At 42.8% G+C, this 67,764-nt stretch overlaps 1 protein-coding gene across 1 annotated transcript; it reads left to right on the forward strand.

The window, feature by feature from the left end:
• Positions 1 to 9,770: 9,770 nt before the first annotated feature.
• LOC147445278 (putative polygalacturonase) lies at positions 9,771 to 34,532 on the forward strand. Its single transcript, XM_086524842.1, has 5 exons — positions 9,771 to 10,301; positions 32,862 to 32,982; positions 33,079 to 33,253; positions 33,348 to 33,418; positions 33,539 to 34,532. The coding sequence occupies exons 1-5, from the start codon at positions 9,978 to 9,980 to the stop codon at positions 34,183 to 34,185; spliced, it is 1,338 nt and encodes a 445-aa protein (XP_086380968.1). The 5' UTR covers positions 9,771 to 9,977; the 3' UTR covers positions 34,186 to 34,532.
• The last annotated feature ends 33,232 nt before the right edge of the window (positions 34,533 to 67,764 follow it).

Consider the following 67,764-nt stretch of genomic DNA (forward strand, 5'->3'; position numbering starts at 1 on the left):
ACGCTCTCACGAGGCCATCGTCGTCAACTCTTATAGGTAAGTTAGTTTCCAACATAACACACCCTTTGATTTAGCATCATGAAGTTTTTGAGTCAAAATACAAGTTCACTGAAATTTCTTGTAGGAGTCCACGTCGCCGCAAACTCTTATAAGTAAGTTATTTTCCAACATAAATGGGATTAAAAAAAACACCAAACATCCAGATAGGTGCCTCAAATGTACGTGTTTAGGGATATCTCCCTTAGAAACCCCTTGAAGTTACTGTTTTTTTGTTGAAGGCAAAACGTTGCTTTGGGGTTGGAGCTTGACGTGGTAAATACGAAGAGATGAGAAGGTGAAGGGCGGCATGTGGCAAGACGAATGAGCAATTGGGTGCGACGTGGGATGGGGGAGAGACAGGTGCCAATAGTTGGGGTTGCTCTTGGGTGGGACTACCATGCCTCAGAGTGCGGCCAACTAGTAGCTATTCGATGGGGGGGGGGGGGGGGGGGGGGGGGTTGTTTTTTTTAGTGGATCAAACAACACGACTTATAATGTTTCCCGAGTGGTTAGTTGAAGCGAGTTTAATCAATTCATATTGTGACGTGCAATCATGAGAGAGAGAATGAGACCAAACTCAGTGTGCCTTGCCTGAGAGCAAGCACCGGGTTATATTGATTAAGGAAACTAAAACTTGATTCTTGGCACACACGACATGGGTTCATACCAAGGCCATCTGGCCACACACCACACCTCCCCCCTTAGGGAGAAAAAAATGGACATCTTTTTACAATTTTGGGTTGAGAATGGACTCGACATGAGGGATCAACTTTGATTCCTCATCCGAGGGGAGTGATCATACAACGGCTAAGGGGTTGGGACTGAACTTAGGGGCTAGACTCAACATCATGTCGAACATCATCAAGTCATGGAACTCGTACATCTCACTTATGCAAACATTAGTTCGCTCTCTCGATATAATGGACAAGACGAGGAAGAAAAAACTAAGGGCTAGGTATAGTATTTTTGCGACATGCATCCATCTCCATAAGGGGCTCAGTGAATATGAGTTGGCAAGTTATTTAAGCAAAGCTTGACACTAAGAACACTATGCGAACTTGAAGACGAAGTGGTGAAAGCACACCTCAAACCTGATGAGGCAAAGAAGAAGCTTTGGCATCTTCATCATCAATGAAAAGTTGTAGAGAACCAAGGCTCAAGTCTTTGGAGATCATGTCTGGGAAATGACGTTGCGAGTGAAATAACAAGCATACCATAAAGATCGCATGGAAATTGATTTCATGCTTATCACCTAGAAAATTGACATAAATAGAGCACCTTGCTTCCAGAAAACCCAAGACATTCGTGAGTAGCAGTGAGGCACTAATACCTTGTTGTATGAAACAATCATGAAGATCTAGCCGTAGCAGTGAGTTGGCCACCGTCTTGTATACATGGTGCCGCTCGATAGGATTATTGTTGGCTTCATCAACGATGGTCGGCGGGCTACAAGCTTGCAAAGCATGGCACCATGTCAGCCTTGGCAATTATGTGTATTGAGCCAGGTTTTGATACTCGAAATGTATAAATCCTTGACAAGGGCTTTGAATCAGGCAAGCATGGCCATAAGGCAACAAACCAAAAACTGTTGTAGAATTTGTAAGAAGTTGATTGGGCTACACCAGGATCATTGATTGGAATGAGTAGGAGCCACTGATTTGGAGTAGAAATGGCAAGGTCTGCAAGAGCCTCGGCTGTGAGAATCTTCATTAAGACTTGTTTAACACTAGTGCTAGCTGTAAGAAGCAATTTGTTATTCTATCACTCACCATTTGCAAACGGATTGGGCCATCCACATGCACATGCATAAAAACTCTAGATTGGGCTGATGTTAACTGAGACGTATGGGTGTGAGTAGGCATAGAAATCGGCAAGAGGGTACTGATGTGATAGCATATTGCCAGCTCAAAGTGAGGTTGAGATGATCGTACAAGCTGACAACTAGCCAAGACTATGGAAAGGCTTTGTGCAAGTGTTTTGACAAGCTTCCAATGATAATGAATGAGAAACAATGGTGAGATATTCATGGCGTGAAAAGAGTGGAGGTCAAGGAAGGCATCTCGAGATGGTGCATGTAGCATCAATGCAGCATAAACTACAGTAGGGGCAATGAAGCATGGGCGACTTGTGGCAGCTGAAGAAACGCCAAAAAAGCTTAGAATAGGAGCAAAGAAGCATGGAGTACATGCAACAATAAATATGCAACACCCATCATAGAAGCGTTGAGTACCCGCAGCAGTAAACATGCAACCCCCATCAAAGAAGGGCCAATCAAGTACTTCATGAAACAAGAGCCTATGTGTAGTGCATGGCAAGGGCAGCACTCTCTCTCTCTCTCTCTCTCTCTCTCTCTCTCTCTCTCTCTCTCTAGCCAATATCCCATGCATAGGACATGTGTAGCAGAAGAATTGCTTAGTGATCAAGAAATCAAAGGCAAGAATGCGAAGGCTTCAAGAAAGCTTGCATGCCGCCTCCACCAATGTGACATGCAATCATGAAAGAGAATGAGACCAAACTCAGTGGGCCTTGCCCGTGAGCGAGCACCCATTTATATTGATTAAGGAAACTACAACTCGATTCTTGGCACACATGACATGGGTTCACACCAAGGCCATCCGGTCACACACCATAATATTATAGGCAAATAGGTTTTCATTATTGGAATATTAGATCACATCATCTAAAGATGAATAAAATTGTGATTGTTTCTTCATCAAGACATATTGAATGGTTGTCATACTATGGACCTATGTGACTACGATTCTTGATCTCAAGACCTCTTCATCAAGACCTCTTACTCAAGAGGAGGAGAGCCCCATACTAAAGAGCTTTAATGCTCAATTTAATTATAGAGACTGAAGGTGTACATGTGTTTGTATGACATCTTCCTGCATACCTTCACTATGACATCTTAGTTCAAAAGGGAAAAGGTAAGCCCATTCAAGAAACAACTTCATGCAAACATAATGACAATTGAATGTCAGCATTGATTGTTGTGTACTATTGGATAGTTTGATGCTAGGTACCATTGGACAAGTATTCGTGTCACATTAAAAACTATTTGCAAATTTTTTTACATTACAAACTTCATGCAAACATAATGACAATTGAGTTCAAAGTCGGCATCGATTGTTGTGGACTATTTGATAGTTTGATGCTAGGTACCAGTGGACAAGTATTCGTGTCACATTAAAAAATGTATGCAATTTTTTACACCAAAAAGTGAGAGGCTATTGAAATCTTTTTTAAGTTGTTCTTCTTATAAAAAAAACACTACGTATGCTGAAGAGTCCATTTTATTTTATTTTCATCAAACTTTCTTGAGTGTGGCCATATATTGCTTGCTTAATGGGCACTTTTTGATGCATCCAGAGTTGTAATAGATCTCCTTGTGCTAAATATGTTGGCACAATTTTTAAACGATTCTTTTTCTTTATGAAGACAAAGTCTTATCTAGATGCCTTGCATATAAGTGTGCTTATTATGTTCTATTGAATCACATGTTTTCTCAAAGGTTCATGTTGTTAGAGAGGTTCTATTATTTGGTTGTGCTCGGTTTTTGTTTTGCTCAAAATATTTTGCTCGGGGTTTGGAATTCCTCTTCCAAAAGGAAGTTGTGCAAATTTTTAAAGACAAAGAAGCAGGTGGCAAGGGAAGATGAGCAACTAGAATAAAAAATGGGTGACTTTGAAGCTCTATAGCTTCCCCAATTATTTTCAAATCCCATTGGTGATTCAACTTAATTAGTTGAAATAAATATGGTAGGAGTAGAAGCTGGAACTTTTGAGGAACTCCAAAGCTTAAGTGTTGTATCTGAAACAGAGCTCAAGGCCAACATTCTTAAAGAAACTAAATAGAATGCTACACTCCCTCAATGTCACTCAAATTCCTCCCAAAAAGATAGAAATTTAATGGCAATAATAGACATTGCCATACCCTCCCATAAAGTTGGAGTTATTATGCATTGGTACACCCTAACTGTAGAAGAATTTGGCTATCCAAATACCCTGGGTATTTGATTCTCCACACAAATGTGGTTGAATATATTAGAAAAGATCCAACATAGTGCTTAGTGCCAAGAATAGCAAGCTAGAGGAGCCATAAATTCATCCAAAGGAAACATCCAAGTTGGTTGAACTATCCAAGACTCTCACCACCAAAGGATGGGAAACCCTCAAAGGCTTATATGATCAAGACACTCATAGAGGCTATAGAAATGTTTAGAAGGATACGTGATTTAGCTTGCATTATGCTAATAAAGATAGCCCGCATGATGACAACATGCATTGAAACCTTTTAAAAAGCATAGAAAAGTGATACAAGTTGGATGTCATTCTTGAAGGACAACAAAGACTTGTTCTACAATCTATCAAGCCAACCCTCCAATGAAGTTCTTTACGAGGTCTATGCATGGCTAATGTTTTTTCCATCATACTACATGTAGACATTTGAAGAGGCCTTCTATATAGGATTCTTCACTTTTAGATCGAAGATCTTTGGACCTATCATCTCCACTCTACAAGAAAGATCTGTGGCATACTCAGCAATTGTAGCAAAGAACAAGAGTACAATGCAGTTTATCACTCCAGCCAAAAAAGAACTTCACATTTGCTATCAAAAGGCACTAAAAGAGCTTCAAAAGAGACAAAAATCCCATCAACCCATACACTATCTCACTAGCAAATAGCCATGTCATGAACGACAAACTTTTGAAGGGAAGAAATATTAGCTGCATAACTAACCTATAAGCTGATAGCTACACTTATGAGAGACTTATGATCCCTTGTTGTATTATTTTGATATTCATTTGAGCAACTTGGAATTGAGCAAAGGGGCTAAATGCTTCCAAGTTGTATCTAAACGATTCTAGCCACATGTGGGCTTAGAAATCATTTATTTTTGACATAAAGCCTTCTGGCTAAGGTATAAAAGCCAATTTTTGTAAAAATTCTTTTTTGATAATGAATGGTACATCATTGTACACTCCCTCTACCTTCGAACACTTGTATCTCCCTCGTGGATTGTCTGTTTCGAGTGTCAGTAGGCATTCAGAGGTGGAAGCTCTACAGAACAACGTAAGTCTCGCAATCGTTTTATGAATTCTTGGTCGCTAGTACTCTTGATAATCATCTCATAACTCAAGATTTAAGCATAAAATTGTATTTTAGTCATAGCAGAGGTATTGGGACATCAAAGATAAGCTTCTAAGTGCATTCTAGACTAAAACCAATAAGGTCGAATCTGCAATGCTAATATTTTTTTGTGGGCAAGTGGTTGAAAAGTATATTTTGAGGCTTAGGCATGTATGTCTAGACCCTATCTACTTTGGTACATATTGGAGTTTGGTAGCTTACTGAACTATCAAGATTTACTTGTCAATGTGAAGATTAGCTTTTGTTGTCTGACATACAATTGAGTGTTTCATTAGAGTACATAGGGAGTGAGTGTGTTTTCCTAGATATTGACAACCTCTTTTAGCCTCCATGAACTAGCCCTGTTAGCTACATCCCATGGATTGACAATTTTGTACATGGTTCTTGCTATGTCTTCAATAAGATAGAGCGAGGCCTTGTAGCTCACCCACAACACTCTCAAAGGCAAAGTTTGTGCAGTGAGGGTGCTTTATATGCATGATGCTATGTCAAAGATTAAAAATTTGCTATTTTGGTTGCAATAACTAACCCCAATGGACACATGCTACGAGTTTGGCTAGAGGCTTCATTGAGCCATGTGTGGCAATAAATGCACATCACCTATGCAGTCATGAGGGTGGTTATCATGTTATCCTGCCAGGATTCTTTAAGTAGCCTATAAATTTGACACTTCTATTTACCCATCATTGTTTGTGTGACTATAACATAATCAATATCTATAGCCAGAGTATCTTAATTAGTGCCTTCCCCCTTTTTTGCTTAGGTTCTTTTGCTATGAGTATTTCACACAAAATTGATTCTTTCCAAATCAAGGTTGAAGAGGAGATTTCTTGATCTCATGAGACACCCAATGACAAGCTATTTCATTTTCTTTACCATATTGGGCTTTATCAATGAGAGGCTAAAATCAAGCCAATGTTTAACCCAAAGTTCTCATTGCAAGATTAGTTAGATGTTGGGCATCACTTCCTTGAAAATGTTGAGCACACCTACCAACAACAAATGGATAGTGGCATAGTTGAATCGGAGGGAACGTGCCTTGTGCATATGAAGGACATAAGTTCCAATTCTTCAAAGAAACATGCTTTCTCTAGGAGTTCCATGAAGCTTCCAATGCATTTGCATAGGAACAATATCAAATGTTTTGTGCATAACTGCAAATGTCGGTGGATGGACGAATATTATGTAGGTTTCATCCTTTATTTGCACATAATTCTGCAAGAGCATGTCGATGTTGTAGAGAAGGCATAGAGAAAATTGTCAAAGGCCCGTCAAAGGCCCAATCAATTGTCATGGGTTGGTACCTCAACAAAGTAGGGCCTTACAACTTTTAAAGGGTGTACAACTTCTAGAGGCACTTTGCCAACTAGTGTTCTTCCTACCATCCCCATGGGTGATTGTAGTATATAATGCTCAATGATATCATGAAGATTTTTGACTTGCAAGAAGACTATTTCCTTGCCATAGTGACAAAAATCTAAAGGAGGATGACAACATCATTAACATTATGTAAGACAATTATTCTATGTTGGATGCCCATGTGTCAGAAGGTAAATTTGTAGATCCAACATGGGTGCTTGCAATGATATACAATGATGTTTCCATGTGTGAAGTGGAATTTCCAACAAAAGATGAGTTCAAACCAATGCAAGAAAGGCTGGGAATCACACAGATGGGAGAAACCCCTCCATCAACATCCTGTGTAGCCTCAACATCATCTATGTTGAGGGAAGTGGAAAACAAAGTTAATCTATGGAAAGGGAAACTTAGAAAAGAATTCCATGTAACAATTCAAGTGGAAGATCTAAGCACACGGTATACAAATCTAATATGTATCGCTTGCCCTCAACCGTTTTGGAAGCCAATAAAATTCAAAGTAATCCTGGTAGCTGAAACACAAAAACAATCAAGTACACAAATTACTTTTTCCAAGCATTGCAAGTTTCCAACATGTGTTGAAAGCTCCATACAACTCTTGAAATCACCCAAATTGAGAGTCCCCATCAGATGATTCTACGAACAAAAACATGTTGTTTCTTGAGCTCCAAGCATGTCCCCAAGTTGTGCACCATCCTCTCAACAAGAAGGAAGGGAAGAGAGAGAGAGAGAGAGAGAGAGAGAGAGAGAGAGAGAGAGAGAGAGAGAGAGAGAGAGAGAGAGAGAGAGAGAGAGAGCCACTAGCATGAGGAGGCATGTACATGTGTGGAGAGAGATGCTTGACTCTGTGTGTGTGTGTGTGTGTATGTGTGTGTGTGTGTGTGTGTGTGTGAGAGAGAGAGAGAGAGAGAGAGAGAGAGAGAGAGAGAGAGAGAGAGAGAGCAGCTTAGTATTAAGCAATCCCACTGTCATCGCGATCTTGAGAGGGTGGAGGCAAGCATCATGGTCGTGTGTGTTGAGAGCTGCTCATGAATCAGAAGGGGGGAAGAGAGAATTGAGTTACATTTTAGTCCCCTCATAATCTCTTCACCTTTTGCAAGCTGGCCTCTCAATCACCATCTCTCTCTCTCTCTCTCTCTCTCTCTCTCTCTCTCTCTCTCTCTCTTTGTGGTGCTTGTTCACCTCCGAATAGTCTCCTTGCCGGATCTTCAAACCTCTTGCTTGCGCATGGTCCAACTCCAATGAGGAGGGGTGTGCATGTGGAGAGAGCCGCCAGCATGAGCTACGCGCATGTGTGTGTGTGTGTGTGTGTGAGTGTGTGTGTGTGTGTGTGTGTGTGAGAGAGAGAGAGAGAGAGAGAGAGAGAGAGAGAGAGAGAGAGAGAGAGAGAGAGAGAGAGAGGCTTAACATTCATCAAGCCCACTATCATCACGATCTTGAGAGTGTGGAGGCGAGCATCATGATCGTGAGTGTTGAGTGCTGCTCATGAATTAGAAGGGGGGAGAGAGAATTGAACTACATTTCAATCCCCTCAATATAATCTCTCCACCTTTTGCAGGCCGGCCTCACAATCACCAGTCTCTCTCTCTCTCTCTCTCCCCCCCCCCCCCCCCCCCCCCCCCCCCCCCCCCCCCTGCGGCCCCAATGATGTTGGTGTCTATTCACCTCATGGCAGCCTCCCTTGCTCAACCTCCTACTTGCACATGGTCCAGCTCTTGCCAGGCGTTGGAGATCTATCGCTTGCAAGCTCAACCTCCTGCTTGCACACGGTCCAGCTCTTGCCAGGCATTGGAGAGCTATCGCTTGCAAGCCGGTGCTTGCGCTCTTGGCCACATGGACAACCTGAAAACCCTTTTGCTTAATAAAGTAAATAGATATAAAATCCAACGTGCATAGCATCGGCTATTTATAAGGAATTGAGAGAGGGGAATTGGTGTGAGGGAGCGGGTGTGTGTGTGTTTGTGTGTGTGTGTTAACATGGGTTTACCAAATACGGAGGCCTCCTTTGCTTCGAGGTTCCACTATTCAAACAACTTGAAGATAGGAGTTTGCATTTTATGACGCATGATACTACACGCTCATTGTCATTAGGTTTTGGCTCGATAGAAGACGTTAGAACTACTCGAGATGAAATAATCTATTATTGGGACACAAATGACACTATGTGAGACCTTAATGGTGAAAAGCTTGTTCTTACGACACATGAAGACATTTCTTGCAATCTGTGCCAAGATTGGAGCACTCCATCCAAAAAAAGTAAAAAGTATTTCGGAAATCTTGAAAAGGGAATTTCCACAATATAAAGGGGTGTTTTGGTAATTTGTGAAATTTAAAAAGATACTCCCTCTTGGCCCACAACTTGACAATGGCAGCACTGCGGCAAAGGCTTGCCAAGGTTTGAGCTCTCACCTTGGCATAGGGTAAAGGGGCCAATAACGGGGGGCCAGGGTCCAATACTGACCAGTAGCTTTGTGGTTTTATTAGCTAGATTCTAACTAGATTCCTTTGACGACTTTACACGGTGCATCTAAAGCAGATCAAAATGCTGGCGACAGTGATCAGAATCGAGCCCGTGTACCTGCCAGCAAGAGAGTTCAAGGATACTCATGCTAGCCACATGACACAATGCTTCCTTGCTGTGACTGCACCACTTCAAACAATAAAACATATACTCATGACTCCTCCCCGTCGTCTTGCTCCTAGGCTTAACCAGTGCCTTGAGGAACACCATGCTCTCCCTACTTCTTCACTTCATCTTGCCCAGTATTTGAAGGCGCTCTTGCTCCCTGACAACATCGGTCCCCTCCTTCGCTGTCAACTATGATCAATATCGCCTTTCGAAATCTATTTCACTTCAAAATCAAAAGGAATCAGTTCTGATTCTCCTCTAACACGATTTTTTTAACAATCGTTGGCACATCTATAGATTTGGGACACCTTGAAATTAAACATCAAATATCTTTAAGATTATTGAGACTCATGATGCAAATAGCATTAGGAATGAGGAGCTCTTGAGCTTTCTTTTCATGCCACTGCATTGGGACAATGGGTGCACTGCGGCAGAGGCCGCTTGGCATACTGACCTTTACTTATGTTCTACTCTTCGAGTCTTCTGTAGTGGTCCGAGTCCAATACTTTTTATTAGGAAGCGCGTGAAGAAGGTGTTTTGCTTGTGCAGAAAAGGAACCGTTGCGCGGTAGCTCCATTCTCCTCTCTACTTCCCCCCTGCCTCTGCTCCCCCACTGCTTGCTTCCATTTTTTCATCACCTCACCCGCAATGCTAGTAGCAAGCTGCTCTGTTACCACCTTCTTACTGAGCTTTAACATTTCCCTGCTTGCATTCTCGTCGACATTGTCGCTAGCTTTCTGATTGATGAAATTCACTGCTGGACTCTACCTCCCTTTAGAATGCAAAGCTTATGGAATGCAAAGGCACTGATTTGCTTTATTTCCGTTGCGCTCCTTGTCTGTTCCAGCGAAGCATGCCTTGATGGGGGAACGCTACCAGAAAGGCCGTATGCAGCTTCCCTAACGGATTTTGGGGCAAGCGGCGATGGCGTAACTCTCAATACACGGGCTTTTCAAGCTGCCATTGCTTATCTGCAGCAGTTTTCTACGCTGGGAGGCTCGCAGCTCAACATTCCACAGGGTACTTGGCTCACGGGAAGCTTTAATCTCACCAGCAATTTCACTCTCTATCTGCACAAAGATGCTGTTATTCTGGCGTCGCAGGTAGGTACTTCATCAGTGCTTTTCGAGCTTTGTTTTCTGTTTTTTCTCTTCTTGAAGATGGGAAGATGTTCATCTCACTTTCCTACATATAGAGCGACTCAACCCGGGAAATCTCACCTGCCGCTGATCATATTAAAACGACAGTGCGGCAGTGCCTTGCTTGACATAGAAAAATGAATAGCCTCTATTGCTTAGTTTGCATCGTCAGTTGTGATTCTTTCTTCAGATTTTCTGCTCTAGCCCCTGCAGAGATTGTTCTTGATAATTCCCTCGTTTGCGGTTAGCACTAATTGCAATCTTATCAATCTTATGGCTGAATGGGCTCTGGAGGCCTCTGTGGGCACATCTTTCTTAGCTTTATAACATTAGTATGTGCTCTCCAGGCCTAGATCCAGCCCTCCTACATTACTTCTGGCAGTAAGGATGGTTAGATCCACCTGCGATAATTGGTTGTAGGGTCGAAAGCTTGGATCTACGGTGGGCAGTGTTTGTTCATTTTTGAAATAGATGAGGCCAATGCAAGTGAATTGTTTATGCAGCTAGGAGATGACCTGTTGCATTATTCCGCTGGCTTTACTGTTTCTTGATAGTGCATTCAGATGTGTCGGCGTCGCTTCAGCCAGATTAGCCCATCTTTTGAGAATCTTTTGTGCGGGAATTCTCTCTTCAAGCATTCCTCACTCTCCTGTGGGGGATTAGCTTTCTAGAAGATAGATTAAATCTCTGGCTGCCGATCTGACCAAATTTTACTAGTAGTTGAGGGCGCCAAGCTTGGACGCTGGAATCACAAGAATCTTGAAGGCTGCACCTCTTGAGACTTTAAGATTATTCAACGCCATGGGAGGTGAATATTGCAGCACAGTATGTTAGTGGTACTCGCCTTTGTTCTACTCACTCTGCAGGAGAATCAATGTTCTTTCGCATCTGGCATGAGATTTTCAGTTCTCATGCATGGCGTTTCTAGGACAAAGGGACGCCTGTATACTGGAGCTAATTTTAGAAGGGGATTTTCTCTAGCTACTTGTCGACTTCCTTACCATATTGCCTGGGTTTCTAAGGATATGCTGCCTCTGTAATAACATCACCTTGGACTATTTTCAAGAGTATTGAGTGGGCGGTGTCGGTCAGATATTCGAGATGAGGCACACATTAGGCTCCTAGCTAGAAAAAGCGGTGATGCTAGAAATCATCGCCTTAAGTGTCACACATTAGGCTCCTGGCTAGAAAAAACGGTGATGCTAGAAATGGATAGGGCCAGGAACCTCTTTTGACCAGCAAGGTGTATTGAATAATTTAGCTGAGCTTGCTTAAACCAATGTGTTGTTGGGTAAACCTAGCCATGGGTACCACTTCCTCTCTCATGATAAGAACGTATGGGAAAACCCCTTAGTCTACTAGATACCCATGTGGCATAAACCCATGTGATTATCCATGTGACACTTTACACTGATTTTATCGTTGATTGCCTATCCCATGATGACATAAGCGCTCAATGAGCCTATAAATTCAGTTTTGTATTCACTCATTCTTAGTTCAATTATCAAGAGCATTTCCAAGTCTACATTGTGTTAGTGTGTCTAGTCTATCACACAAACGCACACACACACCATGAACGCTTCACTTATTTATCCATTCTAATCTCTACATGTGATGTAATATTAATATCTCTTAATCACTTTTCTACGATTCTTCTCTCTAATAAGCACCGCTCAATTATCGATGCTCGGACACGTTCTTGGATTTGCTCTTTGAGCCACTACCTTTCATGCTAATTGGAGTTAATTAGTGTGCATTGCATTGGAAGTTACTTCATTTGGAGGTCTTGGTTGCACTTTTGAAGCTATTCAATTGGGTGAACACGCTTATGTGTGCAAAGATTTCTTCATGAGTTTCACAACATACTAATCTGCATTCAATTTGGATCAATACGGAGGGATTAATGCCTTGATCAAAATCCTCATTCTTTGATCAAGAATTTTGCAATTTTCTGCTCTTGCTGAAGACCAAAGGACCGCCCAAATTAGGTGTGTGGAAGGCTTAACTTGAAACGGTAAACATCACCAAATCAGACCAATTTGAGGAGTTGCCGTGTGAAAGGAACCTTTTCGGATAAAGGCACATGCTCATTTGCATCCGGCCAAAGGTAGGAGGCGGTAAGCCATTTTGAAGACCCACCTCAGGTCCACCACGTCATCGGCTTCTTGTTGCCAGGTAGCTGCGAGCATTGGCGCATCAACGTCACCTGCATAGTGCTGCCGACCACAGCTCCACCTACCGGCAAAGCTGCCCCGACGTCAACCCGTTGATGTGTTGCAGATCAGCCAGCTCATCGGCACCAGCTCATCATAAGCACTGCCATCGATCTCAACCTGCCCTACCGGCTGATCTCTAGACTCTTTATCCCGCTTGGCACCTGCGTATCATCCTCCAGCTCTCGCAAGCGCTTGTTGAGCAGGATGAGAGCTAAACTGCCAACAATTTGCTCTTGCCAATTGCCAAACAAGGTGCCACATTATATCGGCACAAGGATCCCCTTTCTTTGTGTAACCATATACATGTGGTAGTGATGTGTGTGAACACACTAGGACCGCCGGGGCATTTTTTTCCTCTTTAGGAGGTTTTTTTCCCCGAGCATTGTATATACGCCCATCACTCTAGGATTATCTATCTTTCCATTGCACACTAAGTAACACTCTCTATTGTGTGCCTTGAGCTTCCTTCGTCTTCTCCAAGCTGTGTGCGTTTCTCTGCAACCCTAATTCCAACAATTGGTATCAGAGCAGGTTGCGCCTCCCGGGCTTAGTCGCCAGTTGCTCCAGCACACGCTTGCTCACTTTCTCCGATTACAGTGAGCTTTGGTGAGCGTTTGCAGGTCGACAAATATTTCGGGTAAGCTCGTAGAGCTTAGTCTGCTTAGAGTTCTGATTCGGGCTCATTTCGGTCTCCATTTCCACTACAGGCAGTACTGCACAGGCTATTTCGTCATTTTGTGCAGAGTTTCTGTCAGTGCCGTTTTTTGCATAACAGATGCCTTACAGTCTTCTACGGTTTGTGCTATATAGCACGTGTTGTTTCCGCTCCATTTCTCCTATTTTTGAGCAGTTTTTACATCAGGTGCAACATTTACCATGGCTGACAACAACACAGATGTCTTCAAGATGTTTGCTGCTGAGGACAGGTTGGATGGGAACAATTACCCTATGGGGGCTTATATGATGCAACACGTTCTTGTGTCAAAGGGCGTCTGGAATATTGTGCAGGGCATTGATGTACGTCCTGGTTCTGAGGATGTAGGCGATGTTGAGGATGTTGCAGGTCTTGCTGCAAGGATTGCTGCTATGAGAGTTGTTTTGCCTACGGCAAAACAAGCCTACAGCAAAACAAGCTCGCTGGGATGTAAAGGATGCGCAGGCTCATGCATTGATTGCGTTGTCTGTGAAGTGCACCATTGTTCCTCACATCCGTTCAGCAAAATTTGCAAAACAGGCTTGAGATATTTTGGCCGGTCTTTATGCAAGCCGCAATGAGGCTAAAATTGCTTTGCTGCGTAAAGAGTTTGAGTTAAAGATTATGCATGAGGAAGATGATACGGACACTTTCCTTGCTAGTGTCAAGGATATCAATGAGCAACTTATTTTTGCAGGTGAAGTCATTTCAGACAGTTTCCTTGTGCAGATTGTTCTTGATGCCTTACCAGATTCTTATCAGACTTTTGCTAGTACTTGGAGACTTATGACCCAAGGAGATCCAGAAGTTGTCAAGTTTGATGCATTATGCACATTGTTGTTGCAAGAGTCACTTTTGAGAAAAAGCAGGACTAGACAGCGTGCAATTGAACAGGATTTTATTGATTCTCAAAGAAAGGGTGGTAACAGCAATGTGGCGACTTCTTATGGTTCTGCTGCGAGTAGCAAAACTTCTGCTCCTAATGCTTCTGCTGGCAGCACTTCGTCTGGCAATTCTGGTGAAAAGGGCAAAAAGAAGATGCGTTGTCATTATTGTAAAGCTAATGATCACTTGATCAAGCAGTGTCCTAAGTTGAAGGCCAAAGAGGTTAAGAAGAAAGAGGGGGGTTCCACTGCAAATGCTGGTTTCACTACAAATGTAGCCATTGTTGAGTCTTCTGTGAAAGGAGACTGTGACGCTGATGTCGATACAGAATGGGCTTTTAGTGCAGAGTACACTTACAATCTTGCTATCGATGATGCATGCTTGTCAGTTGCTGCAGATTTACATGTGTGGTATTTCGATAGTGGTGCTACAAAGCACATTACCTCACATCGTGAATTGTTCACCTCTCTCGAGTCTGTCCCTCATGGGAATTCTGTCACTTGTGCCAACAATGCCTCCTATCCAGTTCAGGGAGTTGGAAAGATTGTGCTTACTGTTGCTAATGCTAGTTCTTTCACACTTGTTGATGCACTTTATGTACCTGGGATCAAGAAGAATCTTTTGTCTGTATCTGCACTTGCTAGACTTGGACTTGTAGTCAAATCTGTGGATGACAGATGTACAATTCATGATCTCAGTTTTGGTGATAAAATTGTTGCATCTGGCCTTTTGTGCCGTGGGCTGTATAAGCTCACTTTGTATGACAAGTGTGGACAAAATTTTGCAAATGTTGTTGCAAATTCAAGGGCTATTTCAAATGCAAAACTTTGGCATGCACATTTTGGTCATCTGAGTTTTGCCAGTTTGCTGCGTTTGCAGAAATCTGATATGGTTGCTTCTTTGCCGCCTCTTGAAGCACCTGTCAAACATGTTTGTGAAGGCTGTATTTTGGGTAAGATGCAACGTTCTAAGTTTCCAAAAGGATGGTTTAGTTCGGGCCACATGCAGGTTGCAGCTTGTGCATAGTGATGTTTGTGGGCCCATGCAAACTCCGTCCTTGGGAAATTACCTTTACTTCGTGACTTTCATTGATGATTACTCCAGGCATGCATGGGTATTTCTGCTTAAAGCGAAGTCTGAAGTTTTTATGTGCTTCAAACAATTTCTGGCTGTGGCTGAAAATGTCTCGAAATGTACTATGGGCACCCTCCGTTCCGATCGAGGGGGGAGAGTATATGTCTCATGAATTCAATGCATTTCTGGCTAGTCGTGGGATAAAACACCAATGTACAATGCCTTATACACTTCAGCAAAATGGTGTTGCTGAGAGGAAAAACAGGTCACTTACGGAAATGGCACGATGTATGGTCAAAAGTCAAGCTTTGCCGCATTCTTTTTGGCTTGAGGCCATCATGCGTGCCACTTATGCACTAAACATGTGTCCTACGAAAGCTTTGCAGTTTATTACTCCATATGAAGCATGGCATGATAGAAAGACTTCTATTGAGCACATGCGTGTTTTTGGTTGTTTGGCATATACTTTGGTGCCACAAACACAGCGCAGAAAATTGGATGATAAGGCTATCAAATGTATTTTTGTTGGTTATAGTGCTGAAAGCAAAGGTTACAGGTTGTATCATCCGCAAACAAAACGTATTCTGGTTTCACGGGATGTAGTGTTTGTGGAAGATTCTGTTCAGCCCTTGCTGTCATGTAATAGAGAGAGTAATGTAAGCTCACAGGACATTTATGACACTTTGTTGCCTCTTTTCAGTGATGGAAATACGAATGTAAGTTCCAATGAGACAAATGTACAGCCTATGGGGGTTTCTGAAAATGTTACAGATCAGCCTATTACTGATGCAGATGTACATGATGTACTTGATGAGGAAAGGGCTGAAAATGAGCAAGCTAGAGGTATGCAAAAATGGCTGGTGCACACTTTGCGTGACAGTAAATTGGATGCACCTTTGTCTAGTCGTACTCGTTTAGGCTCTCGCCATGCATCTTATGCATCATATTGTTATGCTTTGTCTGTGTCTAGCTTACATGATGTTGAGGAGCCTCTGTCTTTTGTTGAAGCATAGAATTCAGAAAATTGGATAGTTCCTATGCAATCAGAATATGATGCACTTTTAGAAAATGACACATGGACTTCATGTGATTTGCCTCCTCGCAAAAAGGCCATTGGTACGAAGTGGGTTTACAAGTTGAAACGCAAGCCGGATGGTGAGATAGATTGCCATTAGGCTCGACTTGTTGCAAAGGGTTATGCACAGCAAAAAGGCATAGATTATGAAGAGACTTTTGCTCCCACTTGTCGTATGACTACTGTGCGTTTTCTATGTGCATTGGTAGCTAATTTTGGTTGGGATGTACATTAATCAGACATTGTTACTGCTTTCTTGAATGGTGACATATTTGAGGATGTTTATGTAACGCAGCCTTGCAGTTTTGTCATAAAAGGACAAGAGGACAAAGTGTGCAGATGTAAGGAGGCTTTGTATGGGTTGAAGCAATCTCCTCGTGCTTGGTATGAGAAAGCTGACACTCATTTGGTCAAACGAGGCTTTCGTAACAGTCCAACAGAAAGCACATTGTATGTAAAGCGTGAGGGTGATGTACTTCTCATTGTGGTTCTTTACGTCGATGATTTGCTGATCAGCGGACCAAATGAAAGACATATTACTGAATTTAAGGCTGATTTGAATGCTACTTTCAAGATGAAAGATTTGGGGCTGTTGCATCATTACTTGGGTATACAGTTTAAGCAGTGTCTGGTCTATGATCCCCCGTGTCTTCAAGCCCAATCTCACCAAGGCTCACTTCTATGGGAAAAAGTGATTTAATCCCGGCGATGGAACCATGAAACTGGCTTGTTCAATCCAAGAAGGGCGGTAGACTTTACTTTAAACCTTGATTTAGCTTTCACCCATTTAATTTGTCGTCCACTTTACCTGTACTTTCAAGACACAACAAAGGGGAGAGGGATACAGGCTGCTAGATTGCACCTGTATGAGTAGACCGACACCAGATTGGCCCCTAACTTAGGCGCCCCTTTCGGTATTTCTTTATTGTTCAACAGAGGGAATAAACGCTGTGGATCCCTACAAGCTGCCCCGCACACACTTGGCTGAATTTCAATTGTTCCGGCTCGATTTCGGCAGCATAACTGTATTAGGACCCTTCACAGTCAGTATTCCCACGCATTGACTGCCTTTCCCGACGCATACGGGCACTTCGCAAAACCTGGCGAGAATCTGCAGCACGCTGAATTCTCTATTTTTAGCCCCGAAAATGCGCCAGATCACCTGTACAGTGGTCCCCTCGCGTCCCCGAACCTCCTGGGGGTATTAGGGACCGTTTAGGGCCAAAACCCTAATCCTGCAAAAATACACAGCAGGCTGTAATTTACTGTTTCGGGCTCCATTTCGCGTGCCGGTCGCATCCTTAGCAAGTCCTCGAGCTCCCGCACCTGTAGGGCTACTTGCCCTTTGAATCGGACGAGATTTCTGGCGTGAAACCTCTCCGAATTCACCTGTACCTGCGGGGGGATTAGCCGCTAGCTAATCCAATACCTGTGCAAGAGGCTCTTGCCTCGGCAATCGCGCATGAACCCACACAACTGTACATTGGTCAAATGAAGAGCCCACTAGAGGGGCATAACATACTGCCATAGGGGAGAGAGAGGGCAGTGCGTAGCGTGCAGGGCATCACTCCTGGCACCGCACTGTACGTAGGAGGGAAAGCAAGCACTCCATAGCTCTTAACCTGTGACAAAACTGAAAATGAGGCTCTCTTCCTCCTAAATTCAGCGCCAAATCTTGGGGGGATTAGCCGCTAGCTAATCCAGTACCTGTGCAAGAGACTCTTGCCTCGGCAATCGTGCATGAACCCACACAACTGTACATTGGTCAAATGAAGAGCCCACTAGAGGGGCATAACATACTGCCATAGGGGAGAGAGAGGGCAGTGCGTAGCGTGCAGGGCATCACGCCTGGCACCGCACTGTACATAGGAGGGAAAGCAAGCACTCCATAGCTCTTAACCTGTGACAAAACTGAAAATGAGGCTCTCTTCCTCCTAAATTCAGCGCCAACTCTTGTTGCATGAGGCAAGTGCACTAGAAGGTGCCACTTGACACATTTATAAGCATTTTCCCGTTTCGGGGTTGCCGCCTAAAAATCTCCCAACCGGTTGCCCAGTTGACTTCACGGCAGAGTAAGAAAATGTTCCCCTTGTCATTCCGGAGGTAATGACGCAAACACATTTTCAGGTCCCAAAATAGCAGTTCCCTAAATTTTTAGGAGATACTGCCATTGTATCTTTCTAGGTCATCCGACCCTCTTTGTACACTGCGGCCACATCCAGAACTGAAATGTAGCCTCTGTAGCAAAGGATTCCACTTTGGCTAGTCAATGACCCCACTTGGCTAACCATAGTCTTTGTCCAACCTTAGTGCTCTCTTGCCCTCAGGCTTGGACTCCCTCTGGACAGTTCCACACTAGCTATGCAATGCAGGGCAGTTAGATTTCCCGAGGGGTGTTTCCAAAAAGTGAAAGTAAATAGATAATAAGAAAGAAATCAACAAAAAGGATAGATAGTAGTCACACGCTGGTGACATACCCCCCTCTTGAAATCTCAAACGTCCTCGTTTGCATCTATGTCGTACATGCTCATAGTCAACATTGATGTATTCAACACCTGTCGACACATATACGACACATACATGCTCATTGTCAACCTTGGTGTATTCAACACCTCGTCAACACATGTATTGCCTGCGTGTGAACCCTGTCCCAATGACATAGTGGTAGCTGCGCACTCTACCATTGCTTTGAGTCACTAACTTTCCAATGACAAAATGGTAGCTGCACATTTTGCCACTGTCTTATGGTACACGTTGGATCCCGTAACACTTTCGAGCATACCCAAACCGACAGTTTAAGAATGCAGTTACACATGTACTCTTTAATAGAAGCAATTACTGTATCCTTGACAAACTGACAAGAAATACTCACTTCTATAGCACTAACCAAACTTTTGGATATTCCATAAGAGCAATTGCCAAACTGACAATCTGTACAGCTCTAACATTCATGTAATAGGTATTTCATTTGAGCTCACTTTAAATACCATGTACATCATTTGTTTCAAAAGCCATTGTCACACTGACAATCCATGTAGCTTTGAAACTCAAGGGGTCAAGGTAGGTTGCAAACCGAAGGCTTCAAGGTAAAGTGATAACACAGTTGGTGACTTTGCAAGTTCACCTTCCTCCATCCACTTAGCATCCATTGGTGGATAGTTTTTGAACTTTACCAAGTAACGCCTAGCAACCTTGCCTTTCACTTTCCTTTCTTTGTGTGCCAAAATCTGTTCAGGGACCAAGATCTCGTCAAGTTTCTCGAGATCTTCTGGCATATCTTCTGGCATGTGAGTCTTCTCAGACCCACATAGGGTCTGAGAAGACTCACATGAAACGCATTATGAATCTTCCAACTGTCAGGCAATTTCAGCCTATATGCAACATCACTGATTATGTCGCACATTTGAAAAGGCCCATAGTAACGCATGCTGAGCTTTGGAAACAATCTTTCCTTGCCCTTCATCTTCTTTAACCTTGCCTTTTCAAAGCGTAAAAGCACCCAATCACCAAGTGAATATACCACTTCACGACGGTGACGATCAGCTGCTTTCTTTTGCTTTGCCTGAGTCTTCTCTAAGGCCACTTTGACCTTCTTGTACATTTCATCCATGTCCTGAACATACTTATCTGCTTCAAATATCTTGTCCTTTGTGTGCAGTATGGGAGGAACTTTCTTGCCACCTTCAACTATCTCAAAAGGTGCCTTGCCAGTTGATGAATGCATTGTATTATTGTATGCATACTCCACCAATGGCAAATACTGCTCCCACTTTCCTTTATGCTCTGACACATAGCACTTCAGCAGATCTAGGACAGTAGAATTTTCCTCTTCTGACTGCCCATCTGTTTGAGGATGAAATGACGAAGAGAATTTGAGCGTTGTGCCCATATTCTCAAACAAGCCTCTCCAGAACAAACTTGTCATGCGTGGATCACGGTCGCTAACAATACACTGTGGCATGCCATGATACTTGAAAATATTGCTCATAAACAAGCATGCCATCTGATCTGGCTTTATCTTCTTCCTGACAGGAATAAAATGAGCCTGTTTGCTAAATCTGCAAATAATGGTCCAAATACCATCGTTTCCTGTGTGCGCTCTCGGAAGATCAAAGATAAAATCCATAGCAATACTTTCCCATGGTTTATTTGGAATAGGTAGTGGTTGCAATAACCCTGGTGCCTTTTGCCTGTCAAACTTGACCTTTTGGCATATTAGGCATTCTCGCACAAAGGCATCCACATCTCTTCTCAATGTAGGCCAGTAGAAGAATGTCTCAACCACTCTAACTGTAGCATCGATACCACGATGCCCTGCATACGGTGGGACATGACTCTCTTCCATAACTTTGTGTCGCAATGGCTTTGTGACACACAATCTGCCATGCATCATCATGAACCCGTCCACATGCACAATCTGAAAATGGAACACGGACAAGATATTTGCCCATCGCATATGCTTCTCAGATAACTTTGTCTGTGTCAAGAAGTATCGCAAGGTTTGATGGTCCGTTTGGACAACGAAGTCTGCACCTAGCAGGTAGTGTTTCCAACTTAAGAGTGCATGAATCACAGCCAGTAACTCTTTCTCATAGACCTGCATGGTCATCTCTGGCCCTTGCAAAATTCTGCTCTCATAGGCTACTACCCTGCCATCTTGCATTAGCACTGCACCAATGCTACTACCACAGGCATCACATTGGACCACAAATGACTTCCTAAGATCTTGCAACACAATGACTGGATCTGAAGTCATCTTTTCCTTTAAGAGATTAAAAGCTGAAATCTGTTTCTGTGTCCATCTAAAGGTGACTGCCTTCTTTTGAAGAGCATGTAAAGGTGAAGCAATCTCAGCGAAATTTCGGATAAACCTTCTGTAATAGGAGCATAATCCCAAGAAACTTCGGACATCGTGCACCGTCTTCAAATTTGGCCATGACTTGATCGCTTCAACTTTAGCAGGATCCATTCTAACACCATCCTTTGAGACAATGTGTTCGAGAAAATGAATCTCTTCCAGAAAAAATTCACTTTTCTTTGCATTGATGAGCAACCTATGACTGCATAACTCTTTGAACACAATGGCTAAGTGATGCCTATGCTCCTCTTCATTCTTTGAGTAGACTATCATGTCATCAAAGAATGTACCAACAAACTGCTGGTGTGGACGGAAAATTCTGTCCATCATCCTATTGAACGTAGCAAGAGCATTTGTGAGACCAAAGGGCATCACTAAAAATTCGTAAAGGCCAAACGTCGTTCTAAAAGCAGTCTTGTGCACATCCTCTGATCTAATGCGGATCTGATGGTACCCACTCTTTAGATCTATCCTGCTAAACATAGCTGCTCCTTCTAATTTGTCCATAATATCATCAATTCTAGGTATAGGGAACCTATTCTTGATGGTATTCTTGTTCAGTGCACGGTAGTCTATGCACATACGCCATGAGCTATCCTTTTTCTGCACCAACAACACTGGAGAACAGAATGGAGATGAACTGGGCTGAATCAGCCCCTTTTCTAACAGCTCCTGTACTTGGCCCATTATCTCTTTCTGCTGAGCCGCACTAACCCTGTACGGAGGCTTATTTGGTGGGCTACTGCCTGGCACCAAATCTATCACATGGTCCTCGGGTCTCTCTGGCGGTAATTGAGACGGTAATGAATCGGAAAAACAGTCACTATACTGTTGTAAAAACATTGACCTTTCTTTATCTAGCACAGATAAGTTTGATTCATCACAATCTGACACTTCACGTGCAAAAACCAAGTACGCAGAAAGATGCTTTTTCATTACAGAAGTAATAGCAGAAACTGATACAGTGGGAATAGACTCCCCTTTAAGCTTTACATCCAGAATGTGAGTCTTTCCCCTGCTCTGTACAGTGATCTTTTTGTTGTAGGCATCCATGATTCCCTGTACACGAAACAGCCAAGGAATACCTAACAACACATCACATCCGTCCAGTGGCATGATGTAAAATTCTTCAGCATCTACATAGGACTGGATATGTAGACGCAATTTTCCAATGATGGGTGTCACAGCCTCTGTATGGCCAGGACATGCCAAACCTGCCTCTGCTGTATACCCCATCTCTTCAGGTCTGATTCCCACCTTTGAAGCCAATTATGGGGAAATGAAGTTGGCTTTGGCACCTGGATCAAAGAAGATGAGCACTGTTTGATCCCTGACCTTTCCCCATGCTCTGTAAAGCTCACTTGCATCTGAATTTGGCTTGTCGCCCACCATATCTGGCACTAGACCAGCCATGGGCTTCTTTCCTTTCCTGTCCTCCTTGTCTTCAGAATCAGCTGGCCTTTTCTTTGTAGGACAATTGTAAGCAATGTGGCCAGGCTGCTCACAAATAAAGCATTTGTTCTTTGACCTCAGGACCTTCTTTTGCTCTTCAGACTTGCGAGGAAAACGTCTTTTCCATTTCTTCGCTGGTCCCTTTTCTGATTCAGCCGAAGCTTTGCCTTTCCCTGCGTTGGCTGGCTCCTGAGTCACTTTAGGAACCTCCTTGGGAACATACTTCTTCGCTGAATTTTTCTTGGCTGATCCTTCCTCGACGCCAGTATTGAATTCACAATCTTCTCCCTTGAGCAAACCATTACCAGTGTTTGCTACCTCAATGAGCTGCATCAAAGTAGTGACTTTGGTCTTCGTGCAGTATTTTCTCAATCCTTTGGGTAGGCCACAACAGTATTTTTCAATCTGTTCTGTCAATGGCACAAACCTATAGGAAGTTACTGGAAGTAGAGCTTTCCAAAACTTCTGATTGTAATCATCCAGATTCTTGCAAGTAGCAGCATTAAGCTGGTGCCATTCTGTCATGACATCTGCTTCGAAATCATCAGATGACCACGCTGTTGCAAAAATCTGCTTGAAATAAATCCATGTGAACGGAGCTTGCCCTTGAAGCAATAAAGTTGTCCACCATTGTCCCGCATTCCCTGTCAAGAAAGTGGCTGCCTTCCGAACCTTGGAAGCCTCTGTAAAGTTTCCCCCTGCATAGGCCTTGTCATACTGCTGGAGGAATGAGAGAGCCTTCTTCCTGTCATCAAACCCTGTAAAGGTCGTGAATGTCACACCTTTGCCACCTTCTTTGTACGGAGTTGGCCTCTCCAGCGGTGTTAAATTGTCATATGGAAGTGACTGAAACATGGGAACATTGCTAGGGTTCATTTGTGTTCCCTGACCGCAATTAAGTTGACCTGGAAATGCCATATTTGGCTGCTGATTTGTAATTCCAGCCATACCAAAATTTGCCTGTGGCATCCCAAATTGGCCCTGAGTGCTTTGAAACCCTGGTAGCATGCCCGTGACACCATACATGGGGTTAGGCATCATCGTTTGAGCACCCCCGAACAGTGTTCCTCGCGTGTAAAACTGATTTCCAGGTGCATGACCAGCCATGCTCTGGAATACCGATCCACCTCCAAAATAGCCAGGGTGTACTGAAGGTGGTGGGAAGACCTGTTGCATAGCCTGTAGGTTGCTTCCTTGTCCATTAGAACCAGCTATAGGCTGCTGAAAGGTGGCGGGCTGAACTGATACAACTTGAAAGACTGGCATCTCAGCCACCTGTTCTTGCACCTTAGGCACAGGTTGTGGAGACTGCACGTTCTCCGTCAAGTGTATAGGTGTTTCCATTGATTGTGCAGTATGAATCACCTGTGCTCGAGCCTTAACAGGCTTTTGAATATGATCCAGTGACCCAACTTGCTGAGACGGAACAGGAGGTTGCAGAAAAGCTAAAAACCTCGGGTTCTGCATTACTTGTGTGAACATAGCCACAACAGTAGCCAGCTGGGTCCTGAATATATCATCATCTGTCTGTGGTGGTCTTGAGGACTCACCCACTTCATGTGTCTGTTGACCCTGTGAAGAGGAAACCTCTTCAGTCACATCATCTGGTCTGTCAGCCATAATTGCAATTCCCTGTGTCTGGTCTATGATCCCCTGTGTCTTCAAGCCATCTGACCAAGGCTCACTTCTATGGGAAAAAGTGATTTAATCCCGGCGATGGAACCATGAAACCGGCCTGTTCAATCCAAAAAGGGCGGTACTTTAAACCTTGATTTAGCTTTCACCCATTTAATTTGTCGTCCACTTTACCTGTACTTTCAAGACACAACAAAGGGGAGAGGGATACAGGCTGCTAGAATGCACCTGTATGAGTAGACCGACACCAGATTGGCCCCTAACTTAGGCGCCCCTTTCGGTATTTCTTTATTGTTCAACAGAGGGAATAAACGCTGTGGATCCCTACAAGCTGCCCCGCACACACTTGGCTGAATTTCAACTGTTCCGGCCCGATTTCGGTAGCATAACTGTACTAGGACCCTTCACAGTCAGTATTCCCACGCATTGACTGCCTTTCCCGACGCATACGGGCACTTTGCAAAACCTGGCGAGAATCTGCAGCATGCTGAATTCTCTGTTTTTAGCCTCGAAAATGCGCCAGATCATCTGTACAGCGGTCCCCTCGCGTCCCCGAACCTCCTGGGGATATTAGGGACCGTTTAGGGCCAAAACCGTAAACCTGCAAAAATACACAGCAGGCTGTAATTTACTGTTTCAGGCTCCGTTTCGCATGCCGGTCACATCCTTAGCAAGTCCTCGAGCTCCCGCACCTGTAGGGCTACTTGCCCTTTGAAGCGGACGAGATTTTTGGCGTGAAACCTCTCCGAATTCACCTGTACCTGCGGGGGGATTAGCCGCTAGCTAATCCAGTACCTGTGCAAGAGGCTCTTGCCTCGGCAATCGCGCATGAACCCACACAACTGTACATTGGTCAAATGAAGAGCCCACTAGAGGGGCATAACATACTGCCATAGGGGAGAGAGAGGGCAGTGCGTAGCGTGCAGGGCATCACTCCTGGCACTGCACTGTACATAGGAGGGAAAGCAAGCACTCCATAGCTCTTAACCTGTGACAAAACTGAAAATGAGGCTCTCTTCCTCCTAAATTCAGCTCCAACTCTTGTTGCATGAGGCAAGTGCACCAGAAGGTGCCACTTGGCACATTTATAAGCATTTTCCCGTTTCGGGGTTGCCGCCTAAAAATCTCCCAACCGGTTGCCCAGTTGACTTCACGGCAGAGTAAGAAAATGTTCCCCTTGTCATTCCAGAGGTAATGACGCAAACACATTTTCAGGTCCCAAAATAGCAGTTCCCTAAATTTTAGGAGATACTGCCATTGTATCTTTTTAGGTCATCCGACCCTCTTTGTACACTGCGGCCACATCCAGAACTGAAATGTAGCCTCTGTAGCAAAGGATTCCACTTTGGCTAGTCAATGACCCCACTTGGCTAACCATAGTCTTTGTCCAACCTTAGTGCTCTCTTGCCCTCAGGCCTGGACTCCCTCTGGACAGTTCCACACTAGCTATGCAATGCAGGGCAGTTAGATTTATTGAGGGGTGTTTCCAAAAAGTGAAAGTAAATAGATAATAAGAAAGAAATCAACAAAAAGGATAGATAGTAGTCACACGCTGGTGACAGATGGTGGTATTGCCTTGTGTCAGAAAAATTACATAGAGACATTGCTATGTAAGTTTGGACTTGAGGATTGCAAACCTATTGCCACTCCCATGGAAACAGGTTTGAAGTTGAGTCTACATGATGCTGGCGATCCTGTTGATGTCACTCTTTATCAAACTGTTGTTAACAGGGCTGCCTCATTTATGTATGCAACACGAGGCCGGATATTCAGTTCGCAGTCTCATAGGTCAGCAGATTTATGCATAGCCCAGGGTCTAAGCATTGGCAGACTGTCAAGAGGATTTTTCGCTACCTTAGTGGCACTTTACATCTTGGCTTGTTTTATCCCAAGAGGGGATCATTGCCGCCAGACTTACATGCTTTTTTGGACTTAGATTGGGCTGGTTGTTTTGACACGCGAGTGCCCACAAGTGGTTTTTGTTTCATGCTTGGCAGTTCATGTATATCATGGTTGAGCAAGAAGCAACCTACTGTGGCTACTTCGAGTTGTGAGGCTGAGTACAGGGCAGTCTTCACAGCTACGGTTGAGTGTGTATGGCTCAGACGCCTTATGGCTGATTTGGGTGTTGGACAGGACACTGCCAACACTATCTACACTGACAGCCAGAGTGCATTGGCAGTTGCGAGGAACCCAGTTTTTCATGCTCGCACAAAGCACATTGAGGTGCATTACCACTATGTCAGGGAGAGGCTCTCAGTAGGAGAGATTAGCTTGGCTTATGTGCCAACACAGGACAACCTTGCAGATCTTTTCACAAAGGCATTGTCTCGTTAGAAGCTTGAAGCTTTCCGCAAAGCTTTTGGGCTTACTCCCCTTTGTGGACTGATCATGTCCTCAGGGCATGGCACTTCCCTTTACTCATGTGCAAGCTCTCGTTCACCGCATCACTCCAAGGGGGATTTGTAACCATATACATGTGGTAGTGATGTGTGTGAACACACTAGGACCGCCGGGGCATTTTTTCCCTCTTTAGGAGGTTTTTTCCCCCGAGCATTGTATATACGCCCATCACTCTAGGGCTATCTACCTTTCCATTGCACACTAAGTAACACACTCTCTATTGTGTGCCTTGAGCTTCCTTCTTCTTCTCCAAGCTGTGTGCGTTTCTCTGCAACCCTAATTCCAATACTTTGGCATTGATTCTCACGGTCGAGAGTTGTGAAAAGGGCCCATTGTTTTAAACCCTTTCGAAGGTCACGTTGAAGGGCAGAAATTCCCCAAGAGCTCAAATTTAAGCTCTCTTAATGCAAAGAGCCCTTCTCAGCACCTCGAATAGGGCCTAGAGCCACTTCAAATGGTGCAAAGGAAGAAAGCCTTTCTTTCTCTTCAAGTACAAAGCATTGTATGTATCATCCAATCTACGTTATCATAATCCGAGTAGCACCAAAATTCTCGAGCTTGAAGGGGGAATTCGTAGGAAAAGTATTGTCGAGTTTATTTTTCAAGGCACAATGCTATATAGGTATGCACTATCTGTAATGTACACCGGAAGGGATTGATGGTGAATGCCAGGATGAGTGCTCAGTGCGTATTCAAGGTTCCTTTTACTTCATAAGAGATGTGCAAAGACTAAAGAGAGCAGAGAGAATGATACTATGAATGAAGGTTCAGAGAGAGAGAGAGAGAGAGAGAGAGAGAGAGAGAGAGAGAGAGAGAGAGAGAGAGAGAGAGAGAGAGAGAGAGAGAGAGAACTACCACTAGATGGGGTCCCAATTTCCAAACCTCCCTCCAAGGGCCTCCTCTTTATCACTAGAGAGGTATTTGCTTTAGATTGCACAATTGCTGATACAATGGTCCTAGATGCTAAGATGCTGATAGGATCTTGCTGCAGATGCTTGGGTCTGCAAGGCTAAGGGCTGAAAATGAAAAATGCTAGGGATGCTGAATGGGATTTGCAACTGTGACGAGACTATGGGTTGATCTGCTGTCGTCGATGGACTGAAAACTGAAAAACACTGGCTGATCTCTGTCTTGGGCTGCAAATTGAAAACGTTGGTACTGATGGCTGGATCTTTGATGGTATGACGAGGTTATGGCTGAAAACTGAAAGTGCTAGTACTGATGGCCTGATGTTAGATGCAAGGGAAGTGTTTAAGGATTTAGCTCGGATCTAGTATTCTGCACAAACACAAGGGATACTTTACTTCACTTGAAAGAATTGAATTGAACTGAAAGAAAGAGAGAGACAAGAGAGAGAAAAGAGACGACACAGGGATGTCGGGTCCCAACCCTCAAGGTCCCTCTTGCTCTGTTGCCAGAGCAAGTACTTTCTTTATTCTTGTACAAATGCTCATACAATGAGTGAATGTTGAGATGCTGATGCTAATGGGTACTGATGTTGTGGTACTTAGGCCGACGATGATGTTGACGATGACGATGACGATATCGTTGACGACGATGATGTCAAGGCTGAAATCTGAAAACATTATGTACTTCTGCTAGAGATCTGTAATTGTGGCAGTACCGTGGCGAGGATCTGCAACCGCCAATGCATGTGAAGCTGAAATGCAAAAACGCTAGGTTGATCGGGGCTGAATTTGCAATGCGTTGGTTGCTTTGAGCTGAAACCAAAAACGCTAGGCTGATCTGGGTGTTGATGGTTGATGATGGATACTGATATTGTGGTACTTAACGACGATGTCGTTGATGACGACGATGTCAAGGCTGAAATCTAAAAACATTAGGTACTTCTACTAGAGATCTGCAACTGTGGCAGTACTGCGGCGAAGATCTGCAACCGCCAATGCATGTGAAGCTGAAATGCAAAAACGCTAGGCTGATCGGGGCTGAATCTGCAAAGTGCTGGCTGCTTTGGGCTGAAACAAAAAACGCTAGGCTGATCTGGGTGCTGATGGTCGATACGGCGAGGATCTGCAACCTGGAAGGGTGCAGTACGGCGAGGTTCAGGGCTGATCTGAAAATGCTGGTTTTATGTGGTGAAAACACTGGGCTGATCCTCTTGGAGAAAATACTAGAGACGCCTGAGGTGCTGCCGATCGGGTGTCTGCCTCCTTGTGTCTCTGCATTCATCTGCTCTCTACTGGCGCCCCATGCTTCCTTTTATAGTTCCTTTGCCATTTGCCCTACCTACATTTCAACAAGGGTAAATAAAAAGTCACTTATTAAAAAAATATTATTTTTAAGTGACTTTTGTTGGGAACAGGGTAGGGCAAATTAATCAAGCAAGTACATAAGAAAGCTAGCGCTAGCACTTTCTGGCAGAGAAGGCGGGATACAGAAGAGAAGGCACCCACAACAGAACAGGCGGGCACCCTCAGGCTCCCAACGTTTTCTCAACAGTTCAGCCCAATGTTTCCAGCATCAGCAGTTCAGCGTTTTCAGCCCACAGCCACCAACGTTTCAGTTTTCAGCCCTTAGCTTCGCTTGACCGCAACTCCTTGTTGCAGTTCCTCACTGCATCGACCAACCCGCAGTAGATCAGCCTCGCGTTTTCAGTTTTCGGCCAAGACAGCCAGTGTTTTGCAATTCCAGCCCAGATCAGCCAACGTTTTGCATTCTAAGCCTTTGCACGATTCGATGGTTGCAGATCAGTCCCGCAGTACCGCCACAGTAGCAGATCCATAGCAAAGCATCTAGCATTTTCAGTTTTCAGCCTTGACGCCATCCTCGTCGACACCATCATCGCCATCGTCATCGTAGTCTCTATCTCGACGACGACACCTTCGTCATCGTCATCGTAGATCCCTATCTTGACGACGACACCTTCGTCATCGTCATCGTCATCGCAGTACAACGACACCATCGTCATCATCGTCACAGTCACTTAATGTGAGAGTGTTAGCCTCCCAATCAATGAGAGGGTTATGCTCACGAAACCATCTTATGCCCAAAAGCATATCACATCCTGAAAGAGGAGACACAAGAAATTTCCTATGGAAAGCCGCTTGTTGAACTGTAAACATCACATCAAGGCACTCTTTCGTGATGAGAGAGTCCATACCAGGAGCGAAGCCAGAAACCTCGAGAGGAGATTTCTGACTAACCTCTAGGCAGGCTCTCTCAACAAGAGAGGCACTAATCACATCATGCATACTGCCTGGATCAAACAATATGATAAAACGCTGACCCTTTACATGACCATAACACTTCATGAGAGACTCATCAATGTGTGTGTCAGAGACATGAGAAGATTCAGCTTGGTTCATTAAAGTGCTTGTGGTTGTTGTGGGTGGCTTTGGTTCTTTAGGTGGGGTTGTCTTAGGACAAGCCTTCTTAATGTGACCCTTGACGTGACATCGAAAACATCTACCTTCCTTAGCATAAATCACTTGTTCTTCAGTCGTGATGTATCCTCCTATAATTCCTTGTGCAGCTTTTTCATCCGGGGTTAGCTTAGGTTTTGCAGGTGCTTTAGCTTTACCCTTAGATTCAGCGCCAAGCGTTCGTACAACTGCCACGTCATCAGTTTTTGCGTGCGTGCGTGTGTGAGTCCAACTTTATTTTAATCCCTTTATGTCACTGGGGCCCCATCGGACGGGGTCCCCATAAGTTGGTAGGACTTCTTCTTTTGCTACTTGTTCTTCTTAGGGTTTAGGCCCCTCGGCCGGCATCTGCAAGTTGGCTCCATTCTTTAGGGCTTTGACACGTCAGCAGTTTGTGACACCGGCTTCTCAATTTTGACTTCCTTGGAGACAGATCGAGTGAGAGCGGCATCAGCTCTCCTCAAGCTTCCATCCGGAGTGGCTCAGCTCTATAGTGTCTCCTCGGCGACCCCTTTCGACCTCGACTTAGCGATTTGGCTTTGACAATTCCCATTTTCCTCCTTCGACGGCACATACATACAACACATACGGCTCTAATCATTCTAGAGCGGATTTTACTCGAGTGCGCTTGGCTCTTGGACTGCGTTACGACCATAGCGGATGGTTGTACTATGTGTCTGGTTTTTGGTTGACGAGTTCATCGACCGACAAGGTAGCGTGCCAGTTTTCTGGCGGTTTTGCTCACATGTTGCGCATCCTTTCGAGTGCAGACTATGTGGCTCATGTAGTGCTCATGTATGATTGTATTGGTCATTCGAGAGTGTTTTTAGCATGGTTTTGCTATGCATGCATTTGCGGATAGAGCGTGAGCTAGGTATAGCCCGCAGGTAGCAGATTCAGAGGTTTACTAGATTTTTGGATAGGTGCAGTTGTGCATAGAGCCGCTCATCAGGAGTGAGCTAGTTTGCGAGGGTTTTGGCAGTCTATGTATACCATTTGTGGATTTATCCTGTCATGCTTTATGCTATTTTGGTGAGATTTTTGAGTTTCTACTCGGTTTTAGGGGAAACTCTATCGGATTTTTCCTAGATTCTCACCATGTTTTGTACGTATCTACACTTCACTCTCTGATAGTTTAGTAGTGTGATGACTCGTGAGAGACGGTGGTCTCGTAGTTGCCGATTTATGCGATGTTGGCATTGTAGTCACGTAGGGCACAGTAGTCACATAGGGCACAATAGGTGCGGTTCTTCCGGCAATGACACATCCATACGCGATGAGTAGTCTTGATGATGCAGTGCATGCAGATAGCGCAGGGGAGGCTAGTACAACTAGGTTTCTGTAGATTTCGTCACGTTTGGGCGTCTCATGTACGACCTACTAGTGTCGAGGCCGGACCTAGTAGCTGTAGTGGGAGCATTTGCTGTAGGCATTGCCAATCGTACGATGACCGGCACTAGCATGATGCATTGTGGAGTTGTCTGCGGGATTTACATGCAGACTCTAGCGTAGATACGCATGCTCGCCTATAATTAGAGCCGATACGGCTGTATGTAGATCGACTGAGCGAGCTAGTGGACGTAGGTTGAGAGAGTCTCTCACCTAGTTTCTTGTACATACTAGTAGTTTAGCTAGTAGCACTCACTTATCGGTGCATTGCCTATAAGTGGGAGGTTGTTTGGATAAAGGCGTTAAGCCTTTGCCCGCGGCCAGATGGCCAACCATCCGCCCACTGACCACCAACCTTATTCTCAAACAATAAGGGGCTCCTCTATCACTTGAGGCCTGCTCCACCCACATAGCACCGCGTCCTACTCTTCTCTCTCCTCTTCCCTCTCTTGTACACACACGCATCCGCACACGAGCGCACTTTCATCTACACTTATTGGTGAGATAGTCTAGTGGTGCTGTGCACCTGTTTGCCGGTCCTAACTAGCTCAGCCCAATGAAATAATGCTTAGTTGCTGAGTGCATTCTTAGGGGTTGGAAAAAAGGGCCACCTGAAGCATAGTTACCAGGAACGGGAAACCGGAACGGGAACGCGGAACAAAATGCCATTCCCTGTTACGGGTACTCACGTTTGAAACACGGGACGGGGACTCGGAACGGGAACTTGGAATGGGAACGGGGAACGGAGACCTGAAAACGGCCATTCCCTGTTACTATGACCTGAAGTTATCCCTCATGTTTCTCCTTGTGAGTTTCCTTTTCTCAAGTGCCGGTGGAAAGTAATTAGTGTTCGTTTTGGCATGGTGTGTATGGTGCACATCTGCATATAGGGCTTTGATGCTGTATGCACAATGTGCTTTCTTTTCTAATCCATATTATTTAGGCAGTTTCACTGTGTATCCAAAACTTTTTTTTTAATACAGAGATGAATTTGTTGCATATCGTAGACTAATTTCATTTTATGATACCCTTCTGTATATGAAAATGTGAGAAGAGATAAAATTTAATAACCCCATCTCTTCTGGTTTTGAAATTTTAAAAAGCTAGTTGCTGTGATTGCATGATGAACGGGAACATTGATCTAGAGGTTAGAGCATGAATTGCTTTTAGGTACATCATTGTGGTCTGGCTAGTGATGAGATAAAAAGCAATTTCTGTTTAGTAGATGATTGCCCGGATGATTGTCCGAAAAGAACACTTACAAAGAGTCAAGACACTTTGCACCATGTGACAATTTGTTCACTCATCTCTTTACTTTCTATCAGTTTTTTGTTATAGCGAGGGGTAATTCATTCAAGCCATGTCTTGCATCTCTTGTTTGGCTGTAAAGGATCTTTTTAATGTGAAAGGTGAAGACAGCATTCTTTCTGCATCATGGTAATGTTTCTGTTGGGTTGCAGAATATCAGTGACTGGCCTATCATAGATCCTTTGCCATCATATGGGAGGGGTCGTGAGCGTCCTGGAGGGCGACACATCAGTTTGATTCATGGGGAAAATCTCAATGACGTTATCATTACAGGTAACTTGGCTTAATGGATATGACATGTAGGTTAACCTTTTTGCGAGTCTTTTATACCTTGAAAATGAAGCCTGAAACATAGCTGCTTTCTGGCAGGTGACAATGGGACTATTGATGGGCAAGGATCTATTTGGTGGGACATGTGGTTTAATCACACTTTGGAGCACACTAGGGGACACCTTGTCGAGTTCATCAATTCTCAGAAGATTATAATCTTCAACGTGGTGCTGAGGGATTCACCTTTCTGGAATATCCATCCTGTGTACTGCGAGTATGTTTTTGATCAAGTAGATGATGCTTTCTGCTTCATCTTCTCTCGTCCTTCTTTGCATTGCTTACAAAATAGTGGTGCTTTTTTTTCCCAGTCAGGTAATTGTCAAGGATGTGTCGATCTTGGCTCCAAGATCCTCTCCAAACACAGACGGAATTGATCCTGGTACTGGTCATCTTGTTCATGTACATGCATGCTCTTAGTAGAATACAAAAGGACACACCATTTGGACTGGTTATTTGATGTGCCTAAGAATGTCGTGCTTTTTCTTTTTGTGTTACACAGACTCAAGCACAAATGTTTGCATTGAGGATTGCTATATCAGCAATGGAGATGACTTGGTTGCTCTCAAGAGTGGGTGGGATGAATATGGGATTGCATATGGCCGCCCAAGTGCCAACATTGTGATTCGGCGTGTGATAGGCTCAACGCCTTTTTCTGGGATAGCGATTGGTAGTGAAATGTCAGGCGGTATAAGGGATGTGTATATAGAAGACGTTCAGTTGTTCAACACTGGGACGGGCATAAGAATAAAAACTGCACCTGGTCGGGGCGGCTATGTCACAAATATCACCATTACAGGAGTGACAATGGAGGGAGTGCAGAAAGCGATTGATGTGACGGCTAATGCAGGAGAACATCCTGATGCCAATTTCAATCCTACTGCCTTTCCTCAAATCAAAGGAATAGTCATGAATAACATAGTGGGACGCAATGTTTCATATCCTGGTCGATTGTTGGGTCTTCAAGAATCACCTCTTCTTGACATTTGCCTGTCCCAAATCTCTCTTAACCTGTCCACTCTCAACGTGTGGTCATGTACGTATGTACAAGGAAGTGCTTCTTCGGTGCATCCGGCTATATGTTCTGATTTGCAGAGCTCTCAGGGTCAGCTTTGTGTTAGTACTGGCTCAGTTCGAACTATCAACTAGAATTGATGCAAATATGGTAGGTATCCTTAACCAATGTAAAAGCAAAGGGGTTTACATCACACACACACACACACACACACACACACACACACACACACACACACACACACACAGCCCAAAGCCAGGGGAGACGGTATATGTCGAAGCTTGTTAAGATAATGTAAGAATAATAAAGCTTTTAACCTCTCCCCCTTCCTCAAGCAAGGTTGCAACTTGCATCGTCCTCAGATCTACTAGCATTGTAATAATGCCCAAATACGTCAACATGGTGAGGGCTCATGTCGGCCTGCTAAGTTCTTCCCTAAACAAAAGTGGAAAGAAATAAAGACGACGAAGCATTTATAGCATCAACTTTCCATCAGAGCTTGCTTGCAGAGCAACTCACGTTTTTGAACTTCTTCCTTGTATTACATACACGAGCTGCTCTAGAGGTCGACTGTATGCACCCCTTTCATTGTTAAGGAGCAAAACAATCTCAAAGCCGTTAGACTATATTATTTGCAACCTTGGTACCACACTTTGCAAGTCCCCATGATCGTCCACTAGCATATCTTATGCATAGCAGCTCCAAGAGAGATTGAATGTGCCTTCAAAGGAACCTGGATAATCCTTAAATTCAAAACCATGTGACCGTAGGTGTGTCTATTCCAAAAGCCTCTGAAGTTTGCTACAAGAAAAACTTCGCATATGAAAGGATAGAGGTGACACAAATGTGAGCTCGATATCTAGCAACTTTCACTGCACTACGATTGCACAAGGAGATAACTTCGTGTAGAGTAATCTTCAACACACAACATAAATAAATCTTATACAAGACATATACCTGGTGCGTTTCTAATTCTATTGGCTGGAATCTTCTAAGGTTCCCTCTGAACGATGCAGTCTCCAAAATTCGTATGCCCAAAGGAGATCAAACCCGTGACTTGCAGCACGAAGCATAGCTTTCTGAGCCAAGCCTACTCGCCGTGGAGGCTCTTGTGCACTCTGTGTCATGAGAAATCTTTATTTTTCTTGTCAACCTGCTCCCTCCCGCCTGGCTTGCTTCCCTCTCGGCCCTGCATCGCGCTAGGGTTGGGAGCCGCCCTGCCTGGCTCTGCCGTTGACTTCCTCCTTCGCTCTTGCTACACGCCGTTGCTTTCTGCTCGCCGTCTATGCTATTTGATCAGATAGAGAATCTTTGCAAGATTTTGCGTATTTCGCTATTTTCTGAAATGAGGTAGGACATACTACTAGTAGCTCAAAAGTTACCACATTAATGCGGTCCAGTTCTCAAATGAGTGCAGTGTGTGTGCACATCAACAGAGACTCTTTAGAACACTCTCGAGTCTCCATGGAGAAAAACATGTAGAGACAATTTGTTCTTTTTTTTTTTCCCTTTGCTCCACCAAATTGAGTGGGTGTATGTATTAGATACTTGACGAAATGTACAAAGCATCCTCAAACTCGTAACAAGCCTTGAGGTATCTATTGACCATTCCAAATTACAAAGGGCATCCCTAGGCTAGCCAACATCCAATATCACCCATCAAGGTGGAGGGAATAGAATGATTCTTGTCGTCCTAGTTCCTTCTATTTCCAAGGGAAGAAATCATTTTTATGATTTCTCGGATAATCTCCTTGAAGCTCGCTATTGTGCAGTCATTTTGGAATACTTAACTATTTGTGCGAGATCAGTATCGTTTGACTTTTCATCACCATCCCTCAAAAAGCAGATCATTATCGTAGAACCCTATCTTCTAGGTCCTTTGGACCCATTTGCATATCTTTCCTACTAGGCCATAGATCGTCGGATATCCCTTGAATAAGTGAGAGAGGTCCTCACTTGCCTTTTTATACCCCAAACACCTATCCCAATACCTTTGGCCAAGACCTTCACTCATGTCGGCAAAGCCCCCCACAACACCTTCCACAAGTATATCTTCATCGAGGATGGCCACTGTGGATTCTAGATATTATTTGTAACCGTCACCCATTTTGCTTCAGGCCATTGCAAGCCCCATTGTTTACTAAGAGGGGAGAACCAATCAGTCTTGAACGTTAAAGTGTAGTATATACTCTTGCTTTGTGGATTACCGCAATGCCTGTGTTAGGGCCATATCCATGTTTTTCACTCGAGATTCGACTCGCAAAAAGACATCACATGCTTTCCCAGTCCTTCAATAGCCCTGCTCACCAATAGTCTTTCAATGTCATTCAAGTGAAACTGGGTAGCCGGTTGGTCTGTTTCTTTCTAGCTCTTATTGTTGACATCTCAGAAATGGGCCAGACCTTTGCTATTCACCATTATGGTAATTTTTCTCCAATATGGATTCAAGAGTGTGACACTTACTTTGGGTAGGCAAGGGAACGATTTTGTTATGGAACTTTGAAAATATCTGTTTAACTCTCCCCATTCCAAGGCCTCCGTTGCTTTGTTACACTTCCGCATCAACTCCCCTTTTGTGCTACCTAGTGGCAAGGTGGACCATTGAGGGGCTAGTAATTTGTCATGAGCTTCTATCCCTTTCCATTGCCTCCCTCAGGGAGTCAAGCTTAGTCTTGTCCATCATATCCTTCATCATAATAGCCCATGCCTGGTTCTGCATGGTGAATGATACCACAAATTTGGCACATTTGGCTTCTGCATGAATAGTAGGGTTGAGTAGCCCAATACCTCCTTGCTCCACTCGCCTAGCGATCGACTCCCATTGGACCACTGCCAATGCAACGAATCCTTTGTGTTCTTTTTCCACAAGAATCTTTTACTAGTTTTAAGAATTCTTTCCAGTTGCACTTGGCCATTTTCAGGATCGGTCAAGTGAAGGCGATATACGAGAGCATGAACGAATTGATCACTTTAATCCTGCTCGAAAAGGGAAGTAACACATACCCCAACCTTCGCATCTTGCCCCTTACTCTGTCTAAAACCCACTGCATGGAGTCTTTGTTTGTGTGTTATGTCAACCCCAATGGGGCTCCCAAGTGTCGGAAGATCTTTCCTTTTATCAAAATTTCTCCTCCACATAAACGGATCATTTTTTGAAAGTGAGATCATTCTTGACTTCTCATTTCTACACTTCGATCCTGAGATAGTGGCAAAAGTGTGCACAATTTCCAGGGCCTTCCTGATTACCTGAGGGAAAGCTTTCAAAAATAAAAGGGAATCGTCCGCATAGAGCTTCACCAGGACTTGATTATTATTGGGTAAGGCAAGCCCTTGAATTTCCCCTCTCCTAGCCATTAGGAAGTGAATTTTCCCTCTCATAGCCATTAGGAAGTGATGAGTTATAGGAAGGCCTCTTTATTTGGTCGTTCAAGGATATGCTTAAATCTTAAGTCAAGTTTGACCAAGCCTAAAAGAGTGGGCAAAAAGACCTATGTTGGGCTTTTAAAAAATGTCATTTTTATATTTTCTTTTTGGAAATAAATAATTTTAACCCAAAAGAGAGGCGAGTAAATGAATTTTATAATATACATTTTTGAATTTTAAACTGTCTGTATTTCACCTTTGTCCTCTCTCTCTCTTTCTCTTATATATAAACCTCTCTCTCTCTCTCTCTCTCTCTCTCTCTCTCTCTCTCTCAAATCTCATTAAAAGAAGCACTTTTCAGTCCTCTCCCTACTAGAAAAGCAAACTTTCACATTCTCTCACTGCATTCTTAGTAGCGGCTAACACATGCTACACCGATTATGTACCAAGCTAGGGATGTGCTATTGATGTGCACAATATTTCCTATACACATTGTATAAGGTCTTGCGCTCATTTAGGAGTTCCAATTTGTATAGACTAAGGTTAAGGGATTAATTCAATGGTAATGCATAGTGACTTGAGATCCATGCTTATAAAAGAGCCCTATGCTAAATGATAAGTCATTTTTGGGTGAGCTCTCCTCTTTGTAGAGTCGATAGTCATGAGGCTTATGGGCTTTCCATGCCCGTGTAGCTCTTGATTTCTAATAATAAAATGCACTTTCTTTCTTATTAATCTTCTTTGCTTTTTATTATATGTATGTGGGATTGTATTAGTGTGATTTTAGATCTCTAATCCCTTTTTAATTAATCTCTTCTATCCACACCCTTGGCCATGGTGTGTGAAGGCTATGCCTTCTCTTTCTCTTTCCGGAAAGTGTGTGATTAGTGTGTGTGCATGCATAGTAGCATTGAAGTGATGAATCGGAATTGCCACACTAATGCAAAGTAGACATGTTAATTGCATGCTTGTGTGTGTGTGTGATTAAGAGTTGTGACTAGGGTGATTGATGTGAAGGTAATTTCAATCACATAATTATGTGCAAAGTGATTAATAATTAGGATTGTGTGTTTGATTAGAGAAAGACCCTTCCATGGCTCTTCTCTATGATGAAAGAAGGACCCCTTGAATCTTCTTACTCATTGTGTCTGATGACGCTCACACGTTTCATTGTGATGTTCCCCTGTCCTAGCCGGGTGATGCTCTCTCCGGATTGATGATTTTGTCGGAGTTATCACTAGGCATTTGCTTTTTGACTATTATGACTCCCAAAGTCCCACTGAGTTTCAAGTGTGAAAAAAGTGTGGGACATTACTACCTGTGACAGTCTGTTGATGATATTTTTTGTTACCAGATTCTTTTTGCACATGGTGCATTTTTTCTCGACGCCTATGGTTCATTAGGCATTTGGAGTAGCCAAGGAACGGAGTGCTCACACTATCAAGCAAAAGCAATGTACTTCAAAATTACCTGTCATGGAGGTGGAAGGAAGAGAAGCAATTCTCTACATGAGATGTTCAATTGGTTCTACAGAGTTTTAGCGGGAAGAGAGCGGAAGAAGACTAGAGTGTAAAAAAGTCTAACATGCAGAATAACGAAAGTGGTTAACGTGAGGCGATCTCAATCGTATCATGCTTCGACGTGCAAAAGATCGGTTTTGATGATGGTTGGAGACAAGACGACAAAATGACAGACGTTGGACAAAAAATTGATAAATATTTGACACTGACCGTTTCTATTGTAAACATGCATTGTAATGTCAAGTGATTTTTTGACGGCACAAACAGTGGTTCCGTGCATGAATTTTCATCTACTTTAGAGTTTTTTAAAGATTTACTAAGTTTTTAATTTAAAAGAAACTTTAATGGCTATATAAGTCAAAACTCACAACTTGTAGTTCATTGCTCATTTGCACGTTCTAGGAGATCATCTTGAGAGCACACACTCATATCTTACACCACATAGACGATACATAAGAGCAAACCACTATGCACACCAATCCCACCACCACCACTCACACCAAAGTAGATTTGCAACCAGCAGCTCATGCTGAATTTACCGCTTCAAATCGAAAACCTCAACCACATGGATTAGCCAACACCACAACCCGCTCCACATGTCCAACAACCTTCCCAACCTTCGAATCAAGAGGATCAAACCACCATGCGACACATTTTTGGTGATCTAGCACCATTAAATCATATCAACCGCACACCTCTGTCGGATCCCCCACCAATCTCATCTCTACAGAGAGCCACAAGAGAAACAAGAACAAGTGAAGAAGAATATGGAGGCTCGCTTCTAAATCAACAGGTTTTACCTGTTGTCACAACATCTGTAGCTCAAGCAACCGCCACAACTACATCGCGGAGATTTGGCCACGGATCAAACAAAAAGTGATCAAGGTAATACCATGTGATCACGTTTTAGAAGTGTGAGAAGCCAAGAGATTGGAGAGAAATGAAGAGAGACAAAAGAAAGAGGAAGCTGATAGAGAAGCACACAGAAAGATGGAGGCAGAGAGAAGACAAAGGGAGCAGGAGGAGTGGAAGAGAGCCGAGGTTGAGAGAGCCCATCTGACTAATTTTCAAGCACGAGCAGAGGCAGAGGCAAAGACAAAGAATAAGGTGGCAGAGATTAGAGTCCGAGCTTCCCAACAAGAAAAAGTTGGGAGGCTCCAAGCCTTTGAAGATTACCCAGAGAGCAAAACAATGTGCAAAGAAGAAGAAAGACAAGATCACACCCAAAGAGTAGTGGGCCCTGCAGGAGAGGAGGACAAAGCATAGAAATGACACTCTTCAATGGGCCAAGCAACGAGTTCCTCCACCACCGCCAACAACACAAAAGAAATGGAGATGGAGGGCGGGAACAATGGCTTTGCAGGAGATTCGGAAGTATCAAGAAAGCACTGCACCGATCATACCAAAAGCAGCCTTCTCTCGGGTGGTGAGAGAGAGATAATGGATGAATATAATGATTTTATAACCAAGATACGACGTGCTACTTTATTGGCCCTACAGGATGTCGTCAATTCAGCACTCACGGTTCTCAACTGGATACATTGTGGCAACTCTTAGCGGATTTAGTAGCCATGGTTCCCTCGCAATCACTTTGCAAAATGAAGGGTGCCTACATAAGAATTAGTTCATCTTATATAACCTCTCTTTAAGAGATTTGTAATATTTTCATATAATATCAAGGACCCTTATTTCTACCATTTGTGCATTTTTTAACATTGATTATGCACATTGTGTTCTTTCAGTATTTGTATATGTCAAGTTGTTCAACTTAAACTCCCTACCACGATCACACACTCTTGGCGCCTGGGAAACATCGCCCTTGAAGTTCTGTCAAAACTGAGCAATGGGGGGACCGTATAAGGGTGGTGGGCCACCCATGATGCACGGCGGAACCTGATGGGATTCGACATCGCAAAAAAATCCTTGTGTGCCACGATACGCAAGGAGCAGCTTTGACCAGGTAGCTCGAATCCCAGAGAGGAGGAGGTTCCCCTAATGTCGAGATTGAACATCAGATTCTTTTCAGATCTTATAAAGTGTGTACTAGAGTAGTTGGGACTCCCAAGTGTAGAAGGAAAGCAGAGATATACCTAAGACCTTGCATGCTCTCTGTGTGTGTGTGCGTGCGCGCGCGCATGCGTGCGTGCGTGTGCTAGGTCAAAATTGCTCCATCCACGTCGTGGCACATATGGATTTCTTTTGCGTCGTCGAACCTCATCGAGCGGCGTTGTGCATCGTGGGCGTCCTGCCACACTTGTATGTCCCCCCTGGCCATCGAGAGTTTTTGTGGTGGCATTTCATGCACGCGTTGCGATAATGAAGATAATTTTTTTTTCGAAGTACAAAATGTTGGCAAAATACAGAAGAAAAGACAAAAATATTCTTTATTGCTTTGGGAATTACATCATGATTGGTTAGTTTTTTGCAAATTATATCTATGGGTATAGGGAAAATGGCTGACCTAATACCAAGGGTTTTTACAATTTCATTTGGATTTGTCACCCCTTGACCTACGCTTAGGGCCTAGTGGGAGAGATCTGACCTAGGGTTCTTGCCTACTATAAAAGTATACAAGGCCGCCTCGCGATCCACCAATACGCATTTGTTAGCGTTAAGGGTGAGGGAATCTTTGGCAAGGATGGCACTTAATGCTTTGCACTTGAACAACTTTGCAGTACCATGCTTGGAGAACTTTGTGTGAACAACTCGAAGAATCGATGGTCCCAAGCGGCTTAGGTAGTGCCACAAGGAGCTATCACTGCCCATGGGCATGTTGCGAGAACCTCTAGTTTGCATTGTGAACTTATCAACATTGATGGTATGCGATCAGCAAGGACTTTAACACTTGTTTTAAGGGAACATAGACAATCATTTTAAAGGAATTTAACACTTGTTTTAAGGAGACATAGACAATAATTTAGGTTGAAATTTGTTTATCTCAGTTTCTACATCCATGTTTTCAAGATGTTTCCTCGTAAGGTCGATGATGGAGTGATCATCTGCACCCATAGGAATCAACGGTTTGTGTAGATGGAAAGCGCTTTCTAGGACGCTTTCATAAAAGGAGGCACATGATTTTATCTCCCCTAGGGTAGTTGCCACCATTTGCACCAGCTTCTGTTCGTTTTCATTGAGAGGAAGGAAGGGTTTGCTCGAAGACTTTGGTCTTCAAAGTCAGTTTGAAATTTGGCCATCTCTTCCTTTCCACTTGGATCCTTCATGCCCGCATAGATAGCAAACATTGAAAGAGACTCATCAAGTTCTCTGAGTCCTAATGTTTTAGCAATGTTGTCAAGGAGCAAAAATTAACAACCCTCCCCACCACTGCATGCAAAGTGGGAATTTGGAGGTTAGGGACTTTCTCCAACACCTCATCTCCCTCTATCATCCGATCTTCCTCCTTAGTGGAGCTGGGATCTTGCAAGAGGATGAGTGCCATAGATGCTTCAATCTTCTCATAAAGCTCTTTGATAACTTCATTTGACTCCTCCACAATGGTCACAGGGGGTTTCTTGCTGCCCTTTCCCTTTGATTTTTCCTTCTACATGTCCTCAATCACAAGTAAGACTAGAACCATGTCCCAAGAAATGAATTGGGTGCCTATGCACCCCATGCCCAAGTCTATGAGGTCATCCTTATCCTCTGTCCTGTAGTCCCATTCAGTGAGACCTTTAACAAACCTCATCAAGCAAAAGCAAAAGTTTTTGTTGACCGCATAGGGGTGTTTGAGGTAATCCACTGCAACCGCGCCGTGTCGGATCCCTCGAACACTATGGCATATTCCTCCATGTGTTGCACCATGTGGTCAAGAAAGTTTTGAATTCCTCTGCATGCAGGTTGGCAGTGGCTTGCATGTTGATCATCCCCTCAAACACACCAACTAGTTCGTGTGATGGATCTGCAAGGCCGACCTTTTCCAGTTGTGCAAGAAATGCATCAGAAAACGTTGCCATGGGTTCGTTCATGAAGAAGATGGCAAGAGAGCTTAGAGTTAGAGTTTTGTGAATGTGAGAAATGAAGTTTAAAAACCTAAAAAAAGTGATTTCTATACCCAAGGTCACTTTTTTAAAAGCACTTAAAATTAACGTCAAATTAACTTAAAACTATAGTTTTTAACAAAATCATGTGACAAAGCAACAAAAGACACTGAGGTTGAAGGCATTCGCATTCCAAATCAATGCAATGGCACATTTCAAAATCTTGAACAAGTTGAAAATGAACAAATACGCTCGGAAACGAGATTGGAACACACTATATTTATTAATGGTAGCAAGATTTGCATCCATTACAAGATTCTACAAAAATACATCACAAAAATGCAATGTTCTCACATAAAAAGTTTTTTTTGGACCAAACAACCTTGTCGTTGATTACAAAGAGGTATTGCTTGGGTAATGTATATATGAGATTAAGATACTCGCAAAGATGACTAAGGTGCTAGTCTCTTCCCTTCCAGTGGTGTGCCCGAGAAGCCATGTGTCTCCTTGAGACCTTGTGTGCACCTCTTGAGCTGGGCTGCATTGTCACCGATATCAATCATTTGTAGTCGATCGTCACCCTACATCCACTGTCGTCTTGTACATTGTTGCATGAAATGGAGTCAAGAACACTTCTAGGTCATTGAGTACCTGATGACACCATGGGAAATAGTAGCACAACCTGCAAACAAACACTTATGATTAATCTATGTACATCCATGTTCTCAGTTGTATAAAGAGCAAGATTAGAAGGTAAACAAAGATGGTTAATGCCATTTACTGCTATGCTATTCCACCTGCAAGTTGGATTAATTGGGAAGATGATGTAGAGAAGCTATAGAGGGAAGTAGGTCCACTCTAGAGAGCTTAACAAAGAAGGAGTTAGAAACCTCTTGAGGAAAGAAAAAGGGAAGATCTAGCAGAAGGATATGCTGCAGATATTCATCTTTAGGTCGGGGTGTGTAGTAAGGTTCATAGAGCAATGGAGATCTTTATCAAGAGGTAAGCTTGAGGAGAATGCATCAAGCTTGAGGAGAGAAAGGAGGCTCAAACTTCTACTGCAGAGCTTTCTGGGAGGGAAAAGTGACATTAAGGCAAGAGATGCAACTTGCAAGGTGGAGTGAAGAGAAGTGAGACATGGTACAAAAGAGAGAGAGGGAGGGAATTATCAACACGTTTTTGGAGGGACCCCCTTTTAGGAGAGATGGGGAAGAAATTGGCAGCCACTAGAGAGAGAAAGGATTGGTTTTTACCCCAGCTTTTTAGAGAAAAGTTTAGGTTTTTGAATTTATAAGAGATCTTCTCTATATATTTCAAAAAAGAGTACAAGTTTGATCACTTACTTTTAGGCCCTGCCATACCCACCATTTTAGTCCACATGACATCCACCCATTTGCCCCTTCCATTATCTCATTTTTAATCCCATGGCAAATAAAGAGACACCCTTAGACCCCATTCCCTTCCTGATGACTAGCTTCAAGCATTATAACCAAAGGGTGAGAGCCAATAGCGAATAGTAGCAAGCCAATGGACAACCTTACTTGATTGACCTTTTGACTACGAAATCACACATATTTCTATTGTTAAAAAGAATCTTAGAATGGATTCAGTGCTAAGGGTGAGAACCAACCAACATATTTGTGGGCAAAATCCCAAAAAGTTCATAGCATCTTCAATGAAGAACCATGTGATCCGGTCATAGGCTTTGTCCAAGTCAAGCTGGAGGAGGATGCACTGTTGCTTGGTGATTTGACAATAATCTTATAAGGCACTGACATCATATTCAATTAGGAGCAGCAAATGTGTTTAGGAATTGGTTTAATGAGGCCTCTTTTTACGCTTGCATCCAAGTCACCTTTGAGAAGGGATTTGTTAGCCATGCTTGTGATCACGCCTTAATATCCTTTCAAAATTCTTCAAAGAACTTTGTTATTATCCCATCCCAACTAGGGGACTTCTCCTTGCCTAGAGCTTGGAGTGCTAAAGAACATTCATCTTCAGTAAAAACCTTCTCTAGCCGGTGGGCGTCCGTGTGAGATATTGTCTTCTTAATGCTCTCAAGAAGAGTTGCTCTAGCTTTGTCCACTTCCTGTGAGAGTGGGCCTTTGGTTGACCTATGATTTGACCTAAGTAGTCCAACATCAGCTTAGCCATTTCATCTTGGTCGTGCACTGCATTTCCTTTCCCATCTATGAGCGATTGAATAATGTCCCAATTCCGCTTCACTTTTAGGGCCCTAAAAAATTGCGCTTGATTGGCAGCCTCTGGTTGAAGATAGGTCTCTCCAGATGGTAGGCATGCCTTCATAACCTCCTTGAGTTGTTGATCACAGTCGCTTTAACTTCTAGCCACCTTTTGTGCTACACTTCGGAGGCCGACCCTTCCCTTTTCTTAGTGGTTAGCATATCCCATTCATCTTTAAGGTGCTTCAGGCACCCCTTGCGAGCCTTTTTCATTCTAGGGCCTTCACTTTTCAACTTTTCATTGCCTTTTTAATACCCTTGGAAAAGTGTTAATTGAGCCGACGTCAATTAACAAGAGCTGCTAAAGATCGAAGCCTTATGAATGCACATCGAAGATGAATATGAAGAAGCAGTGAAGATTGGAGTTACACACTTTTCACATTTTTCCAAAATGGCCATGTATTGTAATTTTCCGATTTATTTAGCCATTATGATAATTGTAACGTGTTACGGGCTCAATAAGAGTTCCAAGGTGTAAAGCATAGGTCAGTCAGTGTACCTAGGTTGCAGATACAATAAGTGTGGAGCCTCAAAGGTCTTGGGCACCGGACATTACACATTTTAGACCTTGGCTAAGGTATAAAAGCCAACTTCGTAAAGATTTAATTAAGTTTTGTATAATGAAATACACAATGTGAGCTAATGGCGCTCATTTCTCTCCTTCTCGCGCTTCCTACTCCCTCCCCGGTTGTCACATTGCAGTTGCGTTGCAACCGCAAGTAAGAGCTCTACGCATTGACGTAAACATTTCACGGTATTTTGTAGCTTTTGGCGTCGTCGACCCGCGGCCTAATTTCATCATAATTAGGAATATACACTTCAAAATAAAAGACTAAGCATAGACGGGACATTGGGGCATCATTGCTAAGCATTTATATGCATTCTGTGTTGAAAACGACTAGGTCAAAAATCCACTGCTGTTAATAATCGCGATTTTTTCACTTGACCTAAAGTGGGATTTGAGACAATAAGCATGTGTGCTTAGGTCTTATAAACATGTCCTAGAAGTTTCATTACGTTTGGATGACATTTGATGCTTTAACGGATGTGATTTGTTTGCTGATGAGCGATTGGCTTTTGGTGATTTCAGTCATTTGAGTGTAGCTTGAGCTAGATGCGAGTTGTTTGTGGTTTTCTAAGAGATTGACAATGTCTTGTAGCCTTTATGCACTAGTTGAGTCAGCTTCGTCCCATGGATTGACAATTTATTTATGGTTCTCGCTATGTCTGCAATAAGATAGGAGTGAGGTTAGACACCCGTCCCACAACTCAAAGCTATCCCAAGCTTTAGGATTATCCTCATCAAAATCAACAGTGAGATTTCTCAAAGCTTTTTTGGTCAGGCTTCTAAAGACAGAGTCTTTCTAGAGATGTTGGTCCGCGGTAAGCAACTTCTTTGACCCTTTAGAGTGATGTCCTTCTCCTTTGACTTTTCTAATCTTCATGTACATCGACAAGTGATCCAACAAGAAATTAAGGGGGGCCACCTTCATCTCAAGAAGCAACGAATTTTAGTCGGCTTGATGAGAACAATAACATTTGTCAAGACAAGACGTTGTGTCGGCATGTTACAGACTTGTGTAAGTAAAGCCCGGCGTGCTGTTTCATGGTCCAATCTCCACACATATCCACAAGAGCCCATTTCTCACACAAGATCAGTCATTTAGTTTTTTTCAACCCTGCTAGGAAACTTGAGGAGCTTGTCCTGTCCTTTCCCTCATCTACCATATTAAAGTCTCTGAAGAGGAGCCATTCCCCTTTAATCGGAGAATCTTCGAGGTTCGCCCAATTAGCCCTCACTCCCAGATATCTCCCAAAGGGGTGATTTAATACCACCTTAGGCTCCAAGTCTTCAAAGTGCATTTTTAGTGGCTATGGAGAAAGTGGTGAGGTGGGTTATCATTTGTGGGATAAAATTTCTCGTAAAATTATCTATAGCAGTGATGTGATATTCAATGAGAAGAAAATGCATAAAACTCCTCCCAGGTAGGTTGAGGTGAGAAGAGTTACATCTAAGGATATTATGCCACCTATGAGAAAAGTGTACACATTGATGCTTTGAGTAGCTCGGACCATGAAGAGAGTAGTGGTAGTGAAATGCTAGTGAGAAAGCTTATTCTTTATGCATAGCCCGATGCATCAAGAAGGTTAGCAAGGATTTTTTGGTTTCTTGAGAGGTTTGTTCCAAATCTAGATTACAATGTTTTGATACATTGTGGTGGGCCCTTTTGTTATGGAGGCTATGTTACATGATGCCAAGCTTAAGTGAGAAAGTGCTATGAAATCAGAGATGGATTTTTTGAAGAAAAATTAAACTTGGGACTTAGTGCCTTTAACCAAATGGAAGAATGCTTTGCTATGTAAATGGGCCTACAAGTTGAAGATCATACCCAATGATGGGAAGCCAAAGTTTCCAAAGGTTCAAGTAGAAGCAAGCATATATTTTCATGAGTTTTTTCTTCCGGTTGCCAAGATTCCTACCTTATGGGTAGTATTTTCTTTTATTGCCAAAGAGGACATAGATTTGGTCCACTTGGATGTTAAGACAATGTTCTTACATGGTAATATCCATTAAGACAATTACATGCAACAACTAGAGGGTTTTCTTGGAGCGAAAAAGAAAATTTGGTGTGAGCTTAATTAAGAGAAGGCTTTATGGTTTGAAGCAGGCGCCACGAGAATGGTATCATAAGTTTAATGCTTTTATAAAGTCTCAAGGGTATACACAGGGAAAATTTTATCATTGTCTCTACAAAAATATGAGAGATACCTCTTTCCAAGGGTCTATGTACAAAATACACAATTTACTCTTTAACACGATTTTAAATATACAATTTCAATATATACCAGAGTTGCGGAAGCGTTTGCATAGGGGAGGAGTTTAGGCCATGAGCTAGACTATATCCAAAGGCACCTATCAACTAGTACTACCTCTAAATGGGTGATATGAATGAAAGTATACTCAAGAAAATAACATTGTGGAGGGTGAATATAAGTGTACACTGCATTGCGGGAATAGGGAGAGAGAGAGAAAAGTGGAGGATGAAATAGAGTGTGCAGAGACATATGAGAATGACAAAAGAAAATCTTTAAATGATCCATCTAAAAGAAACAGAGATCAATCGGCCCACCCATCCACTTTTGCTCTACTATGGACAAAGAGAATTTCACTTCACCGGGAGCGAGCTAGAACACCTCCAACCTAAAGGCCGCTTCGCCTCACTCCATGAACCCGAGCTCTGAAATGATCCCAAATACCAGCAGGTGGTAGGGTATCAACACCAACCATACCAGTTTATGCGCCATGTCTCTTCAATGCCTAACATCGGGTGTTTAGGCAAAGCAAAGGGAAGATCCCCAATGTGTTGGCCACGTAGGTCATTCAACCCTCGACGCACTAACCGTGTAGATGAGCCTAACAAAAAAGAAGACCTAGGAAACACCCTCGATCGAGCAAAGCCCCAAGTCATCAACCCTTTTGTCTAAGGCTAAGCGATGTAGGTGATCCTAGTCTTGGAGCGACGCTGCCATGAGAAACATAACACATGAGTCCAAACACAATAGCATCTTCCATATGCACAAATAATCTTCTCCAAGAAGTCAGACTGTAAAGGGTCTCTACCCTTACATGTCCACTATGAACCATCAAAACCACTTTATGTCCCAGTCCAAAAATCATAAACCATAATCCAATCATAACATAACTTTGGCACATAACATGGCTGCAAAAATTTTGGCTGTTTAACCATATCCACAAAAAAGATCCAAGAGACACACTGGCTTCCATAATAATAAATCACAATCATAATCCATGAGGTATCTCAACCTTGGACCATAAACCATATTCCATAGTGAATCGACTCCCACACTTGGAGTTTGACATATCCACTGCAATCAAACTGAGTCCATACATATGGTCCTTAAAATATGAACCCATAAAATAAGTCCAACCAACAACTAAACATGAATTAAAATCCAATTTTGACAATACCCAACCATGCATAAGTGATACATTATGGCTGCACCTCACCCCCCTAGCACATAGAGCTAGTTTTTAACTTAGAAGGGTGGAAAGCAGCATACATATGCACATGAGGCATCCACATCCATCTGTGATGTTCCATACATCATATGACATCATTCCATCAACATAAACATGATGCAAAACAGCTCCGCCACTTTAATCAATCATAAACCATAACTTCACATTTTTACGAAAAACAACTTTTTGCCATTTTTGGCATAACACGTAAATGAAAGTACCAATGCATCAAGCTCAGATCCATAATATAGACTAATAACTTATCACATCACTTTGCCTATCATGCAACAAACTTAATACAAAAAGAAAGCCACTTTATTCATATCTGTGCGTACGGTTCGGGTTGACTAACCATATACCCTCATATAAATTTATGGACATCTAACACTTGCAATCAACTCACCAAAACAAACCATAAATCATATATAAACAGTTCGACCACCTCACGACGTCATATGGTACTCCCCCTTGCTAGCACCCTTACACGCGTAAGTAAACCCGATCATCGAATAGTTAATAACTTGCACTCACGAAGTGATATCGGAGACCTAAATACATTTATAAATTTTAATCAAGATTTTTAGCTGGATAAGTGGGTTTTCTCATCCAATAAATCTTTATAATGGTTCTCCGAGGAGCCCGGGGTGACCGTGTAGTGGGCAACAAGCTGTGTTTTGACATAACTCTTAGCTCATGTGGGATTTTCACGTGACACACAAGAGAGAAAATGTTATAAATAATGTGTTTTATCTCTAATTTATAGGGTTCTGCCCAATTCATAACGCTTTGTGACATATCATTAAAAAAATGTTCCTACCGTCTACGTGATGTGAAACAAAAAACGCGTTTTATGTACACACGTGACCAAAAACACATCGTGTGCATAAAGAATGTGCTAAAAATGATGAAATAAGCATGGAGAAACTTCATACAAACTCCGCAAGTCCATACATGCAATTGTATACAAAAAAGAAACCATCGAGAGAAAAACGACATAGAGAGAGAAAGAAATGACGGATATGGAGTTTAGAGCTTCTCACCATACTGTAGGATTGATTGAAGACTATTGAAAGGCCACTTGTTTTTTGCCACAAGAGAGAGGTGATGAGAGCTATGTAGAGGTTTTCACCACGAAAGCCGTCGAAGAGCACACACCGTCAAAAGAGAGAGGAGATAGTAAGCAAGTAGGGAGAGAGAGAGAGAGAGAGAGAGAGAGAGAGAGAGAGAGAGAGAGAGAGAGAGAGATTATTCTTCTTCTTCTTCCTGCAAACAAGAGAGAAGATCTTATGGAGATATTGCACCACTCTTGGAATCTATGTTTTTTATTTTTAGAAGAGACCCAAAATTTGGAGATCTTACAAAATAAATCTATGGATTGTATAAGTTTGTTCCTCTATGTGGATGTCATGCTTATTCACTGGGAAGGACAATCTTGAGGTATATGCATTGAAGTTAGAGTTGTATGAGAACTATGACATGAGGGATTTGGGTGCAGCAAACCATACTCTTGGCATGTGCATTATGCGATATAGGTCAAAGAGGATCATTTACTTGTCACAACAAGACTATGAATGTACTGAAGCATTTCAATATTGGGGTGTGTGTGTGTGTGGGGGGGTGGTGAGCTGTTATCTACTCCATGGCCTCCATATGTGAAACTGAGCCAAGAGGATTGTCCCAAATTTGATGAAGAAAAGGTTGAGATGGTCAATAGTTCTTTTGCATTCACAATTGGTTTTTGATGCACGTCCATGATTGGGACTTGTCTAGATAGTGCATTTGCAGTGGAGGATGTGAGTAGATTTACGTAGAATCCTCATAAGAAAAATATGGAGGTAGCAAAGGAGGGTGTGAACAATAGATGACATGGTTGTGTAAGTTGAGCTTTAGCTCACCTTTTGTTGTCACTCTACATCTAAAAACAACATGTTTGTGAACACAAACAATATTGAATTTATCTCCTCATTGTCCTTGTTCATTTAAACATGGAGAAATATTTTTGGAAAGCTAAGGCCAATTATCCTTGTTTGTAAATAACATGTTGCTTGTGCGAAAATATCATAAAAGGAGCATGTCATTATTTTTTAGTGCAAAGTCTGTTCTGGACTTCTGCAGAATTCATAATGACCAATTTTTGCCAATCACTTGGTTCAAGAACGGAGCAACTATGATAGTTGCATTTATATTGGAGAATACTCCGTTGCTACTATTATATACTACTATTGAGTGTTCTAAGCTAAAAGCATGAGTGATAATGGTGGGTGTTAGGGGTTGTTGATATTAGGCTTTTTAATGTTTCCCAATAGAATCGCCAAATGCTGACATTGAGATGTGTATGTGAAATGCATAGGTGTCAACTAAGAGAAGGGAGTTTGTGGTTGACCTCAACCTTGAAATTGAGGTCTTGGTGGTGATGGTGTGACTTAGAATCGTCGACTATTAATCACAAGTATGGGGAGAACAGAAGCTTGATAGAAGAGAAATAGACATGAACACTCGAGTTAAAGTAAACAAAGATAATGAGCAAAAGACTAGAGCTAGAATAATATCATGTGAAACAGACAAAGCTCAGTGTCCATCAAGTGATTTGTATCTCAAATCACAAAGTTTTCTACAAAGACAAATGAATAGCTTAAGCTCTAGTACGACCAACTTATTCATCATATGTACAACTGAATTAGTTGCTCCCTATGGGAATCTACACATCATCACCAACCATTATGGTATATGCACCTGCTTGCCATAGCTAACTAAAGTTGAGCATATCCCAAATAAAGATCCCCTATAAAATAAATATCCTTTCCTGCAAAAGCTTCAACAAAGTCATCTCAACAATTGGGCCAATGACCACATTTTGAATTGCAACTTTATTTATAGGTTGCATGTCCTATATAGACCTCACTCCACCATTCTTTTAAGCCACTTGTTTGAATAGGATGCATAGGATGGCTCAAAAATCCCTATCTTAATATTCTCATTAAGAGGTTCAACTAAAACTGGTAGATCAAACTTTGGAGCCAGAAGAGGTCATGAGTTCTAAGGAATATGTAGAATAGATTTTAGCAAGCTTTTAGCAAGAAGCAATATTGCTTGAATTTCCCCCAAAAAATCACTTTGATGGATAATCAAAGTAGGTATATTTGGAGAGGCGTCAAAAAAGGAAGTACAAGGTACCAGAACAAAATATGCCATGACATGGGGTGGGAGGAGACACCAAATGATGAGGGTGTGGTATACCTACTCTAGTTGTTGAGTTCTACTTAGTAAAAGTGATAAATCCTCAATGGATAATCTAGGCTGATGGATCATCATATGTTGATCCATCATATGCTGATTTTTATGTAGACTTAATACGCTTATGTAAACATAGTACAAGACTTCTTGCTTGATGCCTTATGTAGCAAGGTCTCCATGTTTAGTCTAGTCCCCATGTATCGACCCATCAAGAATTTATGAGCTTTTGTGTATTGGATATAGGTGTTGATTATGTTAGTGAAATATGGATCATAAAATGAGATGTAATGCATGGGTCCCTCCCCCACCGATCTTACACCCCACTTTGCCACCACTTCTTGATGCATGGTGTTTGAGTTGTTGCACTCTCGCTTGTTTTAAAATTTTCACCATTGGTCACGCATGTCCAAAAATTCTTGTATGTTTTGCTTTGGGATAGGCTTCTTTGCATGTTTGTGTTGGCTCTGCTCCCAATGGTCGAAAGAGACACAAAATATTTCTACTCTCCATCACGTTATCAATCCCACTATTGAATACTGTTCAAACTATGAACCTATCTGCTCCAGCCTCATCCACCATAAACCTTGCAAAACCAGCAAGCCCATACCTGCATTAAATCATTATTGAGTTAGCCCCAAACATCTTTAGGTAACTTGGACCAATACGACGCATTCTATTCACTAGATCAATGCCCGAGCTAGGTCCCCTTGGAGTCATCTTGAATAAGAAACACAAGCATGGCAAGGTCTTGTAATTTTTTGGGACGATCAATATAATTCACTCACAATTGTGAGTTTTGCTAAAAAAAGAAAAGAATAAAAAAGAAACACTTTTTTGATGACCACCCTAACCTCAAATCCTACTCCCATGGATGAAAGAAAAAATAGTTTCTTTTTCAATAGCATGATTTCATCGAACCCATCCCCCATGACACAGTACCCTTTATTCCTTTTGGTGGAGACAATAATGTTTAACCTTGGGAATTTTCTAATCCCAAAAACTACTAAAAAATGGTCACAATACTTCGTCATATTTAAGAAATGTGTACATGGTGCCCTTGGACTCTTCAAGAACCCTAGATATTAGATTAGCCTTAATGTACAATCACCACATATGTTTGTCAAACTTTTCTCACCTTCCCAAAAGTTGGATGCAATTCACAAACAATATTAGCATCGTATTCTATATGGACCTCTATTTACAGTGCAAAAGGAAGTGCTTTCCCTGGCCTTGCATCGACAATGTTGGTAATATTTATTTGGTGAGCCCTCTCCTCATTGAAATCCAAACTTACAAAATTATTGATAGTTGACTTGTAGTTGGTGTTTGCACATTGTCCACAATTGGCTTCATCCATCTCATTGGCTCACTCGTGTTGTCTAGGACATCCACATAGGTTTTTGGTACACATGAAGCCATGCCAACCTCATCTTCACTAGAATGAAGAAGTGTTAAAGTTATAGCATCTCAAGTGAATAGCTCAATGTGATCCCAATATTTATTTTGGCTTTAAGTATTCTTTTACTTCTTTGACAAAGTCTCGGTATGGAAATTTGTTAAGGTGAGTATACAAGCACCACCTTGCCCCCATTGTAAATCATCAATTCATTGCCAAGGTTGGTTGGTTCAGTAGTCTCTCTCTCTCTCTCTCTCTCTCTCTCTCTCATGTATTCTCCCCATTGCTCTAGAGTGGTAGAGAGGGGAAAAAGAAGCTCCCTACAAATGATTTAAACCCATGTGTTGCAGTTCAAATTATCATGGTTTGAACCTATGGGTTGGAGTTCAATTCACGTGCATCTAGCAAGGAACTAATTAGACGTATCTAGAACACTACGAACGAGTGCACGAACCCATTGTCGTTGGTCAGATTATGGACATGATGTGTTTCAAAGCTCATTGTCTAAGAAATTTTGGACGTGATGTGTTTATAGTTCACAAAGGGGGATTGCTAGACGTAGCTTGGTCTACAATTCAATTTTCCATGAGGCAAACATTGCTCAAGATGGAATTTTTCTATTGTAAAAAGATTGGTAAAATCATAACCAAAGTGTATCTAGTGGAGTGTACAGTTGCTAGGGTGACCATGGTAGCTTCTTCATCGACTTGGTCTTCCTACTCATGTCCACTATGAGCTGCATAGAGGGTGTCAAAGTTATAGCATCCAAAGTGAATAGCCAATGTGATCCCAATATTTATTTTGGCTTTAGGTATTTAGTTTACTTATTTGTCAAAGTTTGGGTAGTAGGGAAATTTGCTAAGGTGAGTATATAAGCATCCACCTTGCCCCCATATCCAATTTGCTAAGGTGACTATATAAGCATCCACTTTGCCTCCATTGTAAATCATCAATTTAAGGTTTGTTGGTTCAACAATATCTTTCTCTCTCTCATTTATTCTTCCCATTGCTCTATGCTTCCACATCATTGTCTAACATCTCAATAAGGAACCATGAAGCAAGCAATATACATTGTTGCCTACATCCCATTACACCTTTAGTGTTGTATACCACCATTGGCCATCCCATGGATACAAGAAATAATCGATAGCAATACGACATTAGGTGGCAAAAGACTCTAAAGATAATACAAGCTAACTAGGAGCTTCCCATCCCCAAAGTGGATTGCTTTGGAAATATTGTGACCCTCACTAGTACACTCAATGATACCCTCCATGCACAAGAAATATAGCAACGCTCAAGCACCAATGCTTTGAGTGGGGAATTTCAAGTTTTGAGTTTGCAAATCTCTGTAAATCTCTTACTTCTTGCTTTTGTAATATAGTTACTTCAAAATTTTATTGGTCTATCTCCAACAACCCTCATTTCTTTGTGCTTGTGCTACTATGAGATTGCTTTGATCCACCAAGATGACAATGGTAACTCGATCCCCTTTTCTTGCATGCATGTCGTTTCTCTGTGCTTGTGCTACTATGGGATCACTTTGAGCCACCAAGATGACAACGATAACTCCATCCCCTTGTGTTTATCCCCAATCATAGCCAGCCACTACGCAATCAAAATTTAACCTTTTGAGTTTGAAAATCTCTGTAAATGTCTTACTTCTTGCTTTTGTAATATATTTACTTCAAAATTTTATTGGTCTATCTCCAACAAACCTTATTTCTTTGTGCTTGTGCTACTATGGGATTGCTTTGAGTCACCAAGATGACAATGGTAACTCCATCCCCTTTTCTTGCATGCGTGTCATTTGTCTGTGCTTGTGCTACTATGGGATCACTTTGAGCCACCAAGATGACAACGGTAACTCCATCCCCTTGAGTCTATTCCCAATCACAAGACAGACTTTGCCTTGCATTAGGGTATGGCGACAATTTTTTTTGGTGGTTTCCTCTCGCCCTATTATTGCATGTGCTTTTCTTCCAAATTCTAGATTTTTTTTTTTTTGCAAGGAGCTCGATGCCATGTTGCACTAATGTAAGTTGGATGCATGCTTGGAAACAAGAGAGAGGTTTGAGGGCATTGGTGGGTGGGTGGGATTTTGTGCAGATGCACCTACATTAGTAGAGAATTTTTGGGAGAATTTTTCCACCCTGCATGGTGGCAACCTCAGGAAGGTGGCTGTAGGTCTACCCCCTTCTTTTCTTTTGTGAATGATAGGAAAATTTTTCCATGCCTTGAGCTCTTAGATTGTTTATAACTAAGATCATTTCTAAACTTCAGGTCAATTTTTATTAAGGGTGAAATGTCAAGTCTAGAGGAAGATGCCTGGAACAAAAGTGCACAAACCCCAATTGCCTTAGAGACAACATGGGCTCTTCGAAAACAGAGTTTTGGCCCTACATTGGTTGTAAGCAGCCAAAGGGCCCAAGAATAATAAATGATTGAAAATTTTAGGTTTGGGTCCTAAAACTGGCTACTGTAATTTCTAAGTATCTATTCATTTTTTGCATTTTGACATGTTCTAAAGTAAAGCTACTATTTTAAGTACTTTGTGTTTGGATAAACCCAATTTGTGAACTACGAATGAGGCTTATCTATGGGGCTTGCATAAATTGGCTAGATTGAAAGTCGTTAACACCTTAAGGTTTTGGGGTCTAAATGGCTAGACCAATTTGTGGAAGATTGGAGTTAAGTGTGTATATGTAGGAACAATATTGGGATGGGTGACCTCTCAAGAAGATGTTGCCCTCATGCATCTTTAGCTAGTATCAGAGCCATGGTTAGAAGTCCAAGTCCAATCTCTGAGTTTATAAAAAGGGACATGTTGAGGTTGTGAATGACTTCAACCTTTGAGCCAAAGAAAACGGACCATGTTGGCACTAAGGAGGATGGAGTAGAAGTCCCAAGCTTTGTTTAAGGGGAGGTTGTTGGGGTTTATCCCAACTTGTAAACTATCAATGATGCCTAGCTTAAGACTTGCATAGATTAGATAAATCAAAGATCCCTCACACCTCAAGGTTTTGGGGTCTAAAAGGAGAGATTGATTTGTAGAACATCGTAGCTAAGCGTCTATGCATAAATATAGTACTCGGATGGGGGACCTCTTAGGAAGGTGTTTCCCCCATGATTTTTTACACTAGTTGTGTCCCCAAGGCCTTTAAATATGGGGCATTCATTCACCATGGAAACTTCTCATAACATGTAAGTGTGAGGGAAGGGGGCTCTTTGGGAGGTTAGATAAGTGGATAAGTTAGGGGTAGGCCTCCAATAATTTCTTCGGGGAGTATAAATTCTTTCCAAGAACTACACTAATGACACACACACACACACACACACACACACACACACACATAAATTGAGACATTTTTAATTGTAAACAAGCCAACTAGTGCTAGTGAATTACATGTGGTTATCCATTATACAAACCTATAAAGAGAAAAGAGACCAATACGATAAAGGCATTGAGTAAAAAGTTGTACTGTAGAGCTATGATAATTAATACCTTCTTCATTCTATATATAAACATCACATCACCATTCTTGCAATTGTCCCGCAGAAATTGGAATTCCTTCTTGAAACCAATCAAGGAGTTTTTGTGGAGAAATAAATTGAATGATGGTAGACCGTGGCAATGGGGTAAATGGGTGTCTATCGCTAAACCAAAACCTCAAGGAGGGCGTGGCATCCTTGACCCCAACATTCATGACGTGGCATTATGTGAAAAATTCTTTTGCACCCTCGCCATTGGAGATGAGAGCTGGCTATCATGGTAAGGGAAATGGTTATGAAAGCCACATGAGATTTAAAGGTGGTTTTTGGTCAAACATCAATATACAAAATAGACCTCTCTCTCCCTCCAGTGTGAATGCTCAATTAGGTGGATATATTGGGAAGTTTATAGAAAAATGTAGCAAAGCTACAAATACACTCAGGTGGAAGGAATAGATTAGATACTAGAAAGGCACGGCTAGGCATTGGTCTCCGTGGGGCCCCATAGTAAAAGACTTGGGCCTTACTAACCATTGTCTTGAAGACTCCAAGAAGCTTAACAACAAGGGCTTTCACACCTTGGATTCTCTTTGGAATCATCAAAGAGGGGATTGGCAATCCTTGGAACATCTGAAGCTTTGCAACAATCTCTCACTCCAAGAAGAGGTCCTCATCGAAAGATTAATGGGAAAAATCTCAAACCTAACCCTTCCTCCCTGCTCCACACCCCTTGATTGGAAAGCTTGGAAGTGTCTTGGAGAAAGGATTTTTTGCTTGCTGAATACTAAAACTATCTATGAAAAGCTCTACTGTATGGAGGAGTGCTTCGAACGCCTCAACAAGATCTGGTCCAAAAAGTGGACTTCTTGCAAACGGAGTCACGTAGTTGGTAACATTTGGAAGGTAGAATGTGAAGAGAGAAACAAAGTCTTCATCTGGAGAATGCTCTTTGGGCTCATCCCAACGGCAGAGAAAGCTAAAGCTAGAGGTGAAGGTACCTGTGTCAGATATACAAGCACTAGATTGAGACCCCCATGCACCTCTTTCGACATTGTCTAAAAATCAGCCTTCATGGGCACAATTTGCAGAAAGGTCTACACACAATCGAGAACTCCCTTCTTTAGACGCGACCTTGCTATGGGCTCCATACACATTGACAATCTTGATCTTTTGATTGACAAATGCATAGTAAGCGCCATTGTTTTGAGATCTATGTGGCAATCCAAAAATGCATTACTTTTTCAAAAGAAGTGTGATCCTCTTGACACAAATATTGTTTCGGAATCAAGTTGGTATAAGCTCCATTGTATCTGGAACCAAAACTGTAAGTGATGCAAGTAAGATTACTTGGGGGCGTTAGCCCCGTTGTTGTATTCTTTTTTGGGATAACCCTGTGCAAATGATATGCCAAGACTCTTTGTAGCTTTCTATGATTAATGCAAATCTAGCTCAACTGAGCACTTTTAAGATTTTTATATTTTTTTTAAAAAGTTGTAACTTGTACGAAGTCAAGTTTGGACTTTTTTACTTGCCATGAAAAACTACACAAAAGATTATATATTAGTTAAGGGCATAAAATTTTAGTAGTTGCATGTCATATAAGTGTAGAAAGAGGCCGCATTTTTACTTCACATGAGTCATAAATAAGGGGTTTTCCAAGAATCTTATTTAGCATGTCCTTTTCTATAGAGAGTGAATCCTCTACCTCGGAAGTCCTTGGGCCATTATGTATTGAGCTTGTTTCAAAAATGACTTGAGCTCAATTTTTTTCTAGATGATATTTTTTTGGAAAGTTCGGGATCACTACTGTGTCCTACGGTCTCTATGGATCTGTGACTCAATATGTACCAAAAAATGATCACTTTTGGACAAACACTTTGAAGGTAGAGAGAAATTTTTGGCGCTTTTCTCTTCTCAAATCAGCCCAAAATGTCCTTGAAGCACCCAAAAATCTCTAGTCCATGCCTTGTGCCAATGAAGGAAAAAGCCCACCTAAACTTTGCAAGTGAAGCACAAAACAAAAGAGATGTTGGGTTAGGCAAGAGCTTTTTTGTGAATTTTGTGTTTTTATATGCTAGACAAACCAAAATGCATAATGCTAAAGTAATTCTAGTGGTTGACAAAAGAGGTAAGGAAGTAAACTTGGTGGATTAAGAGATTCCTATCCTCTCCTTGCTCCACACTGCTAGATTGGAAAGCTTGGAAGTGGCCTAGAGAGAGAGACTGTTGAGCTTGCCCACGACTAAGATTATCTATGAAAAGCTATGATTTGCAGAGGAGTGGATTGATCACCTCAGCAGGATTTGGTCCAAACCGTGGGTTCCAAGCAAAAGGGGTCAAGTTCTTAGGAACATCTGGAGGGCCAATTGTGAAGAAAGGGACAAAGTATTTTGTTGGAGATATCTATTTGGATTCATCCGGAGCAGTGAGAAAGCCAAATCTAGGGGTCTTGCCGAAGGGTCCTGCATTAGATGCAAGCACCCAAATGAATCCCTCGTGCACCTGTTTTGGGCATGTCTAAAAATTAGCAATTTCATAAGCGCAATTTGCAAGAGGGTACACCCACATGTGGGAACTCCCTTCTTTAGGTGTGACCTCGCTATGGGCTCCAGGCTCATTGGTGATGTGGATCTTTTGACAGACATATGCATAGTAAGAGCCATGATATTGAGAGCTATTTGGCAATCCAAGAATGCGCTACTGTTTCAAGGGAATTGTGAGCCCCATACTCTAATGTTGTGCTAGAAGCGTGCTGGTGGAGAATACAATGTAGGAAGCCCAACAAGTTAAAGATGTAAGGTTAGTCTGTATGCATGCTCAATCTTGATCATTGAATCTATATATCATATAGAGAGGCACTTCTTTTCTCGCATTTTGCAATTCAAGTTATGCATTCCAGTACTCAATGCACCTTGCACATGTTTACTTTATTCCTAAGTGGTTGATGGAAGCTGCGTATGTTCTTGTTTGGCAATACATCTGATATATTGTAGCCCAACGTTCTCATTTTCACAACCGTTCTGTAGCCCATTCTCCTTTGCATAACCGTTTTGTAGCATGAGGACAACCCTTTGTCCTAGCATTTTCCTCCTCAAATATGTTTCCACTAGGTTGTGCAATCACCAACCAGAATTCCTTTCTCCCTTTGACTGCAACAACAACATGTAACTCTCTCTCTCTCTCTCTCTCTCTCTCTCTCTCTCTCTCTCTCTCTCTCTCTCTCTCTCTCTCTCTCTCTCTCTCTCTGTGTGTGTGTGTGTGTGTCAGGTTCTATGTGAAATAAGAGAATTGGCTACGCTTCATTATGAGAATTGTAACATGTAATGGTCTAGTAACTTGTGTGTAGCGGAATAACATAGACATAGTGAGCATTTCATTAGAATAGATTCCTAATGAGCATAGCAAGAGTGCTCCGATGGAGAGAGCAACAAAAGCATAACACCTAGTTAGATAGGCATGAACAATACTTCAAAAAGAGAGAGATATTGACAACATTTGAGGACCGGATTCACATGGAGCCGGTCCCCCCTCCAAAAGGCTTTGTATTATAGGTTCCCCCATCAAGGGAGACATTTTACAATACAATAATTTGTGTTCCTTCAATAACTTTCTGGTGCAATGAAGATGGTAGCTTTAAGCACCAAGCTCACACTTGTAAAACACAACATCAATTCCCTCACGGTCTCAAGCCCAAGACCTCACATGAGAGGGGTATGAGAGTAGATCAAGAGGAAGAAGTATTATTCTTACGAGAAAGAAGTATGTCTCCTCACATAATCACTCATAATAGCTTATCATAGCTTAGTAATTAGCATGGTAGAGGAGATGAGCATGCATTGAAGCTACGTTCTTGGTTGGTGTTGGACGAATACGCCACGACGGACGTCAACACGTCGAGAACTCACTTAACAAAATTTGTCAGCTAAGGACAAAGCTCGACCCGCAGGCGCGTGGAAGCAAGCATAGGGTGTCAACCTACACTCGACCGACTCCTAACTAACTCCTACAGAGGTCTCTGCCCAATGTCTAAGTCACAGCCTTCAGGAGTGCATAAGAGGAAACTTCCTACAACGCTTTCTAGAGCCGAACATCCATCAAACAATCTCAAAACACCACATAACTTGAAGGAGACCCTACTAACACCAATAGGTCGCTCTCCCTAAGGTCTATGAACCAAAACCCCAACCCAAAACACCCGGTGCAAAATCACGTAGGATGTCTGGCCAAAATTTGCAGGTCTTCGTTTCCAAAATCTAAAGTGCCTAATGTGTAGCTCTACTCAATGCGAACGCGTGGATATGCTGCAATGCAAAATCGGACAACGTATGCTCATCGAATCACCAGATGAAGCTCGTAGCTGGAGCTCGCAAAACTGGACCGTACGTGCGCATTGTAGGTATTGGCGTGTAACTCTCGTCGGGACAACACGCTGCACTTCTCTGCACTCGATTCCGACCACCGGTACGCACGTAGCGTCAAGATGAAGCTCTCACTCTCTCTCGTACACAGTACGCTCACTCACAGACTTCAAACTTTTTAAAATGACAAAAGGTCTTTCATTAAGGTCAAAAAGTGGTATAAATACCTTACAATTCTCAAACCCTAATGTTCCAAATTAACCATCTACTCAATCTAAATGTCAAAACTGGGATACAATCTGGAAACTTCTGTAAGCCCCAATATTTACAAGGTGAAATGTCGGGTTTTTCTCAATAAATGAATAATTACAAAAAATAATAATCTGCCAAGCCGTCATTTTTTGTAGGGTGTGTCCAGCTTCTAACACTCCCCCCCTCCTTGCTTATGTTGTCCCCGACATGGCTATCGAGCTGTTCTTCATCTTATGCTTTCTCGCATCTTGAGTAGCGACTCGTATCTTGCATGTTGAGCCAGTAGTGTTGGGCCGAATATGTCGGTGCTGATGGTGAAGAAGCCGGTGTAGAAAGCTTCTTCAAAGGCCTGGAGGTGATAGGATGGCAAAAACATGATCCTTTGATACAATGCATGTATCACCTCCTTGGAAGGCTGACCAGACAAATCGTATGCACATCTGTAAGTATCTTGAAAGAAGAAGATACTGTCTGTCGCCTGGCCGGGTTTGAACGTCTCAAGGATTGCCAAAAGGGTTTTGCAAATCTTTCTCATCATAATGCAAGAGAGGTCAGGCGAGCCAGTGAACAATTTGATGGCACCCGTTAGGATTTTCACCATGTATTGAACACTTATTCTCTCGCCTGCCTTCAAGCCTGGCAGCTTCAGATAGTTTAGCCAAGTGGGTTGGCTTCTTTGTAGTAGCTCCTGAGCCTTCCACGTCCGCATCCTTGGTAGAGGGCAGAAGCTTAGGTTATCTCTGATGACTTTGGGTGTCTCTACCAAATGGATTAGGTACTGTGGATACTTTGCTAGCCATGCCTTTCTCCACCTGGGCTGGGAGTCGACTATCAATTTTACCCCTTCAAGCTTGGAGATATCTGTTGTGTACAGTGGCACTGTTGGCTCTTCTCTGATTCTTTTGTTGATCGTGGCGACTTCGTACTTTAGCAGAGGATATGGGAGAGAGGGCTGTAGCCATTCATGCCGAAGGTTGCTAGCATCTATCTTCTGAATGGTCATGGATTTAAAAACCCTTTGCTCCCATTCCAAAACTTCTTTGGCCGTTTCTTTGATTTCTGCTTCTATGGCTCTGGAGAGGGTCCTACAAGGATTTCCTCTTGCATGGGTGTGCCCACAGGATCTGCCACATTCTCTAGGTCTATGCCTTCCATGGTTGCTGGCCCTGTGCTTGCCTGCTCTTCTGCCTACTGGCCTCTCAGCTCTTCTATCTGCTTTGGAATGTCTGTTTCTCTGCTTCAGCTTGTTCTCCCATATTCACGAGGAGGTCGTTCAAATCGGCGTTTATCTTCTCCGCTTCCTCGACCTTTCTCTTGATATTTTCTAGCTCATCTTGCATTGCCTTCTGCTCTTCTTCCATGCGGGTTTGCATGAATACTGATCCTTCTGCCATCATCAGCCTTTGCTTCTTCTCTAAAGTCAACTCCTTCTGGAGCTCTTTCATTTGTTCTTCATAAAGGGCTCTCTGAAGTGGTGTGAGTCGAGCTAGCAGCTCTTACTATGACAGAAGATGCCCATAGCCGTAGGATGGTTTGATCTTTAACTTTAAGCTGGTCCTTGAGCTCAATGACCTCATCCTGGCTAGCCTCTTGTTCTATTTCTGCCTTTTCTTTGGCATTTCACATTGCTTCAACTTCCTTGGACTCCTCAGCAAGTTGTAGGGTTAGGTTATCCCTTTCCCTCTCTGCATCTGTCAATGACTTGCTGAGTTTTCTATATTCCTCTTCGGCTCCTTGCAGTCTTTGAGCTACTTCCTGATTCTCTCTTTCCATCTCTTGGCATCTTTGCAATGCCTTTGCTAGACTAGCTTGCAATTCTGCTTCTCTCTCTCTCTCTCTCTCCCTCTCTCTCTCTCTCTCTCTCTCTCTCTCTCTCTCTCTCTCTCTCTCTCTCTCTCTCTCTCTCTCTCTCTCTCTCTCTCTCTCTCTGCCTCTGGCTTTGTTTTTGTAAAGTGTCGACTTTAGATTTGATTTTCACTTTAGTGGCTTTGAGAGTTGCCATTTCACTGTTTGTGGCCATTGATTGTGCCCTTAGCCCGGTTAGCTTGGTCATCACCACATCCCAATCATTGGTGGGTGGGTGCAGATCCACTGTATCACTGGCCATCTCCTTTAGCTCCGCTAACCCGCAGGCTCTGCATTTTCTCTTTGGGCCCTGTGCTTGCCAAGTCAAATGCGAATGTGGCAGCCTCTTCTCTTGAATATCCGGCAGCTAGTAGGTCTAGAAATGTGTTATACCTTGCTTCATTTGGATCTGGCTGCTCACTTTTAGGCTTAGCTTCTTCTTTTGGTTCTTGCTCTTGGCTCTGTTCTTGATTTGACTCTTCTTGATTTTCAGATTTGTCTTGCTCCTCTTTTTGTTGAGTTTGTGGAGGGCTACGAGGAGGTGGTGAGGGCGGTGGGCTGGACTCAGGGCTGGACGGTGGAGTTCTTGAAATCCCTGTCCGCCTTTGTCTTCCTCTCTCTCTCTCTCTCTCTCTTGGCCTTCCTGCTCCTCTAGCAGTTGCCGTCCCCGACTTGCTCCACTTCCGCTTCTATAAATGGTACATGTGGGATATTTTCCACCGTGGCATCCAGAATCTCAAAGTTCTTAATATAGTCTTCAAATCTGTCTCTGTGCACCCTTCAGGATGATCGCGACATTGCCTCTAGAGATGGCTTCCATAGCTCGCTCAAATATCCCTTCAAGGCTCTTTCGGCTCTGAAACTTTCCATCAGCCGCTCTAGCCGTGCCGCCTTCTGTGATTTCGTCTCTTTTACAGGCACTTGGACAGATTCCTTCTTTCCCTTCTTCAGCTCTGGTTGCTCTTCTTGCACAGTCTCTAGCCGGCGTTTCAAACGTGTTGCCACCCTTGGTGCTTTGGGCTGTTCCTCCTCCTTATCTTCCTTGAGCTTTAGCCAGTCGTTCTGTGATGGAGGGTCGGGCCATCTTCCCTTGGCGTGCAATGCCCCATAAATCACTTTCGTGATTAGCTTGCCCGACACAATGTATGTGGGGTTCTTGTTGCCCATCTTCACCAGATTATCATGTATATAGTTGATTACCTTCGGCTTGCTTTTCTACATTGCCCAAGTGAAGGTAGTGGCGATTGCTCCAGCGGCATTCTATACTTTTGTGGCCACTTTGTACACATATGGAAGTACTGATTGTACAGCTGGCTCATGATTTCCACTTTAGGGTTGGCAATGTCTTCAAAGGTGTAGTTGCCTTTCTTTTCTGTGTACACCTTTACTTCGTCTCTTCTTTTGGTTACACTATCCCCTTTGTTGGAGAGGTCTAGTGCAACTGTTACTACTCTCTCTGTGATTATAATCTTCGTGTATGGCTTGCCCTGTAGATCTGTAACTCTGGCCACTCCATCTTCTTTGATTGTCGTCACAAATTCCCATACTCTTTATATGTCGATTCCTGCCGGCACAGCTTCAAAATAATTGTAGAGATCAATCTTCTCCAGAAACTTTGCCATCTTTCTTCTGACAAACTCATTGAGCTCCCGCGGTAGCATGGGTAGCTCGATTACATTTCCTTCGATGTCTTTGAACACACCTTGGTAGATCTTTAGATCATTTGACTCTAGCAGGTCCTCTTGGATCCATGTGCTGGTTGGCTTTAGAGTTCCTTCTGGTATGACGAAGGGCTACTTCTTCCAAATAATCCTTTATGGTCATCCTCTTCTTCTTTGCCGGTGACTTTGCGGCTGCCATAGATCCTGTTGCACTGAGTAGTCCGAAGTTAGCGTTTTTCCCATATCAGCTGAGAAACTGAGTTTTAACTATCCAAATGACTTGAAAATTGAAAATAAAACTTAAAAGGAACTTGGGAAATTGTGCATGTGCTCACAGTGCAATTCTGGCAAAATTTTATCATTTAGACATCCTACGCGTAGGATGTCTTTTTCATCAGATTTTGGTGATACTTGGCATGTTGGTGATCCTTGGCCTGTGCAACATGGCTATGTGATTGGATTTGGGTTTGGACATCAAAAAGTGCATTTTTGGGCAGATTCAAGCTTTAGGCTCTCAAATTGGGTAGAATATCCACAACAGGTGGCAAATGATATCCAAATGGGTTGAAAATTGACATATGGGCTCCTTGCACCATGGTAATGGCTCCCATGATGTCATTCTTTGCACAGAAGGTCAAAAACATGCTGGAGACATCCTACGCGTAGGATGTCTATTTCATCAAAATTGCCTGGGATTTGTTCCGTGGGTAGTCCTTGGCATGTGGAACATGGCCATGCTCTTGGATTTTGATTTGGACAAGAATTGATGTTGGTAAGACCTTGTGTAGTGTTTTTGGGCTAAAAAAGTGTATCTTGAAGGTGTTGGGGGTCAAAAATGATTAGAATGGCTTCAAACTTGATATACGAGCTCTTGAAGATGATATGAAAAGATCTGGAATGTAAAAATACCCTCTGCAGGCCAAAAATGTCAAATAGACATCCTATGCATAGGATGTCTACTTCATCATTTTTTGAAGGTGACCACACAGATTGGTTGGCTATGTGCTCATGAATGTGTTGTGCAAGTTTCATGTGGTTTGGACAAGTTTTGGTAGGTCTATGGCCCATTATTGACTCTATGCCCTAACTTTGCGTTTTTTCATGCATATGAGGTCAATTTTGGTCCAAATGTGATGAAACTTGGTGGCTAGCATGTAAAGGCTATTCAGAAAATGTGTGGGATGAGAGTTGTTGGATTCTGTGTCCAGAAATGGCCTTGAGACATCCTACGTGTAGGATGTCTCCTAATGATTTTTTTATGGAAACTGCTTCTGGTGCCTGCCCTTAGTCCCCCTGAGTCCCTTTTAAGCCTATTTCAACAAAAAAGTCAAATGGATAGAAAGTAACTCCCTATGTGGATTTCAGAGCCTCCAAGCCGTTTTCTGACTTTTGGAGTGCTCTTCGACGATGAAATTTCTTTAGGTTGGTCTCCATAGCTTCCCGATCCCTTGGGGATCCTTGCCGTATGGTTTTTGTCGACTTTGGCTTCATCGGAGCTCCATTTGGCAATTTGTCGCTCTAGAAGCACCTGTGGTTGCGTTTCATGTCTTCAATGACTTGTGGTGGTCTACCACCATAGGTCTTGGTTGTTGATGGTCTAGGTAAGCCGCTCGTGAAGTTTGGTGGCAAACGGACATGCGGTTTGGCCGCGAGAGCTATTTGACGCTTTGTGTGTTTGATGCCGTTTCTGAAGTTTAGTGCTGCTTCGGGTCACCTTTTGGTCATGTGGGCTACATAGACTTGTCGAGCATTTCAAGATGCTCCTACCCATGAATTTTGGTAGCATTTGGGCGCCTCTCTGGCGATTTCCCATTTGGTGGCCTCTTGCGGGGTTCTAGAAATTAGGGTTTTTCCCGATGGTTTTCTACTCCCTTTGGACATCCAAGACTGGTCTTCTATGCTAGGGTAAGCTGCCGATGAAGCCTCATTACTTTTGGGTTAGCCGTTAGGTGGCCACTTCTACTTGTAGGTCTCTACTGCCCGCTTTCTGTGTGAACCCTACTCTAGTTTTCGTGACAAAACGACAAACATGCGCGAAAAGCTCAAGGTGGTGAGTCTACCTCTCATGTCTGAAGCCCCTCGGGTAGTCGTGCGCGTCGTAGAAGCTGCTGGAAGTTCCGTTCGCTCTAGGTGGCAGAAGCTCTCTCTCAAAGGTCAATAGTGGAAATGAGCTTAAAATGAAGTGAAAAATCCTTATAATGGGGGTCCCCGAACCACTTTTCATGAAATTTGACAAGTGCTCCCAACTTCTTGCGATACGCGGTTTAAACTCAAAAATTTCTTGATTTGGACTCCATTTGCCCTGTTTACCAGAAATTTGGCATTTCGGT

The sequence above is a fragment of the Adiantum capillus-veneris genome, chromosome 12 (assembly GCF_014529385.1).
Source record: "Adiantum capillus-veneris isolate H3 chromosome 12, ASM1452938v2, whole genome shotgun sequence".
NCBI lineage: Eukaryota > Viridiplantae > Streptophyta > Polypodiopsida > Polypodiales > Pteridaceae > Adiantum > Adiantum capillus-veneris.

Coding starts and splice junctions, on each gene's coding strand:
- LOC147445278 (XM_086524842.1), top strand. CDS start 9,978: ATGCAAAGCTTATGGAATGCAAAGGCACTGATTTGCTTTATTTCCGTT. Junction 32,983..33,078: donor CAATGACGTTATCATTACAG/GTAACTTGGCTT, acceptor GCTTTCTGGCAG/GTGACAATGGGACTATTGAT. Junction 33,254..33,347: donor ATCCATCCTGTGTACTGCGA/GTATGTTTTTGA, acceptor TTTTTTTCCCAG/TCAGGTAATTGTCAAGGATG.